Source organism: Primulina eburnea, chromosome 16 (assembly GCF_022965805.1).
Source record: "Primulina eburnea isolate SZY01 chromosome 16, ASM2296580v1, whole genome shotgun sequence".
Taxonomy (NCBI): Eukaryota; Viridiplantae; Streptophyta; class Magnoliopsida; order Lamiales; family Gesneriaceae; genus Primulina; species Primulina eburnea.
This window is the reverse complement of record NC_133116.1, coordinates 27504641-27576729: the sequence shown is the minus strand read 5'-3', so window position 1 is coordinate 27576729 and position 72089 is coordinate 27504641. Positions and strand designations below refer to the sequence as shown.

Sequence of the window (72089 nt, the reverse complement as noted above, 5' to 3'; positions counted from 1 at the left end):
TCTTGCAATTAGTGCATAAGTTTCATCGTAATCTATTCCTTCTTCTTGACTATATCCTTGTGCTACAAGCCTTGCTTTTTTGCGCACAACTAAACCATCTTCGTTCAGTTTGTTTCTGTATACCCACATTGTACCTATAATGGTTTTAGAAACTGCTCTTGGAACTAAGTTCCAGACATTGTTTTGGGTAAACTGATTTAGCTCTTCTTGCATGACATTTATCCAGTTAGGATGAGCAAGAGCTTCATCAGTTTTATTAGGTTCCAGTTGGGAAACGAAAGCTGAATGAATAAATAAATTAAACATTTGATTCCGAGTTTTGACCAGATCAGATAGATTACCTATTACCAATTTTGGTGGATGTAATTTCTTCTATCTGTATTCAGCATTTGTTGCATCCATCTCAGCAACTGCTTCGGTGGGCAACTAAATATTTTCTTCAGTTTCATTTGCTGATGTATCAGTTGGTAACTGAGTATTATTATTTTTCTCTACCAACTGATTATTAGTAACAATTTCTTGTTCAATTGATTGATCCAGCACTTCTGGTTCTGGTGTTTGAAGGATATTTCGATTAATGTGATTCTCTTATTCATTATCATCCTCCAAACTAATATCTATAAAGCGATCAATTAGCTGAACTGGATCAGTTGGCTTATCAGTTAGCACAGATTCATCAAATACAACATGAATAGACTCTTCTACATTCAAAGTGCATTTGTTAAAAGCTCTGTAAGCTTTACTAACTGATGAATACCCAATAAATATTCCCTCTGCAGATTTAGCATCAAAATATTTTAAATGATTTTTGTAAGTCGATACAATCAGTTAACAATAAAAGTACGGAAATAAACTAAACGATAGATAGAATAAAACTGAAATAAAAGGCACAAGAATTTATGGATGTTCGGAGATTTCAAACACTCCTACATCACGCATTCTATCAAAAAGATATGATATTAACTAAAAGACTTTGATCGATACAAAGTGAAACGTCTGCTACTCGTTTTGCTTAAAACGTGCTAGAAATTTTTTTTCCCTCTTACATATATATAAATACTTTGAAAATACCTTGTACCATTTTAAAAATAAACAATCAACTAACATTTAAAAATAAAAGAAAAATAGTCAAATCGCAAAATCGTCAAACATTTACAAACCTAAAAAGCAATGAACTTGAAAAGTATCGTCCTCTCAAAAACCACTCAAAAAGCATAAATAAATAGTTTTAAAAATCTTTAACGTAAATCATAAACTTAAATAATAGGTGCGTAAAAGTGAAAGCGCTGGTCCTCGGGTTATGTGCACATTCAGTCCAGCCAGGTCAACCATAAACACCTCCATCAAACTCACATGCATCTATCACACCTAGTGAGTCTAAAGACTCAACACACCATAATATTTATAACAAATAATACGTATAAAACCACAAGCAACAGTGAAAATACTTTTACGTAAAAATAACATTTCATGACATGAGTAACATAAACCTCAAAATTTTTTCTTTTCAACATTTCATAACATATATCCTTTCATCATGAGCATATATATTTTCCTTATTATTGAATTCAGATCGTTGATTGTGACTTTCCTTATCCTCAAAAAAAGTTGATGGATCCATCTACCTGTAACCACAGTACTGGGCGGCGGCGAAATCAAGGACACTCTCACCTATCAACTGAGCCTTGGCCTATTCTCATCGAATGAAAATACGATCGTCGGGCTCCCTATAGGGACTTCTCCCATAAATGGGCTCCCTCTAGGCCTTTACCCTCACGATATCCACATTCATATCCTTATATCCTCAATAGTCACAATTACTTCACCTCCACCAATATTTCGCATTTTCATCACTTTATAAAAATCATGCATTTAATATCGTTTTCTTTTAAACACAAACATGCAACATATCTTTAACTTTATCGTTTCAACATAAATTCCATAAATAATCATAATCATTCCATAAACATATAAAAGCCATAATTTAACGTATAAAAACTAATAAATATTTGAAATAATCATATTAGCATATAAAACAGCATTCAGAGCACTGCCACGACGTTTACTAATTTTTGGATGTAAAATTACTGTTTTACTCCTAGACGTAAAATTTCCCGTTTTTGACTTTTTTTTAATTTCATTGACTCTAACATGTCATAATTATTTAAGCTTAAACTAAATTCCCCGTAATTTTATTTAACTTAAATACTAGACTTTTTAATTATTCTCTAATTAATAGTTTTTAATGTGTTTTAACCCCGAATAATTTCAACCTTAAAAATAAAATTCCTAAATTTAAAACTTATACTTTTAATAATTATTTGGCCCTCTTGAACCATGAGTCAACCCCCGGGAGCCATGTTTCGATTTATTTTCTAAAAACAAAACCCTAGGTTCGAACATGTTTGTTAACCCTTGAGCCAAGTTGTGATTCCATTGAGCCAAGCTCGAACCTTCACGGTCCAACCCCTTCCTAGACCTTCTATGGACCCTAAGACCCAACCTACTTGACCCCTAGCTCAAACCCGAAGCCACACTCCCAAGTGCAAGCTGCGGCCGAGATTCGTCCAGTGCATGAACTCCACGTTTGTGTGCCTAGGACCTGACCAACGATCCCAGCCCCTGAACCAGACTCTTAAGCACCTTTCTATGACCCTAACCCCTTGACCTAGCCCAGCCCGAGCCCCCTGGCTGAGGCCCTCAGCCCCTTGCGCGCTGCTGCAAGTGCGCGACTCCCATGTGCGTCTTGGGTAGGAGTCCCAGTTGGCTAGGACTCCTCCCAGCCCCTGATGTGCGAGTCCTAGCATTGCTAGGACTCTTCCCTCGACTCAACCACGTCCCTGGCTAGCCCTGGTCCCAAGCCAAGACCGAGCCAAGCCCCCATGATCAAAACCGAGACCCCATGACCGTCATGACTCCTGATGGCTTCCAGCCTATTTATTTCTTGATTGCAATGTTTTGTGTGTGTTTTTAGGACCCTTAACTCATGTAGAAACAAGGATTGATCATATCCTAATCATGGCAGCCTTCTTAAACACATAAAATCATGAATTTGCATCATAGAATTATAAGTTTACCCCATGTGCATGCCATATTACGAAAATATTCATAAGAACTTCATGCTTTTCTTACAAACGTGCTTTAGAACGATAATACGATGTGATAGATGGGAAAATCAGATGTATTGTGTGCCTTTGCGTTTTAAACGCACGAATATTCGACGGCAATCCGAAGAACTTTGACGTAGGAGACTAGGTTAAATTTTTCTTCAAAGAAACCCAAGCTTTGCGCTAGGAAATTACGTGTTTGAGTGTGTCTCCTGATGGGGGAGGGTCACGTATGGGTTGTGGGGGAGAGGGCGTGAGTTATGAGGGTTTGGGGGTGGAAATTTGTATTTTAAATAGTCAAGCTTAATGGGCCTAATTAACTCTAATAATGGGGGAGAGGGGCGTGAGTTATGAGGGTTTGGGGGTGGAAATTTGTATTTTAAATAGTCAATTAGGATACTAATAAAGCTTAGGCCCAGTAGGGGAATTAATTAGGCCCATTAAGCCCAATTTTGCATATTTAAAATATTAAAAATTATTTTGAGTAGAATAGTTTGTGAATTTATTAGCCGAGTTGTCAAATAGTTTGTATTTTTTGTTGAAAAACAAACATCGATATTTACGTCTCGGCGTACAAAATAACCTAAAACCCCTTACTTTCAAAAATATGGAATAACATCAATCATATTTTAAATAATTAAAAACAATTACATAATAAAAACATTTTCTATTTTTCAACCCTCGGTCTCTGTTCCTCGATCGCAACTCAAATAACCCTTAAACAAAGAGTTGTACAGACCCACTTCAGTTTTGGACTTAACAATGCCAAACTAAAACCCTACGAACCAGTTTACAGTTGCAATTGGACTGAAATAATTTAGCACAACTGATCTCTTCAAGATCAAGTATTACAATAATGACAGTTTGTGCTTGTAAGCTCAATGTATAGCCTTGAATGCTATGAATGTATACAATAAGTGTGAGCTTTGAAATTTGCTAAAATTTCAGCAGAGAAACAGCTCATTTGATAGAATAGTATATCGATCGGGTTGATTCAGAGATCTCACCTTCTCAGTTGCTCTTCTCTGCTATTTATAGGATTTGCCTCCAACGATAATATTGAATACGATTTGAAACTTTCTATCCGTTTTTTGCCATGTCAACAATTTTCTTACAGTTGTACACTGCAACTTTTGCAATCCCACTACTTGTTGCAGTCAGCTTTTGTATATTTGTCAGCTGAACGTCATTTTCCTTAACTGATGACGTGTACAGCTGAAAGATCAGATGATTGGATGTAGCTAATAAGCTGACAACTGTTTGTAGTAACTGATCAGTCAGTTGTCTGCGTAGTTCAGATTGTTAGTCCAGTTGCCTTCGAAAATCTGCGTACTAATCTTCAGTTATGGGCAACTGATAGTTTTTTTAAATCAGTTTCTATCAATATTCTTAATCAGTTATTTCAATCTAATAAACGGTCAGTTTGTCAAACTTTCAAAATTCAGTTTCCAACAGAACTGATCTCTGAAAAATACCTGAAGGTGTTCTCACACACTGAGGGAGATAAGCTTCAATACTAAGCTGATATAACTTGAATTGTTCCCTCGGCTGGGCTGATTACTTCTTTATAAGCTAATATGAATTGAGCATGTCCTTTCTTCTTCACACACTTATGTTCTGGATTATGTTGGTCTTCACTGATCTTCTATTTATAGGCGGGAAACTGATCGTACAGTGAGACTCAATAATTGTATCGGTTGCACCTTAAATGTACTCCTTGAAATTTGTGTCTTGATTTTCTCGACATCTATGCTGGAACATTTTGTCTTTAAGTGTTGTTGCAATGTCCATTATTGTACCTTGATTGTACAGTTGCTTTTGTATCTTTGTGTGTATCTGGAATCCACTTAGATAAGCTTTTCTTGATCTTCAACTGATTGATTCCTAACTTATGATCCTAACTGGTCATCTGAACTGACCTTCAGTTGGGATGGTGAAATCAGTTGATTCGTCAGTTGAACTGATTTCACTCTTTCAGTTGAACTGATCAGCTGGGCTCTTCATCAGTTGAGCACTTCTGTAACGTCACGAAAATTTGAAGATCCGCGTGAACCATATGCATGCAAGTTATTAATTTTCTTTGGTATTTTATTAAATTGTTTTAAAGCATTAAATGCATGTTTATTTGATTAATTTGTGTTTTAATTCACGATTTATTTAAATTTTCATGCATTAGGATTTTAAGTTGCATTTCGCGCTCGAACGAGGAACGAAGACGGGGGAATTATCAGGAAATTATTTTAATTACATGTTTAATTTTTATTAATCAATATGGAGTTTTCTTATGTGTATTTTATAAAAATGGGCTTTATTGTTTATTTTATCCGCATGATTTTATTTTTATCCGATAAGGAAATTTTTAACGAATTGGTGGATTTTTTGAATGTTCGGTCAATAATTTTAAAAATGTACTTAAAGGAAATATTTTTTGAGATTGTGTTTGGGCTTGATGGGCCTATTTTTAAATTTAATGGGCTCAAAACTCTCTTTAAACTTTTTAAATAATTATGGGCACATTAGAGTTTATTATACTATTTAATTAACCCCTAAACATCTACTAAACCTAAACCTAATCTCCATCAGCCGACAATTCCTTCTTCCACCACTCATTTCACGTGGGTTTCAGCAGCAAGGCTTAGAAGCTTTCGGCCATAGCTTGTTATTTCAAAGAAAATTCCCCTGACGCTTCCCCGACGGTTGTTTCTCCGACGTTCTCGCATATATTGCATCAATGCACGCTTGTATCTCGTTTTTTCTTCATTCACACCATAAATATGCTGATATATATGTATTTGCATGTCCCTCCTTTGATCTTGCTTGTGTATTCATTTTTGTGAAAAGTTTGACATGAAATTCGTTTATTGTTGCATGTTACTCACGTTTTGTTGTATGGTTGCAAAGGGGGCTGCCGATTCTTGATCATTTAGGGGCGAACATGCTATGCTTAAGGTGACATAATGATTGTAGTCTAGAGTGTGCTTCATTCTTTGTGCATAGGCCGAAGGGTTCCACTTGTTTGCTTGAGTTGTGTGTCATAAAAAAACTGTCACCTTCTGTTATTTCAAATTCTGCGACTTATAGGTTGGTTTTCTGAAAATATGTTCAACATGTGATTTGTATCACTCTGTGTTATCTTCGATTCGATAGCAAATTCGTAATTTTCAGATAAGAAACGAGGGAGATATGATTTTTATCGTAAAGTCGTGCACGCTGTGAAATTTTTGTGTCACAAAACCTGTTACCCTCTATTATTTCAGAGTTTGCGACTTAAAGGTTGGATTTCTGAAAATCTGTTCAACATATGATTTGTAGCGCTCTGTGTTACCTTAGATTCGATAGAAAATTTGTACTTTTCTGATAAGAAGGGAGATATGATTTTTATCGTAAAGTCGTGCAATCTGTGAAATTGTTTTGTCACAAAACCCATCACCCTTTGTTATTTCAAATTATGTGACTTATAGGTTGGTTTTCTGAAAATGTGTTCAACATATGATTTGTAGCACTCTGTGTTATCTTTAATTCGATGGAAAATTTGTAATTTTTTGATCAGAAACGAGGGAGATATGATTTTTATGGTAATGTCGTGCAAGCTGTGAAATTTATGTGTCACCAAAACCCGTCACCCTCGGTTTTTTTGACTTCTGCGACTTATAGGTTCGTTTTCTGGAAATGTGTTCAACATATGATTTGTAGAACTTTGAGTTTTCTTCGATTCGATATCAAATTCTTAATTTTCTAATAAGAAATGCGAGAGATATGATTTTTATCATAAAATTGCTCAAGCTGTGAAATTTGTGTGCATGCGTTGAATATTTCCAGTAACCTTTGGGCTTGTTTCGTAGGTCATAAGTGGTCTGGAATGGTTGTTTATAGGCTGGTCATCTAGGTTTAAGTTGGGAAATTTTGGTTAAGTTTCGAGTTGATTTGAGCTAAAACCGGGACTCATGTCCAAGTTTTAAAACGAATCAGTTAAGTTTTGAAACGAGCTCGAGTTTACGTCCAAGAAGATCTTTTTAATATATTTTGGGATGTTTTAAGGTGTTTGGAAAGCTTCGGGTCGAAATGTTGAGGTCCAGGGATAAAACGGTCCTTTTGGGTTTCCATGGGCAAAATGGTCATTTTGTACACGAGTCGAGATTTTAGTCCTGGCAGTGCCCAGAGCACATTTTATCATGTTTTAAATGTTTACGCATCATGTTTATGATTTTTATGAAATTATGATAAATACGGTGCATGCTTAGTTTTAAGAAAAAAAGTTACGTATATGCATGTTTTATTAAGTGGTGAATATGATAATGTTTTTTGAAGGATGAGAATTGGTTGTAACTGACAATGTATATGTATATGATGACATGAGATATGATGAGCTGAGGCCAAGGCTCAATGGACGGGTAATGTTGTCGCTGATGTCCCCGCCGCCTGGTACCGTGGTTATACGTAGATGGATCCATCGAATAGAGCTGATACGATAGAGCTGGTATGAAAGTCATAACTAATGAACTGAATTCAATTGAAATAAAATGTTTACGTATATGATGACATGAGATGACATGTTTTGACACATTATGATTTTATACGACAAGTTTATGTTCACGAAATATATGTTGAGTACGGTATTTTTCACTGCTGTGTTCCATGTATATGTACTTTTTATTTCTGGTACAGGTGTGTTGAGTCTTTGGACTCAATAGGCGTGTGTGATGCAGGTGAGCTTTATGGTGAGGGGACTGGAGGTGCCGAACTCTGAGTAGGGAGACCTGGTGCAGTGACACGACCCGAGGACCGCATGTTTTCCGCATTATGATTTATGAGATTTGAGAGGAGATGGACATTTTCCTACGTTGATGATTTTAAGTTTTTATTCGTTCTTGTTTACGAATGATTTTGGATGAGTTTTTTTTATTTTAAACTGTACTATTTTTACTGTCAAAATTTAAGATCATTTTTCCTTATGTTAAATTTTTCTGTAGAGAGCATGCATGGAAAACGTTTAAGCATTATTTCGAAAATATGAGCTTTTAAAAAAAAAAAGAAATGATATTTTTGCACTTTTAAATGAGTAGACGTTTCAACTTCATCAGCTGGTCAGGCTTTTGAAGGTCTTCTGCTGAACTGCCTGTCAGCTGGACAATCAGTTGAACATGTCTTTGATATCTCAGTTGCGTTGATTCAGTTTGAGCAATCAGTTGGCACTTTCAGTTAGTGTCTTGATAGCTTCATTTTTGGCTCGGTAACTGATCAGTTCGAAGTCTGATCAGTTTCATCATCCTATGCACTTCGATAAATCATTAGCATCAAAATAATAAATTTTGTTAACATCAAAATCAAAATTGCGAACATGAAATGTTCCAACAAAACCCTTATAGTATCGGTTATCATCAAAACAACCCTCAAAATTCTCGATCATGCAATTCCACCCTTGATAATTCATAAATTAATTCAACTCAACCCTTAAATCCAACTAATTAGAGTATGCAACCTATTTTATTCTAATTTCTTGGTTCCAAAAGTAATTCCACGAACCAACTTAACATTTCATGCAACCAAGGCAATTTAAAAATGTTAAGCAAATAGGTTACTAGCAATCATTGTCAAGTCTTTCATCGGTCTCCGTTCCTCATTCAAACGTGAAATACTGCTAAAATCCCAAATATATGCGATCTAGTAATTCATGAAATAAAAACATACGATCATGTCATAATCATGTATTTAGTGGATTTATAATAGTAATTTAGACATTTAATAATAGGGCTTTTTCACCGTTTACCGTAGCTTCTTTAAGATTTTTATAAAATAAAGTAAAAAAAAAACTATTACAAACTAAGGTGTCACGCCTCTTCAAGAGGCGTGACTAACCAAGTTTTTGTTTTTTTTAAAAGGCAAGTCACGCCAACAAAAAAATTAAGTCAAATGCGTGGGTCGCTGGCTCATCACGTGTTAAAAGCTGCGACACATTAACTTTGATCAGCACATGTTAAAAGCTACGACTCATTAATTTCGAATTTATTATAATATTTTAAATTTTCTTCTATAAATTGAATACTTGATTCTTTCCTTTCCTTCACTCTTCTCGTATTTTTCATTCACTCCTCGTCTTTTTCAATCGGTTCCTTTCCTTCACTCTTCTCGTCTTTTTCAATCGGTAAGTTTTTGTATATGTTTGAATTTATTTTTTCACTTTTTGTATATTTTTCAAAAGACTCCGCACATTTTTGTTTGTTTTTGCAGGTTCATTTTATTTGGACAACTTATATTAAGGTATGTATACTGTAAGGCCCAAGAATCTAATTACCGTAATCTGAAATGATTTGGGTATAATCACGTAATCTGAAATTAATCTGAAATGATTTATTGATTAATTGAAGTGATTATAGCCAGGCGAGTCCAAGACCAGATTGGGCCAAGAATATGAATGATACGAGTTTTGGGCAGAACAATTGGCGCCCGAGCGGTAGAAAGTGACCGCCCGAGCGCCAAAGCTCAACAATGTAGTGATGTTCGGGCAGAAGATGTGGCGCCCGGGCGGTAGATTTTGACCGCCCGAGCGCCAAGGTATAAAACGGAAGTGCTTGGGCAGAAAATGCCGCGCTCGAGCGGTATTTTCTTACCGCCCGAGCGCCGTCTAGAATTCAAGAAAAATGAGACACGTCTCATATGCACGCAATTGGATATATATATATGTATATCCTTTACGTTTTCTTCAGAATTAAACGAGAAAGGGGCCGAGGAAGATTCACGAAAATCCTTACGCCTTTTTATTTCAATCCGTCCGTCTGATTTTGAATCTGAGTACAGTACCGAGTTCCTAGCAACGTATGCTACAACTGGACGTAAGTTTTGCTACGTTTTGACATGTTTTGAAATTAGACTATTGTCAGAATTGAATAGGATTCATATATGATGTTCTTGTCATGTTAGACATCATAGAATCGAAGTCAGATTGAGAAACATACTGATTATGGAATTGTTATGATTTTTTGATTCGATTTGACTGAGTATTCATATCATAATTGTGTTGTTATTGAAATTATGACTGGTATCGACATTGATTATGAGTTCTGGTATTATATCTGTGATGTTTGAATTGACGGGGTTATCGAGACTGTATTGTTATAACGTCGAAACATCAGTTGATTGATATTGAACAGATTCGGTAGTGATTTTGATTATATCGTGATATCGTCGATATGGATTAGATTGTATCTCAAGTGACATCGATCAGATTATGTGTTTTGATTTGAGTATTGATCAGAACAGGTTCTGAATTGAATTGTTTATTGATATTATATCTGTTCGGTATTGTTATTACCAGATTGAGAATGGACCGAGATAGAGTCGGGACTTCTTCTTCTTCTTCTGAGCGAGAAGATAAAGGTATAAATTAATGTTGAGTTGGGATTGCACAACTCGGGTGAGGTTTGACTCGAGTTTCCCTAAATCACATACTTTACTTTATTGCATTGATATTTGCATTGAATTGATTGATATACTTGTTCTCTTGATTTATAGATAGCAGGTATTAGACGAGTAGTCTTATGACAGAAGTGCCTGATAGTGGTGGGATCACCATGGGCACATTGCACGATGTCATGAGATGTTGTACTGGCGGAAGTGCCATAGTCTGTCAATGGATAATTGGCTATCGATGTGGATAGAATTATAGCTCCTTCTATTACTGGTGATCGGTACTGTATCGATGTGGATAAAATTATAACTTCTTCTATTACTGTTGATCGATGTCATATCGATGTGGATAGAATCGGAGTTTCTTCTATTACTGGTGATCGATACTATACCGATGTGGATAGAAACAGGGCTTCTTCTATTACTGGTGATCGATGCTATATCGACGTGGATAGAAGTGGAGTCTTTTCTATTACTGTTAACAGGGCTTCTTCTATTACTGGTGATCGATGCTATATCGACGTGGATAGAACTGGAGTCTTTTCTATTACTGTTGGTCGATATGGAATGCCAATGTCTGGAAACCGGGATCCCTAGGCTAGGACTGCGTCTAGTCTAAAATGTGGAGTCACGAGTCTGAGTGACAATTATATTGATTTATATTTATTGATGTTGATTATGTTCCTGAATATGGTTCATGTTCTTTGCTGTTCCTGATATTGGTACAGGTTTAGAATAGGAGTTATTCTTGATATTGATTATGTTCCTGATTAGGGTACATGTTTAGAATATGATTTATTCTTGTTATTATTTCATGTCATGACTTTGATAGGGGATATGATTTTCTGTTATATGCTTTGATATTGTTTATATGATTGCATGTATACATGATTTATACTGGGATATTTATATCTCACCGGAGTTATCCGGCTGTTGTCTTGTTTGTATGTGTGCATGACAACAAGTGGGACAGGATAAGGGTCAGGAAGAGAACGAGGCTGGACTAGATAGCATGGAGATCCGGGCTTCAGAAGCAACTTAGGATTCAGTACTGATATGTATTTGAACCTAGTTGAATTATTGTAGATAACATCAGATTTGTATGTTTATTTTTAATATGTAATTTGAATTTAATTACATTACGTTTCCGCTTTGTATTTTAAAAAAAAATGAGACCCTGTTTATTATAAGTGATTAATTAGTCCCAATGACGATTAAGAACTGGATTAGCTTCCGGGTCCCCACAACAGGTGGTATCAAAGCCGTAGGTCCTTGAATTGTAGGTTCCTTGGCACTGAGATAGAAAAGAGTGAGCGGGGTAGATTGAGTTTCTTACCTGCGTTTGATTGCTAGCATGTGATTGATTATAATGTAGAATTACATTGCGTATGCTAGCATGATATTATGTTTTACTGCCTGGATTTATATGTCATATGATTGAATACAATGTTGAGATTACATTGTATATGCTAAGATTCAGTATGTTTTTACTGTATATTAAGCTACATGTTACCTGAATATTTGAGTTGATTTGGTAATATGTATTATTTGGAACTGGATCAGAATCAATTCTTGATCAGAGGTAAGCTGATCAAGATTGGGATTGAGACGGATTTGTCTCCTGTTACTACTAACATCTGTGATTATCAGATATTCCTCCTAGAAGGATTCCAGAAAGATGTAGTACTTCGTCTGATCAGATAGATGTATCAGAGACTCAGATGGAAATAAAGTTGAGAGAGTTCCAGTTATTGCAGCCGCCGATTCTGAGTGGTATTGAGACATCTGAAGATTGTGAAAACTGGTTTGATGACATAGAAATCCTGTTTGATTTAGTTGATTGTACAGATGAACAGAGGGTTAAACTGGTATTCCATCAGTTACGAGAGGCCGCCAGGAGTTGGTGGATTACAACCAAAGGAATACTAGAACTGCGTGGTACTGTGATTACATGGGAAATCTTTAAAGTTGAATTTTATCGAAGATTCTTCTCAGGATCGTACCGAGAGGACAAGAAAGTAGAATTTGAGAATTTAAGCCAAGGTCAACTGAATATTGAAGGATATGTTGATAAATTCTCTACTCTACTGCGTTTTGCTCCTCATGTAGCGGGGAATGATGAAGCTGTAACGGCTCAGTTCGTCAGAGGATTGAACTCGGAGATTGTTGCATTGATGAATCTGCAGCGACCTTACCATTTTGCTGACATCTTGAGTAGAGCAAAGAGATCTGAGGCAAGTCTGATTAGACAGCTAGGGAGGTTGTGTGTGAAGCAACCCCAGACACAGCAATCCCCTCTCCGATTTGATCGCGGTAGTACGAGTGGAAAACAGGATTTGCTGAAAGCTCGAAAGAAGCCATTCAAGAAGTTAGGGAGTGGTTCATCTAGTTCTAGCGGTTCTAGTCCGAGTTATACTGGAGTTTATTGCAAGAATTGTGGTGGAAGACATTCCACAGAGCAATGCCGGGGAGTAACTGGTAGGTGCAATATCTGTAAACAGCAAGGACATTTCGCTAAAGCTTGTCCACAGAGGGGTCCCCGAAGATTTCAGGGAGCAGAATCCTCTGGTGGGAGGGATGGAGAAACAGACCCAGGACACACTTGATGATACAGTGACAGGTACTGATCTTTTATGATTATGATGCATATGTATTGATATATACGAATGCATTCTTGATGTTATCTTTGACTGAGTTGCATTGATATATGTTGTACCTGTTGGCTCTATATTACTGTAGTATTGATTTTGTACCTTTTGGTGAAAATAATTGATAGCAGTGAATTCTGTGATATATTGTATACTGCAGTAAGTTGAAAATGATATTGAATTAGACTAGCTTGTACTTGTATTGTCTGATGATGACTGCGTGATTGATATTGATATATCGAACAAGTACAGAGCTATTATAGAGTCTTGCCAGGAAATGGTAAGATTTGGACCTGAAATGGCCAAAGAATGAATGATATACGGTAAGGATTCTTGATTTTGAATTCCTTGATGACCGTATTACGGATGATTCGATGATTATCGAAAGGAATGGAGTAATTCCTTATGTATCAAGTTAATTACTGAAGTTAAGCCTATCAGGGATTGATTTACTAGTAGCAGGAAGTTGCTATAATCTTTCAGATGAGATTTCAGGTTGTCCTGTATCAGGGAGAGTGATTTCAGCCTTAATGTGATTCCAGGTATTGGATTCATTTTAGAATTTCTTATAGACTGATACTAATTGAATTGAGAGAATTGAGATATCAGTGGAAAAAAATATTGCCTGAAGAGTTAGAGTTACATCTGATTATGTGTTTCTCTGGAAAATCCTTCAGTTCTGTTTATGGGTTGATAAATCCTGTGCTCGGAAGTGTTCTGATGATTTTATGCTCAGTTTATCTATGACATTTTGATATATTCGCAGCATATGATTGATTGAATTGAACAGTTGAAATGATATTGAATGTTATGGGAATTGAGATTGTTATATACAGAATTGATCGGATATGAATCAGGATTGTAACAGATTGTATTCAGAGTCTGTGATATCTGAAAATAGTATACTGATTGATTGTGCACAGTAAGACCGTGATCAGTGGCTGAGAACGACATTGAATATGGCAGAATTTTCGAAATGTCAGAAATGGCGTTCTAGACAGTTATTAGATCAGTACTGCGTATTGATATTTTGAATCTGATCCGATATTATTATCATTCTGAGTCCGTTTTTTATACCGATTGCTACGAACCGTTGAGTTTATATACAGTTCCGTCGAGTTAGAACTGATTTTGAAGATTAAAGCAGTTCAGAATTTTGATCAGACTGTTCAGAACTTGATTTTGATAGTCAGAACCGAATACCAGGTAGGTATTTTTCTTTAATTTATATTATTAGCTGATTTGTTTGTGTCAAATAGTCGAATTTGAAATGACAGGTATTGTCAGATGCACGCAGTCGTAGATTCAGTATTATTCTGGTAACAGAAAATGTGTGATAATTCGAATAGATAGTTTTGATATAAACAGATGAAATCAGTTATGTCAGAATTTGTATTGAAATGTCTAAATCGCTGACAGATGAAGACAGAAAGATAGAAATTGTAGATTAATGATCTTGAGTATAGATTTCTAAATAGAAATGGGAGTACATTTCTATGGATTGTGTGATGATACTACTGCAATCTTGCCAAGATAGTGGTTATGATTGAACGATTGTTCAAATCTGCACTGGTTATATCGTACAGGATGACTTACAAATATGATCAGACGACTGAGAGATATGTCAGAAACATGAGTCAGATTGTATTGAATGCCAAAGTTGATTTTATCAGACTGTGATTTTCGTGTGATTTTATACTTTTGAGATGAGTGTATGACATGATTTTTCATCTATGATTTATAGATTGACGGATAGACGGAGTGAACTATCCTGATACTGGAGGATATCCAGGAAATGTAGTGCTGGATTATAGCACTAATTGACATGATTCATTGCCACTTATGAATTATGGTACAATAATAGCTATCAGATGAATATCGAAATAGCTTTAATCGAGGTATTGTACCATGAAAACCGCGGATTTCCTGCGTACAGGAATGATATTGCAGTGATGCTTGAGACTGGAATTAATAGGAACAGAAATCTGATAAGAAAAATGAAACTGATTCAGAAGAAACGAGGATAGCTCAGAATACATAGACTAATAAGCCAAGGTCGGACGATGACTGTTGGTATTTGAAACCGAAGATTGAGTATATCTCTGACTGGAATATGGATTGTTATGAGTTGTTGATTGGTATATACAGATGTTGTATAGCCATGGTTCTGAAGTTGATTCTATCACGAGTGATTTCATTGATATGAGATCATTGTAGTTTCGGTAAGTCTCCTTATATCTGATTTGAGATATGATATGATTATCTAAATTACACGAGTGAATTGCTTGTGATTTCGAGGACGAAATCATATCTTAGAGGGGGAGAAATGTAAGGCCCAAGAATCTAATTACCGTAATCTGAAATGATTTGGGTATAATCACGTAATCTGAAATTAAACTGAAATGATTTATTGATTAATTGAAGTGATTATAGCCCGGCGAGTCCAAGACCAGATTGGGCCAAGAATATGAATGATACGAGTTTTGGGCAGAACAATTGGCGCCCGAGCGGTAGAAAGTAACCGCCCGAGCGCCAAAGCTCAACAATGTAGTGATGTTCGGGCAAAAGATGTGGCGCCCGGGCGGTATATTTTGACCGCCCGAGCGCCAAGGTATAAAACGGAAGTGCTTGGGCAGAAAATGCCGCGCTCGAGCGGTATTTTCTTACCGCCCGAGCGCCGTCTGGAATTCAAGAAAAATGAGACACGTCTCATATGCACGCAATTGGATATATATATGTATATCCTTTACGTTTTCTTCAGAATTAAACGAGAAAGGGGCCGAGGAAGATTCACGAAAATCCTTACGCCTTTTTATTTCAATCCGTCCGTCTGATTTTGAATCTGAGTACAGTACCGAGTTCCTAGCAACGTATGCTACAACTGGACGTAAGTTTTGCTACGTTTTGACATGTTTTGAAATTAGACTATTGTCAGAATTGAATAGGATTCATATATGATGTTCTTGTCATGTTAGACATCATAGAATCGAAGTCAGATTGAGAAACATACTGATTATGGAATTGTTATGATTTTTTGATTCGATTTGACTGAGTATTCATATCATAATTGTGTTGTTATTGAAATTATGACTGGTATCGACATTGATTATGAGTTCTGGTATTATATCTGTGATGTTTGAATTGACGGGGTTATCGAGACTGTATTGTTATAACGTCGAAACATCAGTTGATTGATATTGAACAGATTCGGTAGTGATTTTGATTATATCGTGATATCGTCGATATGGATTAGATTGTATCTCAAGTGACATCGATCAGATTATGTGTTTTGATTTGAGTATTGATCAGAACAGGTTCTGAATTGAATTGTTTATTGATATTATATCTGTTCGGTATTGTTATTACCAAATTGAGAATGGACCGAGATAGAGTCGGGACTTCTTCTTCTTCTTCTTCTGAGCGAGAAGATAAAGGTATAAATTAATGTTGAGTTGGGATTGCACAACTCGGGTGAGGTTTGACTCGAGTTTCCCTAAATCACATACTTTACTTTATTGCATTGATATTTGCATTGAATTGATTGATATACTTGTTCTCTTGATTTATAGATAGCAGGTATTAGACGAGTAGTCTTATGACAGAAGTGCCTGATAGTGGTGGGATCACCACGGGCACATTGCACGATGTCATGAGATGTTGTACTGGCCGAAGTGCCATAGTCTGTCAATGGATAATTGGCTATCGATGTGGATAGAATTATAGCTCCTTCTATTACTGGTGATCGGTACTGTATCGATGTGGATAAAATTATAACTTCTTCTATTACTGTTGATCGATGTCATATCGATGTGGATAGAATCGGAGTTTCTTCTATTACTGGTGATCGATACTATACCGATGTGGATAGAAACAGGGCTTCTTCTATTACTGGTGATCGATGCTATATCGACGTGGATAGAACTGGAGTCTTTTCTATTACTGTTAACAGGGCTTCTTCTATTACTGGTGATCGATGCTATATCGACGTGGATAGAACTGGAGTCTTTTCTATTACTGTTGGTCGATATGGAATGCCAATGTCTGGAAACCGGGATCCCTAGGCTAGGACTGCGTCTAGTCTAAAATGTGGAGTCACGAGTCTGAGTGACAATTATATTGATTTATATTTATTGATGTTGATTATGTTCCTGAATATGGTTCATGTTCTTTGCTGTTCCTGATATTGGTACAGGTTTAGAATAGGAGTTATTCTTGATATTGATTATGTTCCTGATTAGGGTACATGTTTAGAATATGATTTATTCTTGTTATTATTTCATGTCATGACTTTGATAGGGGATATGATTTTCTGTTATATGCTTTGATATTGTTTATATGATTGCATGTATACATGATTTATACTGGGATATTTATATCTCACCGGAGTTATCCGGCTGTTGTCTTGTTTGTATGTGTGCATGACAACAAGTGGGACAGGATAAGGGTCAGGAAGAGAACGAGGATGGACTAGATAGCGTGGAGATCCGGGCTTCAGAAGCAACTTAGGATTCAGTACTGATATGTATTTGAACCTAGTTGAATTATTGTAGATAACATCAGATTTGTATGTTTATGTTTAATATGTAATTTGAATTTAATTACATTACGTTTCCGTTTTGTATTTAAAAAAAAAAAAAATTAGACCCTGTTTATTATAAGTGATTAATTAGTCCCAATGACGATTAAGAACTGGATTAGCTTCCGGGTCCCCATATATACTTACATAAATTATTATTTTAATTATTAAATTTATAAATGAAATTATTATTTATGTTATAATTTTGTAGTGTTATTTTTTTTTTTTTTCAATTTTAATAATTACGTTATTTTTTAGTCATTAATAATTTTTGTAAATAAGTGACCTCCCTTATTATTTTTTTGATAATTTACACACTTCCATTAATAATTTGTATTATTGTTAAACAAATAATAATTTGCAAAATTAGCGTTTTTTTTATTTAAAAAAAAAGGAAGTTAGGCGTGACTTCCGTGAAAAAATATAAAAATTAGTTTTATAAAAAAAATAATTAGTTTTTTATTAAAAAGTAGGCGTGACTTCCCTTGAAAAATAGTTTAAAAAAAAGCTTGTTATTTTTTAATAAAGGAAAGTCACGCCTACTTAGGCGTGACTTTCCTTGAAAAAATATAATAATAGTTTTTTAAAAAAATAATTAGTTTTTTTAAAAAATAAAGGAAAGTCACACCTAATTGATAGGCGTGACTTCCCTTGAAAAATAGTTTTAAAGAAAAAGATTATTTTTTTAATAAAGGGAAGTAGAAACGTTAAAATAATCACACTTTCATTATTTATTTTCTGTGATTACAAAAAGTTTAAAAAAAAATTAATTTAATTATTTTTAAAAAAAATATTTGTATGTCGATCGCTACAATGTGGTCAAAAGCTGCAAATTTATTTATTGATAATTGGATTGTAGACTTGATGACTTTTTTTGGAAAAATAATTTTTGATGTTAATGAAGAACCATATTACGCTAAAAAAAATGAGTTGCATTTTTATTAATTATTGACATATGCTTGTTAGGATTTTTTTTTTACAAAAAAAACGTTAAAAAAATTTTAATTGTAATTCGTGTGTTAGAGTGATATGATTTTTTTAATTATTTTTTAAAAAATAGATTATTTTTAATTATTGATATATGTTTGATAATAATATTTTTTTAACTTGAATAACTATTTTTAAAAAAATATGTTATCCGTTAATTATTCTTATTATTGATTGTAGGATGTCGTTACATGCTGTACCTGTTGATCCTACTGTTCTTTATTAACAACAAACACATATATCTAATTTTATTACGCCTAACAACTTGGATAACACCCTAAGAGTGCATCGATCAGATAATTTAATTTGGGCATTGTGGAACAGTGGTATACTACATCATCGTGTCCGATCATGTCTAAACGAAATGGACTTTTACGGCATCCTCTTATGTGGTGATTATGTTTATGATAATCATTTGATAACCGCTCTTGTGGAACGATGGCGTCGAGAAACTCATACTTTCCACCTGCGAGTTGGCGAGGCCACAATCACGCTACAAAATGTTGCGTTAATTTGGGGGCTGAATGTTGATGGTGATCCTATCATCGGGACTGATGTGTCTTGCAAGTTTACTGTATGGCAGATTTATTGTTATGATTGGTTAGGTTTTATGCCACTTCAGACAGACTTCAGATCCAACAGTTTAAAGTTGACTACTCTGTACTTACACTGTACACAAACAGTAATTGATGAAAACAGTACAGACATAGAAGTGGCACAATACTCCCGATGTGTTGCGATGTTGGTTATCGGTGGTTGTATGTTACCTGATTCTGAAGGTTGTGTGGTCAAACTGTTGTACTTGCATTTTCTGCAAGATATACATAAGGTTCGTAGTTATAGTTGGGCAAGTGCTGTACTTGCATATTTATATCACGAATTGTGTTCCGCCTCTGGGTCAGGAAACAAGAAATCGCTGGCCCTTTATGCATATTGCAGGTATATTTATTACAATTTTTATTTCAATGTATACTCCTTTTTATTCAAATTTATTAAACTCAATTGTTTTGTAGATTTGGGCATGGTCAAGAATGATTCCTCTTTGTCCTGACCGCTTAGGATACAACCTCATCGCTCGACCTGAAAATTAGAACAACGGTGATAATATTTTTCCAATTCCACCATACGGAGCAAGGTAATAAATGCAACATATGATATAGAATTGATAACGTCATCTTTATTTTATAGTATTACGAATTTAATGTGCATAAAGATGGAAAAATGTATTCACGTGGACACATACACCTACACATTCTGTGCGAATCATTCGTGATGTACTTGACAAGATGGGAGATTGTCAAGTGTTTACATTTCATTAAATATAAATTTCGTATATGTCATATATTATTTCATGGGTATATGGTTCGTTTTTTCATTATTTATAGTTCAAATGGCTTGTTTACTACCTCGAAGCTGTGGATGTTTTGTCATTGCCCTTAGAATGTAGACATCCCACTATCTGGCGAAGTGCGTGCCCATTGATATGTTTTCACATTGTGGAGGTGCATCGCCCAAATCGAGTTCTTCGGCAATTTGGAATGTCACAAAACATTCCAATATCAGCACTTGATGGAGATCATTTACATGAATGCTCGAGACGAGGACGAAAAAATTACGATTGGGTCAAACATCATAGACTGATGGTGGATGCGTGGGAAAATCGTCGTAATCTGATTGTTGAGAGTGATTTGGTTGAAAATTATAGCATGAGATATGATTATGAGACATGGTATGATTCTATAACTCGACGTTTCATTTCTCCTATAGAGCCTCAACAAATCGATTACGGTTATCAGCCCGGAGATGCATATTTCAGACGTATTGTGGTAAGTGCTTGTTAAACAACTTATTTTCAACACTTTGCATTATTCTATTACAATTTATTATGCATGTGTTTGATAAGTTTTTTTTTTTAATTTTATAATAGAGAGATGAGACATCAAATTTGAAGAATTTGTTTGGAGGACTCTCTGTTGATGATCAACTGCGTGAAGCATTAGCTGAAGTTGTTAAAAAAACTATCCAGACCTGTGATTTACTGTATGAAATGTCCTTTAGAACACCCGAGCAACAACATCATCATGATAGGACTTCAAACAGAAGGCAAAGACTGAGAGATGATGATGTAGCCGATGAACCATCATTCTCGACCCTTGACTGGCGACAAAGCATGAGTACACAATCTCCGACAGCTCATTCCTTGCCTCACAACTCACATGGTATGTGGGGACCCGGGCTCTAATTCTTTTTCTTGGGATTAAATGGATCGTTGTTATAAAACGTGGGTCAAATTTTCGCTTTTTACATTAAATCAAGTGTAACTAAACAAACATAAGTTCTTAGTTTAACTCACAATATAAAACATAAAGTACATGTTTTGATTTATACACAACTAGTGTTCACTATCATCTAAACTCAAATGATAATACAAGTCTAACAAAAGAACCACTAGTCCTCTGCTACGCCCGAGATCACCACGCTATCACGATCATCGCTGTCTCGACCCAGATCCTGCCCCACCTGTTGTTATGCACACATACAGACATAACAACAGCCGGAAAACCGGTGAGAACAAATCCCAGTATAAACATGTATACATGCATTAAAACAATCTAAAACATGAAACATGCTAATATGAATGTCATTCATATATAATCATGCAATGCGAGTCTAATCATGTCTAGACTCGACTCGACTAGAACTCTAGGGATCCCGTTGTGAATAAGACGGCACTGTCTGTCACCTACCCTCCCAATCGAGGTGCTGTCCGTCTTATTCCTAGACTTCGGCCTGATCTGTATCCGCGTCTACAATAGGGGCGGTGATCTTCCCCTAAGCTGTGATATCGCCGAACGTCTAGTAGTCTGCCTGATCTCCAGACTGTCCTATCTTAATGCATGAATACACAATCTGTAAACAAGATAATCATTCTAATGCAATGCCACATGATCTGTAAACAAAGCATAGCAAGATTTGTATACAAGTTCTATAAACAAATCTATAAACAATCATAATCATATCTAGATATAAACAATAAAACAAGTATGTGATTTTGGTTGGGAAACTCAAATGTGATCTCATTTGAGTCGTGATTCCCCAAACAAAACATGTACTATACCTTTCTTTGCACAGTCGCTGTCACGGTCGTAAAGATGAATCTGAAATGGAAATGTGGATATACAATCTATCAAGTTCTAACTCAACCAAGACATTTATACAATCTATACTTGATCTTGGTACAATTTGACGGCATAACGACGTATATTCTTAATACCGGTCAATCCAATCTCAACAAATATCAACATATACCATCCTCAACTCACAATCGAATCATATGCACAAAACCATACTCAAATTCGATACATCTTATTCCTAAACATGCTGAAATTCATAAGAAATGCATACGACATCCTTTCTTTGTTCTAGTTTCGATTATAAACTCATAATCCTCACTAGAATATCTAAATACAGTCATAATAGCATTTCCTTTACACGAAATTCTTGAAACATGTTAGAACTGAATAAAAAGTGTACCCTTTCAAAGCCTTCGACGCAAGGAATAAGAATCTCAACTCGGATTAGAATTTGGATGGCTAAATCTTGAGATATCTACCTTCAAAGCCTTGAAAACTTGAAGAGTTTTGGGAGGAAGTCTCGGTTCTGCCTGCTGAAAATGAGAAGAAGGTGACTCATGTTCGACTTATATTTATACCCCTGCCATGTGTCAAGTTGAGAACAAGAGTGGATGTCTCGCATGCAGCACCGCGGGTGCGGTACTGTAAGGAGCGCGGGTGCGCCAAGCTTTCGGCAGAAATATAATTTTCCAAAACAGTCGACCGCGGGTGCGGTCAAGTAAACACCGCGGGTGCGGTCTCAGCACCGCGGGTGCGGTCTCATTCTACCGCAGGTGCGGTGTGGCTACGGGAATTTTACTAACTTCCTGCCCATTGCACCGCGGGTGCGGTGCTTGCCAGACCGCGGGTGCGGTCTTGCACAGCTAAAATTTCATATTTTATCGCATCGTTTCGCCCCGTCTGTTCTTGCGTTTCGTATTCAACTATCTACAAGAATCTCGGGCATTACATTTCTCCCCCTCTAAGAAATGATTTCGTCCTCGAAATCGCATGTCATTCTATCAATGCAAGTATAAAAGTAATCACATCAAAACTAAACAAATACTTACATTATTGAAATAACTCGGGATGTTTTTGTCTCATATCTGCCTCTGTTTCCCAAATCGCTTCTTCGATGCCATGACGACTCCATTGGACTTTCACTAATGGAATAATCTTCGTTCTGAGCTGCTTATCTTTCCGATCAAGAATCTGTATCGGTTGTTCCACATAGCTCAAAGTCTGATCAAGTTCAGCTTCATCGGGTTGAATGACATGAGAAACATCTGGCATATATCTTCGCAACATTGATACATGAAACACGTCATGTATACCGGATAGAGAAGGAGGAAGAGCAAGTCTATAAGCTCGATCGCCAATCTTTTCAAGAATTTCGTAAGGACCGACTTATCTAGGAGACAGCTTCCCTCGTTTGCCAAATCTAACAACGCCTCGGAAAGGAGAAATCTTCAAGAATACTCTGTCTCCTTGCTCGAATACCAACGGTCTACGTCTGACATTGGCGTATTTTGCTTGTCTATCCTGTGCTGTCTTCATTCTTTTCTGAATAACTTTCACCTTCTCAGTCATGTCACGAATCATGTCTGGCCCTAGTTCTGGTACTTCTGAGATATCATCCCAATATAGCGAAGATCTGCACTTCTTGCCATACAAAGCTTCAAACGGTGCCATCTCGATACTCGTCTGATAGCTATTATTGTAAGAAAATTCGCAAAGAGGTAGGGAATCTTGCCAACTAATGCCAAAATCTAGCACAACGGCTCTCAACATATCCTCTAATGTCTGGATAGTCCGCTCTGACTGTCCGTCTGTCTGAGGATGGTAAGCAGTACTCAGGTGTAATGTCGTACCTAAGGCCTGATGTAAGCTGTGCCAAAAGTGAGAAGTGAATCGTGGATCATGATCTGATACGATAGACTTCGGCACTCCATGCAATCTGACTACCTCTCGAATATATATCTCCGCCATCTGATCTTGTTTATACGTCATTCTGTATGGAATGAAACAAGCAGATTTGGTCAATCTGTCAATAATGACCCATATTGCATCGCAGCCTCTGGAGGATCGAGGTAACTTCGTCACGAAATCCATGGAAATGTGGTCCCATTTCCATTCTGGAATAGCTAAACTCTGAAGTAACCCTCCGGGCTTCTTCCTCTCGGCCTTCACCTGTTGGCAGTTCAAACATTTAGACACATACTTTGCGATATCTGACTTCATCTGCTTCCACCAGAATTGTGTCTTCAAGTCATTATACATCTTCCTGCCACCAGGATGAATACTGAACCGACTACAATGTGCCTCTGACAGAATCTGCTGTTTCAACTCTGCAACATCTGGTACAACAAGACGGTTATTCACATACAGCACATGATCGAGTACCTGATGTTCTGACAAATGCCCTGATCTGACCATCTGAATTGATCTTTGCACGTTCTGATCGGTTCGTTGAGCTTCTTTGATCCTCCTGATCAAATCCGGCTCAACTTGAATAGCAGCAAGCCGTAGTGGCCTCTTATCTGTATCAAATGCTAATCCAGAGAGACAGCAACTTTCAACTAACTTTGTAACACCTATCGTCGATAAGGACAAAGTACATACCTTTCGACTCAAGGCATCTGCTGCTGCATTTGACTTTCCTGGATAATATTTGATTTCACAATCAAAATCTTTTAGTAGATCAAGCCACCTACGCTGCCTCATGTTCAGTTCTGATTGAGAAAAGAGGTACTTCAGGCTCTTGTGATCGGAGTAAATCTCAAATTTCTCGCCGTAGAGATAATGACGCCAGATCTTTAATGCAAATACGATAGCCGCCAATTCCAGATCATGAATGGGGTATCGAACCTCATGTGGTTTCAATTGTCTTGAGGCGTATGCGACCACGACCTCTCTGCATAAGAACACATCCCAACCCTCGGTGAGAGGCATCACAATAGACAACGAAATCACCCGTACCTGAAGGTATCATCAACACTGGAGCACTAGTCAGCTTTTTCTTCAGTTCTAGGAAGCTAGACTCGCACTCATCTGACCAAACGAATGGCATATTCTTCTGTGTCAATTGTGTGATCGGCTTTGCAATACTGGAGAAATCTTGAATAAATCTTCGGTAGTATCCTGCCAGACCCATGAAACTGCGTATTTCTGGTACCGAAGTCGGTCTTGTCCAATTTATCACAGCTTCCACTTTACTCTGATCAACAGAAATACCATCTCCAGAAATGATATGCCCCAAGAATACAACTCGATTCAGCCAAAACTCACATTTTGACAATTTCGCATACAGTTGTTCGTTTCTCAACGTCTGCAAGACAATTCTGAGATGCTCTGCATGCTCATTTCTGTTCTTGGAATATACCAAAATATCATCAATGAAGACAATCACAAATTCATCCAAATATCTCTGAAACACTTGGTTCATCAAGCCCATAAATACCGCAGGAGCATTTGTTAACCCAAAAGGCATGACAATAAATTCGTAATGTCCATACCTGGTTCGAAATGCTGTCTTCGGTATATCTACATCTCGAACTCTGAGCTGATGATACCCAGAACGCAAATCAATCTTAGAATAGACAGAGGATCCCTGCAACTGATCAAATAGATCGTCAATTCTAGGCAAAGGATATTTATTCTTAATTGTTGCCTTATTCAGTTGCCGGTAATCTATACACAATCGCATCGAACCGTCTTTCTTTCGCACGAACAGCACTGGAGCGCCCCAAGGAGATACACTAGGTCTGATATATCCCTTGGTCAGAAGATCTTCTAACTGTGCTTTCAATTCTTTTAGTTCGATGGGTGCCATCCTATACGGAGCTCTCGAAATAGGGACGGTACCTGGTACAAGATCAATACTAAAATCTACCTCTCGCACTGGAGGTAATCCTGGGATTTCATCTGGAAAAATATCTGGAAATTCCCGTACTACTGGCAAATCTGCCAATGCCGGGCTCGACTTCTGCATATCTACAGCATAAATAAAGAAACCATCTGCTTCTTTTTGTAACAATCTGTTCATAGTAAGAGCCGAAATCAAGGGAATCCGAGATCTGGAACCCTTCCCGTAGAATTTCCACTCGTCTGTCATCTCGGGTCTGAATCTGACAATCTTATGGAAACAATCTACAGTGGCTCTGTACTTCGTTAGCATGTCAATACCGACTATACAATCAAAATCAGCTAGACCCAATACTATACAATCTAGGTCAATCTCATGCCCCTCAAACTGTAGAATGCAATGTTTAACCGTAGTTACAGATATCAATCAACTTCCCAACGGAGAATTAATAGATACAACCTCTAACAAAGACTCAACAGGCAATGAATGCAACAATGCAAATCGCTCCGAAATGAATGTATGCGATGCACCTGTATCTATCAAGATATAAGCAGGATAACCATAAAGAGAGCAGTTACCTGCTATAACATCATCTGGTGCATCTTGTGCTTGCTCTTCTGTCAATGCAAACACTTGAGCCTGTTGCCTCGGAGGTTGACTCACTGTCTGACTACCTCGAGCTCTGGGTTGAGTCGGTGCTGGTGGAGGCTGGAAAGAGTGAACCGATGATGCCTGCCGCTCAAACTGAGGTACTGGCCCGGATGCTCGTCCACTCTGGGCTGGCTGTACACTCCTCTGTGGGCAGACTTTGGCAAAATGCCCCGGTTGCCTACAAATGTTGCATCGGCCTGTAACTCCCTGGCACTGTTCAGTCGCATGTTTTCCTCCACAGGAACTACAATAAACACCTGAATACCTGGTACTCTGATCAAAACCAGTCTGTCTTGATCCACTGGAGCTTGAAGAGCTGCTCCCAGGTCTTTTAAACTGTTTCCCCTTCGCCTTCAGCTGTTCCTTTCTGCCACTACTACTACCGCCGCTTTCAAATCTAGGAGGAGGAGATTGCACTGAAGGTTGTGGTGGTCTTGGCGCAGGAGCAACATATGGAGCACTCCGCTGTCTTATCAACCCTGCTTCCGCTCCTTTGGCCCGATTTAACGCATCTGCGAAATTATTCGGTCTCCCCGTGTTTACCAACGTAAAGATATCTGGATTTAAGCCATTGATAAATTGATCCGCCATGGCCTCGTCATTCCCTGAAACAGAGGGGTGCGAAACGAAGCAAGGAAGAGAATTTGGCAACATACTCTTCAATCTTCAAAGTCCCTTGCCTCAAATTGGCAAATTCGGCACCTTTATCTTTACGATAGGAGATAGGAAAGAAACGCAGATAGAACTCCGTCTTGAACACTTTCCATGTAATTTCGGTACCACGTTGCTCTAGTGCTCTCTTCATGTTCAACCACCAGTTCTTAGCTACATCCTGGAGTTGATGGCCAATAAGCTTTATTCTTTTCTCGTCACCATACTCCAAAGACTCAAATAACATCTCAATGTCCTCAAGCCAACTTTCACAATCCACTGCCAGTTCTGTACCTTTCAAGGTTGGCGGTCGAAAGGATTGAAATCTTTTGAGCAGCGTCTCCATTGGCGTAGCAGTAACGTCCATTGGATCTCCGGATGTGCTACCCTGTTCTGGTGCTGTGGGTCGTAGAGGCACTGCTGCTCTTCGAGGAGGCATGTATCTAATAATCCAACTGATTAGTATACCAAATATACAACCGTCTCAGCCCTCCTCTAGTCAGTTACCTCTGATCTAGAATCGGTTCTGATTCAGTTAAGCACATGTCATAATCAAATCAGATAACACACACGCAATAAGGAAATCACTAATCATGCTAGCACATCATAAAGCAAGGAAGAAGACTCAATCTACCCCGCTCATTCTATCTTATCTCACTCTAAAGGAACTCTCGCTCTGATACCACCTGTTGTGGGGACCCGGGCTCTAATTCTTTTTCTTGGGATTAAATGGATCGTTGTTATAAAACGTGGGTCAAATTTTCGCTTTTTACATTAAATCAAGTATAACTAAACAAACATAAGTTCTTAGTTTAACTCACAATATAAAACATAAAGTACATGTTTTGATTTATACACAACTAGTGTTCACTATCATCTAAACTCAAATGATAATACAAGTCTAACAAAAGAACCACTAGTCCTCTGCTGCGCCCGAGATCACCACGCTATCACGATCATCGCTGTCTCGACCCAGATCCTGCCCCACCTGTTGTTATGCACACATACAGACATAACAACAGCCGGAAAACCGGTGAGAACAAATCCCAGTATAAACATGTATACATGCATTAAAACAATCTAAAACATGAAACATGCTAATACGAATGTCATTCATATATAATCATGCAATGCGAGTCTAATCATGTCTAGACTCGACTCGACTAGAACTCTAGGGATCCCGTTGTGAATAAGACGGCACTGTCTGTCACCTACCCTCCCAATCGAGGTGCTGTCCGTCTTATTCCTAGACTTCGGCCTGATCTGTATCCGCGTCTACAATAGGGGCGGTGATCTTCCCCTAAACTGTGATATCGCCGAACGCCTAGTAGTCTGCCTGATCTCCAGACTGTCCTATCTTAATGCATGAATACACAATTTGTAAACAAGCATAATCATTCTAATGCAATGCCACATTATCTGTAAACAAAGCATAGCAAGATTTGTATACAAGTTCTATAAACAAATCTATAAACAATCATAATCATATCTAGATATAAATAATAAAACAAGTATGTGATTTTGGTTGGGAAACTCAAATGTGATCTCATTTGAGTCGTGATTCCCCAAACAAAACATGTACTATACCTTTCTTTGCACAGTCGCTGTCACGGTCGTAAAGATGAATCTGAAATGGAAATGTGGATATACAATCTATCAAGTTCTAACTCAACCAAGACATTTATACAATCTATACTTGATCTTGGTACAATTTGACTGGCATAACGACGTATATTCTTAATACCGGTCAATCCAATCTCAACAAATATCAACATATACCATCCTCAACTCACAATCGAATCATATGCACAAAACCATACTCAAATTCGATACATCTTATTCCTAAACATGCTGAAATTCATAAGAAATGCATACGACATCCTTTCTTTGTTCTAGTTTCGATTATAAACTCATAATCCTCACTAGAATATCTAAATACAGTCATAATAGCATTTCCTTTACACGAAATTCTTGAAACATGTTAGAACTGAATAAAAAGTGTACCCTTTCAAAGCCTTCGACGCAAGGAATAAGAATCTCAACTCGGATTAGAATTTGGATGGCTAAATCTTGAGATATCTACCTTCAAAGCCTTGAAAACTTGAAGAGTTTTGGGAGGAAGTCTCGGTTCTGCCTGCTGAAAATGAGAAGAAGGTGACTCATGTTCGACTTATATTTATACCCCTGCCATGTGTCAAGTTGAGAACAAGAGTGGATGTCTCGCATGCAGCACCGCGGGTGCGGTACTGTAAGGAGCGCGGGTGCGCCAAGCTTTCGGCAGAAATATAATTTTCCAAAACAGTCGACCGCGGGTGCAGGTCAAGTAAACACCGCGGGTGCGGTCTCAGCACCGCGGGTGCGGTCTCATTCTACCGCAGGTGCGGTGTGGCTACGGGAATTTTACTAACTTCCTGCCCATTGCACCGCGGGTGCGGTGCTTGCCAGACCGCGGGTGCGGTCTTGCACAGCTAAAATTTCATATTTTATCGCATCGTTTCGCCCCGTCTGTTCTTGCGTTTCGTATTCAACTATCTACAAGAATCTCGGGCATTACGTGGTACATGTTTTTATTATCTAACTACTTTGTTTAAATTCACATTCATGGTTCTTATTCAACAATATATTTATTTTACTTTCAGGAGATGATCCTTCGCATGGTACGACTACACAGTCGCCCGTAACCCTTGGTTGGGCTTCCACTTCACATGGTACATTATTAAATATCAACGCAATTTATTTATATTATCGAAGTATATGTTTATTTCTATTTCCACGTACTTATTGGACATCATATTTTTTTTACTTTTAGGAGAGGGTACTTCGCATGGAGATTATGTATTTCGAGCTCCACTTCATTCCTATAGTGTGCCTTCCTCGTATGCTAATTGGCCAAATATGGATTCTTTCAATGTTTCTTTTGGGTTAGGCACTTCGCGAACGGATAATGAATTTCAAACTCCACAGCAGGCTTACGAACGTTCATTTACGGAACTCTTATTTGACGGTCATCTCCAGCAGGACGAAGAAACCCACCCAAATTATAACATATCACCAATTTCATACTTGGGATATTCTCATCCTCAATCACCAAGTCAGGTTCCCCTGAACATTGATAAACGAGTCTGCCAACGTTCGAGTGAATGTTAATGAAGAAGAAGATGTAGAAGAAGAAGTTGAAGCCCCACAGTTGGTGCGTAAAAGTAAACGAATCCCAAAGCCACGTGATTGTGGGACTGGACATAGCTTGGGTAGAAAGAAAAAAATAAAATATTTAAATGTAAAAGTTATGTATGTTGAATACAAGTAAATCTATTTGTTTTGAGTTTTAAATAATTTATTTGTTTTTTTTTCTAACGGCATTAGATTGTGTTGCTATAATAAATAAGATACGTAGGTTTTAAATTTAATATGAAAAATATATATTTGTTGATACACAATCTATAATTAGGAAACATTGATGATGCTGTAAAATAAAATACAGAACGAGATGACGTTACACAACAGATAACATATAGACACCTAAATTAAAACAACATATGACATACGATCCAAATTTAAACAAACAAACTGTTCGATTAACATATAAGAATTAGCAAGATACAAGGAAAAACATACAATTACAATTGTAACACCTTGAATTTCATAGTGTTCCTTCAAACCTGCAACCAATCAACACGTAAACACTTAGATAACAGATTATTTTTTCATTATGAATGAAATATAAATTAAATGATAAAAAAATTACCTTTACATGTTCTGATTACGACGTTGTTGTGTTGAGCTTTCTCGCTGGATGCGTTGCCTTTCTCGTGTGGAAGGCTAGTCCATCTCATTTCTGATTCTTGTAGTTCGATCTCTCCCTTTTCTCCTTCTTTGACGCCTATTCGGGTTGTGACACAATTCGAATGTTGGTTCATCCCAATATTCTTCATCAGCAATTGGACGAAATCTTCCCTCGTACGTGTCTACTGTATTCACTCATCTGAAACCAACGTTGCACAAATTGTGCAGGATCTAATCCATACCATTTGGCGGTACATATTGCATGTGAACACGGAATTCCAAAGATAGTCCATTTTCCGCATGAGCATTCATTAAGACTGAGGGTCACAACCTGTACACGTTACCCCGACCTTGTCGCCCTCCCGTAACAACAGATGCCGATTGGTCTCTAATCTCGGTACGCACAACAGTGTGTTCATTAGATCTCGAAGACCATTTATCGTACAGTCGAAAATCGTAATCAGGCCAAGGCTGATTGCTCTGAATCATACGTTGCCTTCGTGTGATACGATCGATGAAATACTGCACGCAACGATTGAATGTCAACTGAACTAACGCTGATATAGGAAGTCGACGAGCACCCTTCAGAACAGAATTAAGACACTCTGACATGTTGGTCGTCATAACACCACGTCGCCATCCCCCATCGTGAGCAAGAGTCCATTTGTGTTTATCAAGTTGAGAGAGATAAACAAACGCTCTCGATTCAAGATTTTTAATTTCATCCATGATGGCATCAAATTTATGTATTTGATGTTGTGTGCCTGATTTCCAACATAGATCTTTTAGGTGCACATTTTTGAAATGTGTATTGAAATTAGAACATACGTGTCTAAGACAAAAACGATGTACGCCACGTGGATGTCTAAAATCGGGTATCTCCTCAACAACATTAATGATTCCACGATGTCTATCGGAGATAAGGCACACACATGTTGATCCTCGAACCACATGCTTGCATAAAAGTTCCAAAAACCACTTCCAGGAGTCGTATGTTTCCTCATCGACTATGGCAAATGCTAAGGGTAAGATTTGGTTGTTTCCATCTAAACCCACAGCTATAAGCATCTTGTGCTTATACTTCGTGTATAAATGAGTACCATCAACACCAATTATTTTTCGACAATGTGCGAACCCATCTATACATGGTCGGAAGGCCCAAAACACGTAGTTTAACACCTTTAATTGAGAATTGTATCTCGGTAAATGGTTCCACTCTACAATAGTGCCTGGATTGTACTTAACAAGGGCACCCATGTACCTTGGCAAAAGACGTACTGAACTCTCCCATGTACCATATACATTTTCCACCGCCCATTTTAAACTGTACCATGCCTTACCATATGAAATTTAATAATTATATCGATATTTCACAAGCTGGATAACATATTTAATCTCATACGAAGGATCACACCGAACTATACCAACAAGTGTTTTTGCAATCATATTTTTGTCCAAGTTATGGTGGTCTAACCCTACCTGGCTAGACATACATGTATGTGGACCACCATATTTCGTGATCTTGAAATAACTCAATTTTGATTTTAACGATGCACGAAGACCCCACCTACAGTTGATATTTGAGTGTTTATTTTTACAACTAACTTTCCACAAAGTCTTTGTACTCTACACAACTTGATACTCACGTCGAGCAATTCTAACTGAAAAGTCCTTAACTGCTGCTATCAAATGTTTTTTATCTTTAAAAACCATGTTCGTGCAAAGTTCTCCTCTATCTACGTTGTAATAACTCAAATTCGATGCAGATGGAATTCCAACAGAATCAGGGCGTTGCTCATCATATATTGTACTAAAGAATTGAGGTATGTCATATAAAGATTGACCGACAGGCGGGACAGAAAATGGTAATGCATCAGGTCGGTGTTCAAGATTTGAAATGCCTTCAAACGGATATGCATGCATATGATGGTGTTGGTATGAGATGGACCAATATCAGCAAATGTGGCATTTTCGTCTTCATGCTCATCTTCATCTGTTTCACTTGTAGTTGTATCAGGTTCAGTAAATATTTCAGTGACGTGAAGGTGAACATCTAATGACAACTCACGTGATCTTTGTTCATCATGTACGACAGGTGTCAGTCCATGACCCGATCCAGCACTCGGTGAACAATCCAAACCTACATGATTTGTGTCAACTGAGTACCATCCTCTTGCACCAGAATCCCATCCTCGTGCTGAAATCGGCCAACTAACATTTTCTTCTACGCTGTCAGTAATACACCGATCCCATCCCCCAGTCCAATCATGCAAATTAAATCGATTTTCATCTATTGGTTCGAAAAAAGCAGCAGCGGAAGTACCAGCTTCATCATTAAATCCCATCGAATCGAACCCTTCAGTTATACATGGAATGTATGATCCAGGAACCTCAACATCTACATTATGCTCAATGAAATCCTTTTCGATATACAATTCAATACACAGCATTTCGTTAATAGAATCCAGCATAAACTGTAAATTGTTGTCATCATTGATGTCAAGATGCACTTCTACGCAATGTGACTTATCCATGTAGGAATATTTTGTTGACAATTTTAAATTAAAATTTGAACTTTCAATATTTGTCAGACGGTATACTATTTCTTTCAACTCATGCAAATTAATAGATCTTGGTATTCGTGTTGCCCTCAATGCAGTGGTACTATATTTTACGGTGTGATATCCTATAATAACATTACCACCTACGAATAAAAGCACCGGCACACTGTCCATTCCTATAAAAAAAATTAATAGGTCACACAAAATAAAAAGGTAATAAATTTTTTTATAAAATTTCAATTGAATAACAAAATGTGAAATATAACAAAATAATACACTATAAAAATTAATTTACATATGCTTTCATTTTTATTAAGAATAATTATAATAATAATGACGACAATTCTTATTTTGTTTTACTGAACAACTACTATCAATAATATTATTATTTTTTATTTAGTAATTAACTAATAATAAAATAATTATGATAATAAATTTCATACTAAATAGGAAAAAAAATTAATATTAAAATCATTTATATGTATATTTTTTAAATAAAGTTTTTAGAAATAATAAATTTTATTTTGGTTATGTAAAATAATAATAGGTCCTACTAAATACAAATTAAGTTATTTGGTTATGTAAAATAATAATAGGTCCTACTAAATACAAATTAAGTTAATAATAAAATCATACTAATTATTTTTATTTAATAAATTAATAAAATTTTTTATAATAATAGATTTTATGTTATTTGTGTAAAATAAATCAAGAGTAATACTTTTTTTCTATAACATACCTAAATAAAACAAAAAACCATAAGAATTACAATTTTAAGTGTTATTTTTATTATAAAATAAAAAATCGTATTTCTTATTTATATCTTACAAGTTAATTATAATAAAATAATATTTTAATAGATTTTATGTTATTTGTGTAAAATAAATCAAGAGTAATACTTTTTTTTTATAACATACCTAAATAAAACAAAAAACCATAAGAATTACAATTTTAAGTGTTATTTTTATTATAAAATAAAAAATCGTATTTCTTATTTATATCTTACAAGTTAATTATAATAAAATAATATTTTAATAATAATAAGTTTTCAAAAATACGCACGTGGAATAAAATAATAATTAAATAAATTAAAAATACAACTAATTTTATGTTTAATAAATTAAGAACAAAAATACAATATTTATACTAATAAATTTTATATTACTTGTGTAAAATAAAATTGTAATACTTAATTTTTTATATGCTACCTTTATAAAACAACAACATCAATAATAATTATAAATAAAAGTATTATTATTATTTTCAAAAAAATTGATTATTATTCTAAAATACAAAAAATATATTTTTTAGTTGTATCTTATAAGTCAATAATAATATAAATAATAATTTTTATAAATTTTTGATGCTACACATGTCAGATAAAATAATAACATATGAAATTAATTGTAATATTTATTTACATTTAAGTAACAATATTAACCGTATTTATAATAAAAACATTTATATTATTGGTGTAAAATAAAAAAAAATCGTTATACTAATTTTTTTATATACTACCTAGATAAAACAACAACAATGACGATTTTTATTATCATTTGCATAATATAAGATAATAAAAATAACTAATAATACATAGAAACATAATTAAACATTTTAATCATAAACTCAAAACGTAAGATGATGACAAATTCATAATTTATATTCGAATACTCAAGTAAATTAATTTATATCAACGCGTACCTCAAATAGAAGTTCAAAATCAAAATTTTATCTGCAAATATATAATCACAAATAAATAAATTAACGATTTTAATCAAACATTAAACCACAAACTTAATTTAAAACATACAGACCTCATGTGCTGCAATTACTTGATCAAACATCAAACCAAAATCTACAGGAATGAACAATAACGATGCATTTAAATGCAGAAAAACGAAGAATGAAAGAAGCACAGGAATAATACATTTGCACCGAGGGCAAACATATATAAGCAAATTTTCATCAGATAAAAAACACACCATGTTAATACTTATCAGTGATACATCACATCACTTTATCACGTAAATTTTAATTCAAATTTTTTTTTTTATCGTCTTCTCTGTAAAAGGGAAAAAAAATGTATGCATTATTGAGTATAGAGATTGTCAGTATCTCACATGCCACAGTTCTTTACCGCAAACGTCCAACAATTATTTTAAAAAAAACTCAACAAGCCTATTTACTAGGCGTGACATATTTAAAAAAAAAAATTAAAATTAAGCAAGTCACGCCATTAGAGATGGCATGACTTGCTATTTTTTAAAAAATTAATTTAGCAAGTCACGCCATTGGAAATGAAAAAAAAAAAAAAAGCAAGTCACGCCATCTCCAATGGGGAGATGGCGTGACACATTAGTTTGTTTAAAAAAAATTTTTTACCTTATTTTATTAATCTTTTACCATATATGATGTAAACAATTAAAAAGCCCTTTAATAATACCTTATATTTGTATGCAGTCAGGTTACGTACTTCGAATTTATAGATCTTACGTAGTCGATAGTTTATTAAAGATATATTTTAGTCTTTAACGGATCTGATGTAGTATGGGATGACGGACATCTACAAAGAGATCACGAGTTCAATTTTTCTCCACTTCTGTATTTCTAATTTGAATCTTGTTGAGTGTGCAATGCCTTTTAAAGCATCAAAAGAAAACGATTCGGCGTTACAAGGTAAAAATAATAATAATAATAATAATAATAATAATAATAATAATAATAAAGATATATTCTATATAAAAATAGTAAAAAAATGATATACAGAAGACGAATGGAAAGTTTGTGACTTTTGTGGCAGTTGTCCTGTCTCTCATAGTCCCGCGAATCTATATCAATGAATCCCCACACACAGAGCCCAATGACTCCGCATTCTCCAAGGCCACTGCAGCTATCAAAATGGAGGCGCCGCTGCTCCAGCTGGTCGGGGACGGCGGAGACTATCAGCCGGCGAAAGGTCTGAGGGCGTGGTGGAGAGTTTTCTGCATCGAATCAGCGAAGCTGTGGAGGATTGGTGGGCTGATCGGGCTGCAAATCTTGTGCCAGTACAGTGTCAGCTCCGTCAGTATTGCGTTTGTCGGTCATCTGGGTGATGTTGAGCTCTCAGCTCTCTCTATGGCGCTCTCGGTTGTCTGCACCTTCTCTTTCGGATTCATGGTTTGTTGAGTGAATACCTTTTCTTTCTCGGATGCACTAATAAATGAAGAATACTAAAGCAATCTTCTGCTTCAATAAGATAAAAAGAAGCAATTTTGAGTGGAAAAAGGGTATGTGAGTATATTATTGCAAGAACGTGGCTTTAAGTAACATATGGGATTCTTTATCTCAGTTTTCATTTACGGATTTGTGCCTGCTTTTTACTATCTTCATTGGGTTTAACTTGAGATTCTGGGTATCGTGTTGGAGTGGATATAACCAATCAAACCAGATCAATAGTATTTGATTCTTCGTAGAGAAAATTGGGTGTTAGAAAAAGTAAATGTTATGTTTTGATGGACGTATTTTGTAGATTTTGGTGTTGGATCATTAACATAAATCCACATAAACCACAACAGAACGATTCAAATCCAAATTATTAGATTCTTTCAAATCCATCGTGCGAATCAAATCCTTCTATCCTGCCGATAAAAAGGCTGAACCAAATAAAATTACCCATTTACTTCTATAGTTACGAAAGGAGTTTCATATACCATTAAGAATATGAAGTGCGATGCGAACCAGAAAAACTGCATTATAGAGAGCTCTAACAATCCAAATTTACAGTAACAGTTATAATTTGATCGCAGTGTTACTCTCATTCTTGATTTTGAAGGCAAAGTACAAAAAGTTCTAAAGTGGACCTTGTAATATTCTTGTAGCTTGGTATGGGGAGTGCCCTCGAGACTCTATGTGGGCAGGCATATGGTGCTGGACAAATTCACATGCTAGGAATTTACATGCAACGCTCGATAATTATCCTATTCGCCACTTGCATCCTCGTTTCGCCACTCTATATATTTGCCACCTCAATTCTGAAGTTAGTTGGACAACAAGAAGAAATAGCAAATCTTGCCGGAGTTTATACACTCATGGTTCTCCCGCAGTTGTGTTCCCTTGCTGTCATTTTCCCAACCCAAAAATTTCTTCAAGCTCAGAGCAAAGTTACCATGCTTGCTTGGACCGGAGTCATTGCTCTAATCTCACATAGTTTTTTATGTTGGCTCTTTATTTATGTATTTGGCTGGGGAGCAACTGGTGCGTCTGTGGCATTTGATCTTTCCGGATGGGGAACTGCAATTGCGCAATTAGTATATGTCGTTGGCTGGTGTAAAGATGGCTGGAGAGGATTCTCGTGGTCTGCATTTCAAGAGATTTGGGCTTTTGTAAGATTGTCACTTGAATGTGCTATTATGCTTTGTTTGGAGATTTGGTATATGATGTGCATTATTATCCTCACTGGCCATCTTGATAATGCTGTGACCGCAGTTGGTTCCCTTTCTATATGGTGAGTTTTTATCCATTTTCTCAGATCTTTGAGTAAATTCAAGTGAAAGCTGTTGTTGGGCCATCATTTTTGTGCTCTAAGTTTCGGAAAATGGGTTTCTAGTATACTTTTAGCACTCAAGATGTCACTTTGAAGATGCCATGTTTTCTTGTCGAACCAATCTACCTTTGTATATTTATCTTAGTTGTGTGAATAAAAATAGTCATGCTTTCTTTGAGCGATTGGTACAAGTTTATATTTTTATCTCATTGGATCATACTGTTGTCCGGCCATCATTTTTGTGCTAAGTTTCGGAAAATGGGTTTCTAGTATACTTTTAGCACTCAAGATGTCACTTTGAAGATGCCATGTTTTCTTGTCGAACCAATCTACCTTTGTATATTTATCTTAGTTGTGTGAATAAAAATAGTCATGCTTTCTTCGAGCGATTGGTACAAGTTTATATTTTTATCTCATTGGATCATATTGCCAATGGACAATCTTTCTTTGCTTTAGTGGTATGTTAAGTGGTTAAAAAGTAATGCTTAGTTTCTTTGTCTATGTTCCAGCATGACTATTGATGGGTGGGAAGCTATGTTCTTCATAGGAGTCAATGCTGCTGTAAGGTAAATTCAAAGATTTTTATCAAATAAATTACTGGTTCCTTCGCGCGTTTTAATCACAACGTAATCTTTCTTGATGCAGTGTACGAGTCTCCAATGAGCTTGGCATGGGTCGTCCCAGAGCAGCCAAATATTCAGTCTATGTGACAATCTTACAGTCCCTAGTAATCGGGATCCTTTGCATGGTGGTTGTCCTCGCTACTAGAAAACATTTCTCGGTTATCTTTACTGACAGCAAAGAAATGCAACAAGCTGTGGCTCATCTTTCACCGCTTCTTGGGATTACAATGCTTCTTAACAGTATCCAGCCTGTGATATCAGGTACATACCGATTGTTTCTAGTGCAACTCGCTTTTCTAGTTGCTGCTTATATTCCTCGTTTGGTGTCTTTCTTGGAAACAATGTGCGCAGGTGTTGCTATAGGAGGTGGGTGGCAAGGGCTGGTAGCTTATATAAACTTGGCTTGCTATTACATTTTCGGTCTGCCTCTTGGATATTTTCTTGGCTATGTAACTAATTTGGGAGTGGTGGTGAGTATTTTTTAACTTGCATCTCTGTGTTATATTCGATTTTTTCCATTCAGATTAAATATTTCTTATTTTATTGACATTTCTCAAATACTTGTATAGGTGGTGAATAGGTTACAAAAATTAGTAGATAATTAATAAATAAAAGTAGTGATTTTCAGTTGACATATGTAGAGCTTCGCATGTTCCATGTTTTCTTTTCAATTTCTTAACATTGTTGTGCAAAAAAAGAAGATTGTTCCATCCAGACGAGGAATCGGAGAGGCAACAAAACGTAGCAACATAATAGAATTGAAAGTTGGTGATAATCAAGAAATATGCTTCTTGCAGGGGCTGTGGGGAGGCATGATAGCTGGCATAGGTTTGCAGACACTGCTGCTCTTACTGGTCCTTTACAAAACCAACTGGAGCAAGGAGGTTAGTATCGTTATTGGTACATAATTTACTCATGCGTTTACAGCCAGTACAAAGACTTGGTGCCCTTCAACAGAAAACATGTGCATGATGCACATGCACCACTCCATCCCCTGAATCTTGATATCTTGTTGATGACTTAAAGAGAGTTTTATATGTTCTAGGTTGAGCAAACGACCAAGCGAATGCTGAAATGGGGAGGTCAAGACATATATAATGAGAAACCTTCGAGGAACCATCTTCATATTGAAAACGGGAGACCTTAAATGGAACCTATTTCTCATACACCTCTACAATGAGTTAAAATGGTAATTGCACTTTTGCAAAGGAAGGAGTGCTTCTAGCTAGCTCCCTTGGGACATCTCTTCTTTCGTCAGTAAAATCGAAATACAATATTATTACTTTTAGATGATAGTATATGATATTAATGTTGGGACATCGAATTCTCGTATCCAAGATGCAACGGAAATTTAAAATTTTGCGTTTCGACGATCGAAATGTTGCGTGGGCTTCGTATGTTTAAATTATTCATAGAGTGTTTAAGAGTTACCTTCACGTATTAAACGCTGGACTCCAAATTATTCCAGTTTTTACGTGGAGATAACTTATCTTGTAAATACTTACGAACGGCTTATTCCTTTGATCATCTAATTAGGCACACGATGGAAGATTGTCCTCCTCGTTGAATTGCACTAGAAATCGGAAGCTATTAGTGCATGGAGACTAAGTTCTCCGAATTTTCAAAATCCGGAGATGATGCAGCGACGGCGGCGGAAGAACAAGTGGCCGAAATTTTCCCTTGTAAGAACAAGGTGGCCGAAAGTTGATGAAGGGAAAGGAGGAAGCTTTGTTGTGAGCAAAAACTTATGATATTATTTTATGAGCCCTAGTCGTGTATATATAAAGGTTGACTCCTAATTCAATTAGGAGTTCCGTTCCTACTAAGATTCCTAATTATTTTTCTACTAGGACTCTACTTTCATTATATTTAAAATCTTATATTATTATTTATTATATTACGTGTTTGTCAACTTTTGATAACACATAATAATAATAATAATAATAATAATAATTGAAAGGATCGGTTAAACGATTAAAGAGTGTTTAGAAGCGGGGTTGAATAAAAACTCCTCAAATTTAAATATTCTTCGACAATATGAGTTCAGTTTTGTTACAAACTGATACTAAGTATCCCGTCGGTCAATGACAATCAGTTAAACTGAATGAAACAGTTGCGGAAAATAAACTGACTGAAAGATAAAGTATCTAACTGAAAGTAACGACTGAAGTAAAGATAACACAATTTGTTTCTGGATGTTCGGAGACTTGAATAACTCCTACGTCACCCCTTCTATCACGAAGATATGATATCCACTAAAAGACATTGATCAAATACAAGATACTGTGCTGACCCACTTCAGTTTGGACTTATCACTTTGCCACAACTGAAACTCTTAGTATATAACACTTTTACAGATGGTAACTGATCTTAGCACAACTTAGAAAAAATATCAAAGATTACAAAGTGCTATTTAAGCTCGAGAATGTAGCCTTGAATGCTACTGATATAACTAGTAAACGTGAGCTTTTAGCTTCTGAATGTGAGTAGATATTTTAGCAGCGTAACAGCAAGTAGAATGCAATAGCTGAAATCAGTCGTATTCTTTTCGGTTGCTACCTTCGATTATTTATAGGTTTCTCTCTCAACGGTAACATTAAAGGATATTTTAATATTCTAACCGTTGATTTCAACGTCGATATACTCTGACAGTCGTACACTGCTCATTCTGAAATGCGGCGTCCCACTACTAGTTGCAGGTAGTTGTACTATTTGTCGGTTGTCGTTTTCAACTGATGACGTGTATAGCTAAGAGATCAGCTGGTAAAGAGTCAGTTGACGAGAATGACTAAAGAGATGTTCAGCTGAAAGAACGCTTGATAGAGAAAACATCTGTTCAGTTATATTTCAGTTGCGTCGATCAATTAGCTGGATTCAGTTGCTTAGTTCAGTTGGTTTATCTTTTGTCGAACACCGGAATTAAGTTTCCAACAATTTCCCCCTTTATGGTGTTTTGACAAAACTAGAGTAAAAGAAAACCGAATAACTGAACTCGTAGTAGATAAAATAAGAAGTAGATCAACTGAACTCATATTCTTCACAAATACAAGAAAGACTGCTGCTTTTTAAGATTTCTTCTGCTGTTTTAAAATCTCTTTGAGCTCTTCCCCCTTTTTGTCAAACAGCTCCATCTTGACAGATAATTTCCGAACGTCAGTAGATAGAAGCCGGACAGAAATGGAAATATTTTCGATAGCAGAGGTCATTGCGACTTGTAGCAAATCTATCTTTCTGGAGACGAGTGTCTCGACACTGTCAACTCGTTTGTTAATAGAGTTTTGAGTTGCAGTGAGACTCAAGGCTATCCCCTTGTTCTTCTGGATTTCTTCAACTGCAGATGAGAGAGAGGTAATAGCAGTTTGGATAGCCTTCAGCTTTTCGGAGTTGAACTGTTGAGAGTCTTCCAACTTTAAAGTGTGAGACAGTTGCGTATTCTGAATCTTTGAGATGGCTAAGAGCATCTGATTCATACTATTCTGCATATTCTGAATTTCTTCAAGGACAAGATCAAAATCTAATGAGGATGGAGGAGGAGACTGATTAGAGGTTTTCGGTCCTATTGTGGTTTGATCAAATATAACCAACTCTTGGTCAGTTGCTACTGTTTCAGCAACATTCTGAACTGAAGTGATTGTTGCAGTAATTTCTTCTGGAACTTGAGGCAGAGATGGTGGATTCTGATCAGCAGATGAGCTGCCTTGAGGAATAATAGAGTTTGATGAAGCCAAAACTGGTGCCTCTAGAGGATGATCTTGGGAATCAATTGGCACAACAGTTGGAATAGCTTGTTCAGCAGATAAATCTGGCTGAACTGGTGCTTCTGAAGAGATAGGAGCCTCTGGATTGATTTGATCAACAGGGTGATCAACTTTATCAGAAATATGTTCACTCAATTGGGATTCTTGCACCACTACTTGAATAATTTCATCAACATTTGCGAAAGATAATTCTGCTTCAGTGTACATTTGATGTTCACCAGTAGGTGATTGAGACATATCCTGAACTGGCTCTTCAGTTGGAATAATAGCCTGTTCTGAGGATGACTCTTTCTGCTTCCTTCAACTATTTCCTCTTCATCATCGTCTGGATCTCCTTTATGAAGGACTAACTCTTGATCCATTTCCCAAAACTTTATCTGAGATAGCAAGCCAATCAGATCGGTGTCTAGCTGAGTAATCACCGCATGATCAGCATATGCATTAGGATTTGTTGGAACGTAGTTAGCCTTCAGTTTGTCAATAATTTGTGCTAACTTCTTGACTCTCATCTGATCAAACAAATATGTTTTTCTCTCCAGAGCTTGAACAATTGTGGCAGCTTTGACCATCTTGAGGACAAAAGCTTCCAGTTTGATGAACTTTTTAGCTGGGATTTCTTTCTCAGTTGCTTGGCAAAAATATGAGTACGATAGGCTGTCCAAGCATCATAGGATTGAAGTTTTGATGCTGCAAAATCATTAACCTTATCCCAAACAAGGTCAATGTGGGTTTGAATGGGATTGGATGGCCTGGGCTCTTCAATCAATTTTCTCTTGCCTTTATCAGAACTGAGGATGTGTGGAATTTCCAGACCAGTTCGAGTAGTATCCACCCGTTCTATAATATTGATGCCTTTGGGTCGGGCAGGTGCCAGAACAGTAGGACAAATAATATTAATCAGAGGAGCTTTGATCCTAACTGTTTCTCTCTTTGCACCAACTGATTTTTCTAGTGGGATGATCTTCAGAGGAACTGCTTCAATTGGCTGTTGAGCATCTGAAGATATTAGCTTGTCAGTAGGAATAGATTCCTCTGTAGTTGTTGGTTTAATCCTCTGGGTTCTCGGTTTCTTGGCGATCTTTGGGGAAGGAGTTTTCTCTGAATCGGATTCACCCACAGCTAATTTCCTTTTTGCTGACTTCAGTTGAGCCAATGTCTTGGCCTTTTTCACTGATTTAGGAGCCGCCTGTTGAGTTCCAATCTCCTGTTTTATCTTTACAAACTGAGCAGGAGAAATATCCAATTTGGTCTTGAGTGGCATAGTATTCTTCGCATTGAAGACTTTGAATTTGGATGATTTTTCTGAATCATCTGCCACTAACCCCTTCACTTTCAGCAGATAGCTCAGTTGCACTGCAAAGCCTTTGGACTGTTTGGATGATAGAAACATATTCTTTAAAATATTGAATATAAAATGCTTCTAGTTGAGTTTACGTTCAGCCATAATGATAGAAATGGCTTGAAATTTTTCCAACGTGAGTGCAGCAAAAGATCCAGCTTTCGCCAAATCCCTTTGGCGACTATATGAGCAAGTAACTGAACCTCGTGCTTCAGCTCCTTCTTTGGATCGGAAACTTTGATTTTCCGTCCATCAGCAGAAAGTGGGGTTTGCATTTCTTCAACGTCAGATGCTTTAACATCAGAGAGGTGTGCCAGTCCATCAGGCGGTAAAGAAAAGATTTCTCCAAATGAATCTTCAGAGATGGTCAGCAACTGACCATTGATAGTAGAAGCGATGTTTCCATCAGAATTGATCATACCGCTATAGTAGAATTCCTGAAGTTCTTTGGGGTAGATCTCTTGTGATGATTGTCCCAAGAATGTCCTCAACACAGTAGTTTCGATTTTTTGAAAGACGTTCTTGACATCAGCGTCACCGAAAGATAGAATGGATCCGAAGTTGATAGCCATTGCATTCAGCATATAAGCGGGAGTTTGATTCGCCATTTGGAACTGAATGATTTCCTAAAAAAAATTGAAGGATGAAATTTGTTTTTGCTCTCAAGAGTTTGTAGATAAACGTAATAAAAAAAACTGAAATGGAGCGGGGAATGGTACATATGTACGTGACTATTCAAATTCTGGACATGTGTTAGTCCAAAGAAATTTTGAATGACAACGTGTGTACGTGTGCTGTAAACGTGTGTACTTTAAACGGTTCAAAAGGTGTCCACATTTCCACCAATCATTTGCTGAAGGATAGCATTTAATGCTTGAAAAATAGTCACGTCACTTGATTTGGAATATAATATGTTTAATTAGTTAACTTATATGAGAAGATTAGTGAAAAACTCAACTGAACGATCAGTTGTGAGACTGTCCTCAGTTGAGAGTTGATTAACAATTGTCTTCTCAGTTAACCTCTTAAAACCAATATTCCCCCTTAATAGATGCATAAAAGAAAATTTCGAGAATATAAACAAGATTAATTAAAAGAAATCCTGATGCTTAGTAGTGTAAACGTCTGCCATAATGAAATAGTCCTTTCATCTTCTTTGTCCTGGTCTATAAATAAGAGCAGCTCTGTTAGTCGCAAATATATTAGCAAATTATATTCAGTAAAAGAAAATGGTCGGTGCAAGCAGTTCAAAATCTCCGGACATGGCTGAAGATTTCATGAAAGCAGCTCTAGAGAAGAGAAAAGTTGAGATGAAAGATGATGTTTTCCATCAAATTCTTCGCTATTGGGAGAATCTCCAAGAACTTCAGTTTCTTTGGGAGAATGAGATGGCAACCACTCCCATTTTGCTGGAAAAACTGGAGAAATATCGGGAACGCTTGCACGTTGGCTATACTGTGAATATTTTCGAACCAGACAATATTTACGAGCTGGTGCTCTACAAGGAGAGGATGATCCTGGAGCTCATAGCTCAGTCTGACAGCTTTCATAAGACTTGTACTGGAGATTTAAATCAATGGATGGCCAAGTGGAGGGCTTTTGTTAAGGAAGAATTGTATGATGTAATTGCAACAATTTCTTCAAATGAATAAAATGATGTTATCAGTTTATCTATGTCTTGTTATTTTCCTGCATTACTTGATTTCATCAGTTGATAAGTAAATCGTAAACACAATTACTAAATACAATGAACTGATAGAAGATTAACTGACATCAGTTGAGAGTCATATGAATAAAGAACTAACTGAATGATCAGTAAATGACAGTAAAACTGACAGATGAATCAACAACCAAGACAGCAACAAAAACTGATTAGGTTAAATCAATTAATCCAAGTATATTGCGAAAGTGAGAAAACTTAGTCTCAGCCAGTGGTTTGGTGAAGATATCAGCTGCTTGCTGCTCAGTTGAGACGTATTCCAGTCTGATGTTCTTTTTCAAGGCATGATCTCTGATGAAGTGATGCCTGACATCTATGTGCTTGGTCCTGGAGTGAAGAACTGGATTGTAGGTGATAGCAATCGTACTTGTATTATCACAAAATATGGGCGATTCTTTAGCATCAATTCTATAATCTCTCAGTTGTTGCTGAATCCAGAGCAGTTGAGCATAGCAGCTTCCAGCAGCAAGATATTCTGCTTCAGTTGTGGAAGTTGTTATGGATGTTTGCTTCTTGCTGAACCAGGAGATCAGTCTGTCCCCTATAAACTGACATGATCCACTAGTACTTTTATGATCAAGCTTACATCCTGCATAATCTGCATCTGAATATCCAACTAAATTGAAAGATGAATCTTTAGAATACCATAACCCAACATTTTGTGTGCCCTTAAGATATTTCGAAATACGCTTGGCAGCTGTAAAATGTGATTGCATAGGATTGCTTGAAATCTAGCACACATACATACAACAAATACAATATCAGGACGACTAGCAGTTAGATACAATAATGAACCTATTAAACCTCTGTAAAGTGTCGTCTCAACTGATATTCCCCCTTGATCAGTGTCCAGTTTTACTGATGAGCTCATGGGAGTACTTGCAGCTGAACACGATTCCATGCCAAACTTCTTCAGTAATTCCTTCGTGTATTTAGTTTGACTAATGAAAGTACCCGACTCGAGTTGCTTTACTTGTAATCCAAGAAAGAATGTCAGTTCACCCATCATGCTCATTTCAAATTTCTCCTGCATTAACTTAGCAAATTTCTCGCATAATTTGGGGTTAGTTTATCCAAAAATAATGTCATCAACATAAATTTGAACGAGTAAAATATGATCATTCTTAGAATTTGAACAATGTATTATCAACTGATCCAACAGAAAAATCGTGATCAGTTAGAAATTTTGAAAGGGTTTCATACCAAGCTCTTGGAGCTTTGCTTAAACCATATAAGGCTTTGTTCAAATGGTAGACATGATCAGGAAGGTGATGATTGATAAAACCTTGAGGTTGTTCAACGTAGACTTCTTCCTACAACTGGCCATTCAGAAATGCACTCTTTACATCCATTTGATAGACTTTGAAATTTTTGAATGAAGCATAGGCAAGGAATATTTTGATTGCCTCCAGTCTTGCAACTGGTGCATATGTCTAATCGTAATCAATTCCTTCTTCTTGCCTATATCCTTGTGCTACTAACCTTGCTTTATGTTGCGCACAACTGAACCATCTTCGTTCAGTTTGTTCATGTACACCCATTTTGTACCTATAACAGTTTTTGAAATTGTTCTTGGAACTAAGTTCCAGACATTGTTATGGATAAACTGATTTAGCTCCTCTTGCATTATATTATCCAGTTTGGATCAGCAAGAGCTTCATCAGTCTTCTTGGGTTCTAGTTGTGATACGAAAGCTGAATGAATGAATAGATTGAGTATCTGATTTCTTGTTCTTACTGGATCAGATGGATTACATATTACCAACTCTGGAGGATTTGATTTCTTCCATCTGAGTTCAGTGTTTATTACTTCTAAATCAGCAACTGCTTCTGTGGGCAACTGAATGTTTTCAGTTTCCGTTGGAGCCGTTTCAATTGGTAACTGAATATCATTTGGTTGCTCTATCAACTGATCGTTAGGAACAACTTCTGGTTCAGCTGGTTGATCTAACACTTCTGGTTCAGGTGTTTGGAGGTTGCTTTGATTAATATGGATGTCTTCTTCATCATCATCATCATCCAAGCTTATATCTGTAAATCTATCAGCTAGCTCAACTTGATCAGTTGGCTTATCAGTTAGTACAGTTTCATCAAAAATAACATGGATAGATTCTTCAACATTTAAAGTATTTTTGTTGACGACTCTATAATCTTTACTCACTGAAGAATAACCAAGAAATATTCCTTCTGCAGATTTAGCATCAAAAGCTTTTAAATGAGTTTTACCATTGACAAGTATAAAACATCTGCAGCCGAATATTTTAAAATATGAAACCACACTTTTTCTTCCATGCCAGATCTCATAAGGTGTTTTCATATGATTCTTATTAATCATTGATCTGTTTTGAGTGTAACACGCAGTGTTCACTGCCTCTGCCCAAAACCTTTGAGAGATACTAGAATCAGCAAGCATTGTTCTAGCAGCCTCTTTGACGGTCCGATTTCTTCTTTCAGCTACACCATTTTGCTGAGGAGTTCTAGCTGCTGAGAGCTCATGCTTGATTCCGGTATTCTCTAAATAATTTGAAAGAATTTGATTGATAAATTCAATTCCTCGATCGGATCTGATTCTGTCAATTCCAACTGATTTTTCATTTAATAATCTTTTGAAAAGCTTAATCAGTTGAGCAGCAGTTTGGTCTTGGGACTTGAGAAATATAACCCAAGTGAATCTTGAAAAGTCATCTACAACCACCAAGGTGTATTTCATTACCCCTAAGCTTATGACTGGTATTGGACCAAATAGATCCATATGTAATAGCTCTAAGCATCGGGAAGAAGATTTACGACCCTTGTTCTTAAAAGAAGATTTGATTTGTTTACCAAACTGACATGCTGAGAAAATTTTATTTTTGGTAAAATCCATTTTGGGCAATCCAGTAACAAGATCGTGGTTACTCAAATATGCAATAGACTTGAAGTTCAGGTGGTTTAATCTCTTATGCCACAACCAGTTTTTAGAGGATTTTGAAGCAATAAAACATACTGGTGCATAAGGTTGATCATTCCAGCTGACTTTGTAAGTGTTTCCACACCTTTTACCAGTTAGGATGATATCTTCAGTTGAGCTTTTGACTGAACAAGAATGTTTGTCAAACTGAACTGAGAATCCATTATCGCATAATTGACTGATGCAGATCAGATTATACTTGAGATTCTCAACTAGTAAAACATCATTAATGATGAAGTTATCATGGATAATCTTACCCTTACCCACAGTTTTACCTTTAGAATTATCTCCAAAACTGATGTTTGGTCCAGTGTACTTAACCAGTTGAGATAATAAGTCTGAATCTCCTGTCATGTGGCGTGAACATCCACTATCCAAGTACCATATAGATTCAATGCTTGTACCTGTTACATGCAATCACACACAAGATAAGATTCTAGTACCTTTTTCTATTTGGGTCCAAAGTTGATTAGTCCTTTAGGAATCCAGACTTGGATCAGTCTAACTGACCGTCCAGTTTCTGTATTCCAGATGGTCTTTCCCGATCTGTGTGTGCTTGGTGTATGGTGTGCAGAAGATACAACATGTGATTTGCCCTTTTTCAACTGATTGTTCATCCAGTATCTTTTCTGAACTGGCTTCCTGTTATAGTAATTTGAGTAGCCATTTGAGTAATTTTTGCTGAAAATTTTTGGTGGCTGACTTCGTGAGTCAGTCACAACTTTTGGGCTATAACCAATACCACATCTTTTTCCCTTGTTCATACTTTCAGTTGGCTGTTCAACCAGTTTACTTGGCTCAGCTTGTTCTTGTACCATAACTGATTTGACAAAGTGAATGTATTTCCCTTTATCCATATTCAGTTTTGGTCGAGTATCTTTGGGAGACATTTCATCTTGGTTACTGAACCCTAAACCTAGTTTTATCAGTAACTGATTTCTGTGAGTTCTGTATATCAGTCAATGCAGCAGATGATTTGTTCCAAGCCTGAATAAGCTCAGTTTGCTTTGAATTTTCAAACATTAACTTTTGAATCATTAATTGATCCTTGCTTCTTTCAGTATTGAGTTCAGCAATCTCCTTTTTCAGACTCAACATGTCAACTGATTCATCAGTTTTAGTCTTATTGTCAATAGGATCAGTTTGCTTTGCTCTGGCCTTTTCAAATGATAAGGCAAGCTTATGATACTCACTGACCATATCATGCAATGTTGAAATAAGTTCTTCTCTTGTAAAATCAGTTGAGCTAAAATCAAATACTTGTTGACTGTTGGACTCCAGTTCTGTGTCACCAGCCATCAGACATTTCACTTCCTCTTCATTGTCACTAGAACTGCATGAAGTTTCTGGTTCTGACCCCTCGCTGTCAGTGTCTGCCCATTTTGATTTTCTCTCTTCAGCCAAGAACACTTCATGCTTCTTCCTGGAGAACTTCTTATCATCTTTGGATCTCTTTTTGTGCTCATATGGTTTCTTTCTTCTTTCAGTTGAGCCTTGACTGTCTTTCTTTGGTTTGGTACAGTCAGCAATGAATTGACCTTGTGAAGACCCGAAAATCCTCGCTTGAAAAATTGCGGAAAATTAAAAATTTTCTTTTTAAAAGAACTTAAATGGCCTCATTCATAAAATCAACTGATAAATCCAGTTCAAAGTTTAAAATATCGCAGCGGAAGAAAATAAAGTTTGCCAAAAATCACAATTTAAAAATATCCAACGACTGATAAAATGTTTGCGGAATAAAATAACAACTGCTGCACTGAGGTCCTCGGGTGCCACTACTGCCGACCCAAGCTGGCTCACTGGTCCCCGCCCTCGGCCCTGGCCTCATCAGTACCTACAACGATCAAGTCTAGTGAGCCTAAAGACTCATCATGCATATATCGCAGGTAACGAGTAAAATCTGAAGTAAAATATGCATGGGATAAAATATCATGTCATGAGGCATGCTGAAAATAATCTGTACTAAGCAATTATGATACGTGCATAACTGAACTGAAAATCACAGTAAAAATATTTGCTCCTTGGAGCCCTGTACTGAAATAACTGGTAAAATTTTCTGTTGAGATTATGTTTTACGCCTGTGGCCACTGCACTAAGCTGAACTGATCGATAACTGGCTACCGGGGAGTCTGAAAGTGAACTGAGCTGGCCGATCACTGGCGACCGGGTGGTACCAAACTGAACTGAGCGGTCACTGGCGACCGTATATAATAATACTCCCACATAGTGAATGAACCACAAGCCATATCGCATAAATCTCAAAATAATCATTTTCTGTTTAATGCACGTAAAATAATTAACTGGCATAATGAAAATTCCTGTATATTTTACCAACTGGATTGGATTGGATCGTCCCCAGGCTCGCTGCAACCTAACTGTGCCATGAAAAATATGCAATTGCTTAAACTTGACCAACTATGCAATTTAGTTCAAAAGATGCGACTATGACGCCTAATGACTTCGTATTTAATCATGACTCCGAACCAACCTGAACCGACATATCGTCATGATTAAAATACGCTGAAAATCATAAAATAATGCTCCTAAAATGATAGGGTCGAAATCTAGGTGGAATGGAGGCCAAAACATGAAACGCTCTTTCGAGAGTCAATTTGGCACATCGCACCTTAAATTCCCGTACGACCTCAAAAATGATCCGAATCACGAACGGTCGAAAACATGACCTTCCTAACTCAATGGAGCACTGTCCAGTCCAAGGCCATAGTCTAAAAGCCGACCGAGAACTCGAACGAGCCTCCGAACCGACACAGCAACTTGCTGTAAAAATACAGCAGGTGTACATGTGTTCTTCTTGTGTCGTTTTCGAGTCTGCCGGCCATTGGGGGCGTGAACCACCGACCAGAGACTCTTACCAACATCCCAAGGAGTGATTTGAACCATGGCTAAGGGCCCTAGGCCAGCCACAATTCGCACCATTCCAGCATACATCCGAAACTCCAACCGAGAACTCGCGTGCATGCATGTGTAGTGTCTTGCTTAGATCGATGTCTTGCGTCGTTCCAGTGGCCATTTGATTGACCATGGCCCGATCTAGACATCTAGGAGCATGGTATGAACCGTGGCTAAGGGCCATAGGCCAACCAAGATTCATACCAAGCAACAAAAACCGAAACTCATATGCTGTATAATGAGAAAGCCGAAGGGGAAGAAGGGACTGTCTTAACGTTTTGTGTAAAAACCGATGATCCATGGACCAAGCCACCAAAAGGGCGACTTAGTCACGTCTTAGACTTGCTAGGGGAGTGATCTAACCATGGCTATAAGCCCTAGGGCAGCCAAGATCAAATCAAATCCCCTTGACATAAAACTGAAATTTCGAAAAGCAAAAATGGTAGAATTGAAGTTGCTGTCAAATTCTGAATTTCCAGCGACAAGGGGCTTGAACGAACGGACCAATATGATCCTAATGCATCCTATTACGTGTCTAGGAGTCACCTTGGGAGCCTGGAGTCGAACCATAACCTGAAACCACCAAAACTCAGAAAAAACGTGAGGTTACCAAGGAAGGGCCGAAAATCTGCATGTATTTTTCTAAAAGTTCTTTGATGGATATTTCGGTTTTCATGATAAAAATCATGCACATGTGATATTAAAAATTCAGTATATGACTTGATTGAGGTTTTGAAAGAAATCTAGACATGCCTTAATTCGTTTGATGGAAAAACGAAAGGATGCGACGACTCGGCGCGGAGGAGGTGGAGCGCTTTCTATTCTACCTTGTTTGCTCGATTTTTTTTTCTTTCCTGTATCTAGCTATGAGGGTCACGAAATTCTACTATGAAATGTCTCTAAATTTCGAGACTAAGGGATGGGGAGATGGTTAGGGGAGTGAGGGAAGTGAGTGCAAAATATAAGGGAGAATCAAGACTAAGTCTACTCAAATTTGAAATTTGAATTCTTGGATGAATCTAGACTTGGGGTGGCCGAATTCTACCTTGTTTTCTAGACTAGGATATGTCCATTAATTAATTAAATTGTGCTCCCAAAAATCCTAGAATTATCCTACAAATTACATGCAAAGAAATGGTCAAAGTTGATGAGTTAGCAATGTGTGGTCTAGGAAGGGGGGTGGCCGAAAATGCATGATAAATGGTAGGGGGAAATTGATTATCTAGTAATTTAATAACCCTTAAAAGCCTTACTAATCCTTTAATTAATTTATTGAATAAAACCCTTAATTAAGTAACTTAAAGGAACTTATTTCTTAATCACCTCGAGTAATTAAATTAAGTCCTCAAACCTTCTTATTAACTTAAATGAACTTACTTGCTAGCTAAATTAACTCCCGGAAATATTTCTCGAATCTTAAATTTATCTCTAAACTCGAACTCCAGTCCGGCCTCACTGAATTAACTGAAAAGAATAAAATCAAAACTGCTGGCTAAAATAATTAACTTCAAAGGAAAGCATTTAAATAATCATGCAATGAAGTCAATTAAATTTAAATACTAGAATTATGCATGGCTTATACGTAGTCTAAATTTCCGGGTTCTACAGTCCTTCCCCCCTTAAAAGAAATTCCGTCCTCGAAATTCGCTTATCATTGATAAACAAAAAGTTTAGGTTCTTAATTCTAGAATCCTAATAATCCACGCTTCCGATGCGCTACTCTGATAAGATAAATATTAAGCCGTCCTTGCGTCCCCTCAATCCTAAATAAATTTGTCTACCAAAGTCCTCGTTTGTGAATCGCAACTTAAAACAACTTATGGCGACTTAGTTCTATTCAACTATAGCCCCGAATTTGGACTTATCCCGCAGTTTCTCATACTAGAGATGGATGTCCAAACTTATCGCACCTTACTTTTCTTATACTATACTCGTAATATTCATCGACTTATTATATTATCATTTATGCAATTCGACTTAAGAAACCTTTGTACCAAAACTTACTGATCGACTACTATTCTCAGTAGAACGCTTAAAGGTTATACCTTATTTCAACCTCATAGTAGTATTAGCCTAAAATCCTTGAATCAAATCTTTATTTTACGGCACTAAACTTACGTAACTTATTATTTACAAGTGCATCCCGGGTGTAAAATCGTTGTACATCTTAAACCTCGAATAACATTAATCCATAAAACTCAATTATACAACATCGACCTTCTACCTTAATAATAACACTTCTAGCATCAATTACCTGCTCACTATCCTCTTCCCAATTACAATCTAGTTGAGGCCTAGGACTCTGAACTTCCTCATTGGAAAAAGTGTCATTCTTATGTATCCTTAATGCTTACTTAATTCTAGCATATAAACTTAATAAGTTAGCCCATGATAGCATTAGCCTAACTTTAATAAATCAATTTTACTTATAACCCATAGAATTCTAGAATCCTCATATCAAGCTTTTAGATTTCTTACTTGATAAAAAAATCTTAATATTCATCAATTGATAACTTATATTGAACACAACTAATTCTCTTTTGTTTTTATTTCACCCAAAATTTTCGTATGAACAAATATCTCATAAATTTGAAATTCAAAATTACCTAATCCAAATAGCTTTGAATAATCTCAACACATATCTGTTTAGTCCCAAGTTTGTTAATGACTTCCAAAATTTCTCAAGACAAGGTGTCTATCTCACCTCTTAGTGCGTCTACCAATTAAACTAACCATCATCGTACCCAACTTTCCTTAAAAAAAATTTAAATTCCCACAAGGTATAATCTTAACTGTTAAGATCATGACTAAAACTTGTGACACATCAAACTTATGTTCCCAAAAATTTACTAACTCAATGTTTATCCTTATAACTTAACTAACCGATCAAATTTACCTTAAATCGTCATCACTTTAAATTCTTGATTTGCCACAACATTGTTTCACTATACGTTTAAACTTTCACGCCTAAGATTGATTCATCTTACAATGTCCTTGGTTACCATTCATTATAACATTATAACCCAAATATCTAAATATTCTATATTTCCTTCGAGCCTAAATACCCGAAAATTCTTATCATTTAAACCGTTCAATTCTCACTTACTACTAAATAAGTTCTCAAATTTCTTCAAATTGTATAATTAATTCTTACTTTCCTCGAATGTCGTCCAAATTTTCCCTAAATCTCGAAAATTCCACAATTACTCATTAGTCCTTAGTATTCCCAATGTCATTTTATAGATTTCCCGTATCATAAGGTTCAACAGTCTTAAGTTTATTAAACTCAAAATTAATTCCCATAACACGTCTTACATTTATATAAATACTTAAAATTCCAATTTCTCAAAAGTTCGCATTTAATCCTTAAAATTCTCAATTTCCGCAATTCGATCCTTAAATCCAACTATGTAGAGCATGCATCCTAAATAAATTCTCATAATTAATCTTACATTTCCATAGATAATTAAAATCCTCAAATTGTACATTTATAATCCTAAAGATTGTCGTAGTCTTCGAATCGCTATTGCTTATATGAAATCCTCAAAAATTTACTCGACTAGCAACCAAGAACCATTAATAATTTCTTAGAAATTCTACAAGTCTCAACAGCATTCATAATTTCAAGATTAACTTATAACCCATAAGGAGGACATCTACAACACTGAACTAAAAATTAATATAGTCAAATCATTTTCAACCTCTACTAAAGCCCAATATTCGAATTCTTAGACATGTCCAATTCCAAACGTACCCAACATGCATAATTCCATAATTTATTTTAAATGAATACTGAAATACTGAAAAGATCTGATTGTAAACTATTTCATGGAAGCATGCTGTCAAAATAATTCGTGCTTTAAATAAAATGCTGAAATGTAAAACTTACAGACCGAAGACGTGGCTTCGTGAGCTTCTCGTGGTCAGTAGTAGTGTAACCCTTTACAAGAACATAGGCTCTGATACCAACTGTGAAGACCCGAAAATCCTCGCTTGAAAAATTGCGGAAAATTAAAAATTTTCTTTTTAAAAGAACTTAAATGGCCTCATTCATAAAATCAACTGATAAATCCAGTTCAAAGTTTAAAATATCGCAGCGGAAGAAAATAAAGTTTGCCAAAAATCACAATTTAAAAATATCCAACGACTGATAAAATGTTTGCGGAATAAAATAACAAATGCTGCACTGAGGTCCTCGGGTGCCACTACTGCCGACCCAAGCTGGCTCACTGGTCCCCGCCCTCGGCCATGGCCTCATCAGTACCTACAACGATCAAGTCTAGTGAGCCTAAAGACTCATTATGCATATATCGCAGGTAACGAGTAAAATCTGAAGTAAAATATGCATGGGATAAAATATCATGTCATGAGGCATGCTGAAAATAATTTGTACTGAGCAATTATGATACGTGCATAACTGAACTGAAAATCACAGTAAAAATATTTGTTTCTTGGAGCCCTGTACTGAAATAACTGGTAAAATTTTCTGTTGAGATTATGTTTTACGCCTGTGGCCACTGCACTAAGCTGAACTGATCGGTAACTGGCTACCGGGGAGTCTGAAACTGAACTAAGCTGGCCGGTCACTGGCGACTGGGTGGTACCAAACTGAACTGAGCGGTCACTGGCGACCGTATATAATAATACTCCCACATAGTGAATGAACCACAAGCCATATCGCATAAATCTCAAAATAATCATTTTCTGTTTAATGCACGTAAAATAATTAACTGGCATAATGAAAATTCCTGTATATTTTACCAGCTGGATTGGATTGGATCGTCCCCAGGCTCGCTGCAACCTAACTGTGCCATGAAAAATATGCAATTGCTTAAACTTGACCAACTATGCAATTTAGTTCAAAAGATGCGACTATGACGCCTAATGACTTCGTATTTAATCATGACTCCGAACCAACCTGAACCGACATATCGTCATGATTAAAATACGCTGAAAATCATAAAATAATGCTCCTAAAATGATAGGGTCGAAATCTAGGTGGAATGGAGGCCTAAACATGAAACGCTCTTTCGAGAGTCAATTTGGCACATCGCACCTTAAATTCCCGTACGACCTCAAAAATGATCCGAATCACGAACGGTCGAAAACATGACCTTTCTAACTCAATGGAGCACTGTCCAGTCCAAGGCCATAGGCCTAAAGCCGACCGAGAACTCGAACGAGCCTCCGAACCGACACAGCAACTTGATGTAAAAATACAGCAGCTGTACATGTGTTCTTCTTGTGTCGTTTTCGAGTCTGCTGGCCATTGGGGGCGTGAACCACCGACCAGAGACTCTTACCAACATCCCAAGGAGTGATTTGAACCATGGCTAAGGGCCCTAGGCCAGCCACAATTCGCACCATTCCAGCAGACATCCGAAACTCCAACCGAGAACTCGCGTGCATGCGTGTGTAGTGTCTTGCTTAGATCGATGTCTTGCGTCGTTCCAGTGGCCATTTGATTGACCATGGCCCGATCTAGACATCTAGGAGCATGGTATGAACCGTGGCTAAGGGCCATAGGCCAACCAAGATTCATACCAAGCAACAAAAACCGAAACTCATATGATGTATAATGAGAAAGCCGAAGGGGAAGAGGGGACTGTCTTAACGTTTTGTGTAAAAACCGATGATCCATGGACCAAGCCACCAAAAGGGCGACTTAGTCACGTCTTAGACTTGCTAGGGGAGTGATCTAACCATGGCTATAAGCCCTAGGGCAGCCAAGATCAAATCAAATCCCCTTGACATAAAACTGAAATTTCGAAAAGCAAAAATGGTAGAATTGAAGTTGCTGTCAAATTCTGAATTTCCAGCGACAAGGGGCTTGAACGAACGGACCAATATGATCCTAATGCATCCTATTACGTGTCTAGGAGTCACCTTGGGAGCCTGAAGTCGAACCATAACCTGAAACCACCAAAACTCAGAAAAAACGTGAGGTTGCCAAGGAAGGGCCGAAAATCTGCATGTATTTTTCTAAAAGTTCTTTGATGGATATTTCGGTTTTCATGATAAAAATCATGCACATGTGATATTAAAAATTCAGTATATGACTTGATTGAGGTTTTGAAAGAAATCTAGACATGCCTTGATTCGTTTGATGGAAAAACGAAAGGATGCGACGACTCGGCGCGGAGGAGGTGGAGCGCTTTCTATTCTACCTTGTTTGCTCGATTTTTTTTTTCTTTCCTGTATCAAGCTATGAGGGTCACGAAATTCTACTATGAAATGTCTCTAAATTTCGAGACTAAGGGAGGGGGAGATGGTTAGGGGAGTGAGGGAAGTGAGTGCAAAATATAAGGGAGAATCAAGACTAAGTCTACTCAAATTTGAAATTTGAATTCTTGGATGAATCTAGACTTGGGGTGGCCGAATTCTACCTTGTTTTCTAGACTAGGATATGTCCATTAATTAATTAAATTGTGCTCCCAAAAATCCTAGAATTATCCTACAAATTACATGCAAAGAAATGGTCAAAGTTGATGAGTTAGCAATGTGTGGTCTAGGCAGGGGGGTGGCCGAAAATGCATGATAAATGGTAGGGGGAAATTGATTATCTAGTAATTTAATAACCCTTAAAAGCCTTACTAATCCTTTAATTAATTTATTGAATAAAACCCTTAATTAAGTAACTTAAAGGAACTTATTTCTTAATCACCTCGAGTAATTAAATTAAGTCCTCAAACCTTCTTATTAACTTAAATGAACTTACTTGCTAGCTAAATTAACTCCCGGAAATATTTCTCGAATCTTAAATTTATCTCTAAACTCGAACTCCAGTCCGGCCTCACTGAATTAACTGAAAAGAATAAAATCAAAACTGCTGGCTAAAATAATTAACTTCAAAGGAAAGCATTTAAATAATCATGCAATGAAGTCAATTAAATTTAAATACTAGAATTATGCATGGCTTATACGTAGTCTAAATTTCCGGGTTCTACAGACCTGGTTTGCCACAGTTATAGCAAGTTTTTGATTCTTCCTTGGAATTGGTTCTTTGATATTTGTTTTGAAAGTTTCCTTGATTTTTCCTCATAAATCTTCCAAACTTTTTGATGAACAATGACATGGCATCATTGCTTAGTTGATCAGCAGCATTTTTTACTAAACCATTTGGTTCTATTCTAACAGCAGCTAAGGCAGTCGTGGCTGCTGGAGTAGAAGATTCTCCTTCTCGAGTTTGCAGCTCAAACTCGTAGGCTTTCAAATCAGCAAATAGATCATGAAGCTCAACTTTGTTCAGATCCTTAGATTCTCTCATTGCCATGGTCTTCACGTCCCACTCCTTGGGATGACCTCTGATTACCTTCAATGCAACTTCTTTGTTTGTGTACACTTTTCCAAGTGCATTTAATTCATTGATGATGCAGCTGGTTCTTTCATCATAATCATGCATCGTTTCACCAACTCTCATTTTGATATTGTCAAACTTCTGAACAGCAACAGAAAGTTTGTTTTCTTTGGTTTGTTCGTTCCCTTCGCAAAGCTGGATCAGCTTCTCCCAAATCTCTTTGGTTGTCTTGCACATTTTGATTTTGCTGAAAGTTGATTTATCCAACGTCTTGTATAGTATTTCCTTTGCCACATTATCCAAGTTGGCTTTTCTTTTATCCTCTGTGGTCCATTCTTCTCTGGGCTTTTCTATACGATGAGGTGCCCCATTAGTAATGGCAACAGCTGTGTTGGCTTCCAAAATCTTCATGGGTCCGTCAGTTATAACGTACCACATATCATCATCTTGTGCAGCTAGGTGAGCCTGCATCCTGATCTTCCAATCATCGAAGTCTTCTCTAGAGAACATAGGAATCTTGTTGAATGAAGACATAATGAACAATTTGAGTATAGATATTCTGAGACGAGATACAACTGTTCTGATACCACTTGAAAGGATCGGTTAAACGAATAAAGAGTGTTTAGAAGGGGGGGTTGAATAAACACTCCTCAAATTTAAATATTCTTCGACAATATGAGTTCAGTTTAGTTACAAAATGATACTAGGTACCCCGTCGGTCCATGACAATCAGTTAAACTGAATGAAACAGTTGCGGAAAATAAACTCACTGAAAGATAGAGTACCTAACTGAAAGGTAACGACTGAAGTAAAGATAGCACAATTTGTTTTTGGATGTTCGAAGACTTGAATAACTCCTACGTCACCCCTTCTATCACGAAGATAGGACATCCACTAAAAGACTTTGATCAAATACAAGATACTGTACTGACCCACTTCAGTTTGGACTTATCACTTTGCCACAACTGAAACTCTTAGTATATAACACTTTTACAGATGGTAACTGATCTTAGCACAACTTAGAAAAAATATCAAAGATTACAAAGTGCTATTTAAGCTGGAGAATGTAGCCTTGAATGCTACTGATATAACTAGTAAACGTTAGCTTTTAGCTTCTGAATGTGAGTAGATATTTTAGCAGCGTAACAGCAAGTAGAATGCAATAGCTGAAATCAGTCGTATTCTTTTCGGCTGCTACCTTCGATTATTTATAGGTTTCTCTCTCAACGGTAACATTAAAGGATATTTTAATATTCTAACCGTTGATTTCCACGTCGATATACTCTGACAGTCGTACACTGCTCAATCTGAAATGCGGCATTCCACTACTAGTTGCAGGTAGTTGTATTATTTGTCGATTGTCGTTTTCAACTGATGACGTGTATAGCTGAGAGATCAGCTGGTAAAGAGTCAGTTGATGAGAATGACTAAAGAGATGTTCAGCTGAAAGATCATCTTGATAGAGAAAACATATGTTCAGTTATATTTCAGTTGCGTCGATCAGTTAGCTGGATTCAGTTGCTTAATTCAGTTGGTTTATCTTTTGTCAAACACCGGAATTAAGTTTCCAACAACAACAACAACAACAACAACAACAACAACAACAATAATAATAATAATATATATCACTTATTAATATTCACCACTACTAGTACCAACATTTAATTAGTAAATTTCAAATTCACTAAATAAATTATCCCGAACTCATTATAATCTTGATCAATGAACTGATATCGCCGATGTATCAAGGATACAAGTCTTGTTCATATAATGAAAATTGAAAATTTCGAAAATCAAAATTTTCACTTATCATATTGGACAACAACCAGTTTTAGTAAACTCCTTCACAAAATAGGCAGTTCCACCCTCCTTTATTTAGCAACTAAGCTAACTTCCATTTCTTTCATCTTATGGAATCAGCTCATAAACTCCTTTATAAGCTTCTTGTTTGATCTCCATCAAACTGTAATCGTCAAATTTCAACTCCTTGAAATATTACTATCTCAATGGGAACGCAAAATCCGATACTTGTGTGACGCTCAATGGCTCAGGGATACAACCAGCCGTGAGTTCACATCTCCATGTGATTCAAAATAACATTTATTTTTATTCGGGTTCTTTTCATCAACTCTTTGATCAAGAATGTCAGAACTCATTTCCGATTGCACCAATCGGATCATTATAAGCGCGCTAGTAGCATCGTCCCATGATCCCCTATTATCACTGATAGTGTCTACAAGAACCTTTAGTCATGGTTCACGTACATTTCTTGCTCTGGTCAGAGACTCCTTGCACTATTAACTCATCAGATCACATAGGAAATATTCACCTGTAGGAAAATGGCGGATCTCCGACTACATTGCATTTGCTCTTACGTATTTCGAAACTACACCCAACCTCGCCACCTGATGACCTCAATGAAGTCGATAAACGGGTCAAAATACAAGATAGTATGCATAGCCCCTACATTTTCTCATGTCAAAGGATTAATGATGTACAACCATAACTGTGGAGTCTTCCACTCGATAAATGAGAACCACTTGGATAGTCCGAGGGAGGGTTGTTCAGTGCATCATCATATAACCACTTATATGCGTGAATGAGTATTTTCATGTCCTTACCAATGAAACATGGCGTTTACACCACAAATGCTAGTCTCGAGCTCGATCGACCTTTATTCTTGTTTTAGGCGGCTGATTCGACTAGGAACCTATTTAGAATATATGGTACACTTCCTAATGAGTTTCATGGTCTTATGTTGCGAAGCAGATCTCATGGTACTTATTGCATTTTCAAGGACTTTATCTATGCAGCTTGCATGAGTATACAGATAAAGTATAATGTCATAATCAAATGAAATCGTAAAATATTATTAAAATAAATATTCTTTTACATTAAAGTTAATGAAATTTCGAGCCACAAGTTATCTTGTCGGACACATACTCTAACAATTAATGTATGGTAGGTAAAAGTTCTCTCCCATCTTACACTTAAGCATTAGTAGAATGCCAAAATGCAAAAGAAAGCCTCACCTTTTTTTAGAGTAAATGTTTAGCGAGCTAACTTGTGATTTATGCTTTATTTATTCTAATATAAAAACGATCTTTATTATAATAATATTTCATGATTTTATTCAATTATGACATTTACTTTTATCTGTATACATATGCTAGTTGCATATATAAAGTTCTTGAATATATAATAGGTACTATGAGGTTTGCTTTCAACATAAGTTCATGAAACTCATTAGGAAGTGTATCTTATATTTTAAACAAGTTCTTAATCGAATAACCTGCCTAAAATAAGGATAAATTTCGCTTGAGCTTTGGAACAGTAGCGTTTGAAATTCCTGAAAAATAAATGTTCCTCGAATATATATACATATAATTTCGTGGTTGCCTAAAAAAGTTCCAAGCAGCGCTTCATTCTTCGGGCATCACACAACCACGTCGCTCGAACTGTTCGGGCAGTGCAACAGGGCTCGAGCAGGGTGCCCGTTATGGTCTCGAGCAGCCTTGCCCGACAAGGACGTTTGTTTTTCGAATTTTTTTTTTAAAAAAAATTTGCGCCAAAGTTGATATTTTATTAAAATTAATCAAAGATAATACCAAAGATGATTAGAATCGTTGAAAGTGGAATCTCACTATTCAAGAGTTGGTGGAATAACACATCATCATGGCATATCATGACAAAAAGTGGGTGGCATATCACTATTTACTTTTTGAATTTTGTAACCATGTTACTTTTATGAACTATATTGTTTTGATTTATGATTAAATCATCTACTGTATTAGTAGATTCTAATTCTTCTCTAATTTGAGAAGTAGAAGCTCTAGAAGTTTGTGGTATATCTACCATATAATCTAGAGGAGAAATAAAAGAGTGACTAGATCTTGATCTAGCATAAACAGAAGAGGGTAATAATCTTATTTGTTCATTATTAAACTGTATTTGAACAGATCCTTCATTAGTTTGTATGACTTGTTCTAAATCTCTATTTATTATAGGATTTTTAGGAACAGCTTGTTCAATTATCCAGTTTTCTGGAAATTCTATTTCTTCCCATTTTATAGATCTACGAGTTGTAATATTAGATCTATTAAAATTAGTTTCTATAAGAATAGTTTCATTTAATTTTTTATCTATTCTTTTACACATAGGATTTAGTGTAAATAATGGTTTATAATAAATACGATAACAGATACATATTACTTCTGTTCCAGGAGTATAATTATAACCATGAGTTTTAACATTTAATGTTAAAGCGTCTAATATATTTGGATCAAACAAAGATAAAGATAAATTTGGATAAACATCAAAATATACTGGACCATGTGCCAGACTAGATTGAATTATTCCCATAAGGGATTGTTTCCAATTCAAATTTCTTCCATCTCTTAAAGCTGCTATGAAGCTTTCTGATAAACCTTCTAATGTTAAAGGTCTAAAAGCAATTTGAATTAATTCTATATGAATAAATTTATAATTTTTCATATAAGGCATAATATCTTTATTATTTAATAATCTTATTACCATTTCATTATTATGAAGAGGTACAGATGATTCTGTAGTTTTAACTACATGTTTAAAACCAATTCTTTCAAAAGTTCCTAACTTATAAATCATTTTAGATTCTATCTTAGGAATAGTCCATTTATTCAATAAATCTAAATTTTCAGGTATATCATATTCTTCATTTAAACTGTTATGAACAGTTTCTTTCATACTGAAAATATTCATTTGAATAAAAGTGCTAAATTATTAACCAGACTATTTCCAGGGCTCTGATACCAGCTGAGGCTTGGAATCAAAGAGGAATCTGATACGTGGCATTGTTTTACCAAACTTTTCCTTAGTGGCTTTCGCACACATGGAAGTTATTGGTTTCCAGCCTATATACCATTTTCAACTCAAATTGAGCTAAGAAAAGGAGAAATTTAAACTCCAGAATAATAATGAATATAAGATTCTTGTTTGGAATTTTACGAAACATAAAAGGATTTACGAAAGATATTCCAGAGAAATTTAACAACAGAGGATTTATCGAGGGCCCAAAGAATCATAAATTCATAAAAAATCACCCATAAACGCCTTAAACGCCATTTCTCGGCTAAGCAGGCTGAAGGGCTACAACATGAATTTATTCTTCCCGGATAAACTCGAACCTTGTGTTAACTATTTCCTGGTTCATCTTCTTACCTTATGTTCTAACCAAAGATTCTTATATTACATTAGATTCCAGAAATTTAAATAAATCTTTTATTATATCAATCTGATTCCAAGTTACAAATAAATATAGATCATGTCATAGTAAGGAAAATAATTTAGCACGAATACTTTAGCCTGTCATACAGGCTAATCACTGAAATATTTAAAAAATAAAAACAAAAAATAAAAACAATAAACTTAAAATGTTGTAAGCAGAACTTCAAACTTTTATTGATTTACTTCAGAAGGGTTTTGTACAAGAGAGAGTAGAGAGGGGAGCAAACTCGACCGTGTTTCTCTAAGAACACAGAAATAGCCTATATATAGATAGAAGAGCCGGACATCAAACCCCGGATTCCATCTTAAAATAAAAATAGTAAATGCTTTATTAAAGCAAAAGTAACATGGTTACAAAATTCAAAAAGTAAATAGTGATATGCCACCCACTTTTTGTCATGATATGCCATGATGATGTGTTATTCCACCAACTCTTGAATAGTGAGATTCCACTTTCAACGATTCTAATCATCTTTGGTATTATCTTTGAGAGATTTCTTCAAACTTTCAAATATATCCTCAATTTGAGATAATTGAGGAATATCCTCATCTGGATCCTGTGCATCATGCATCTTCATTAGATGTATGAATTGATTATCACTGGAATCTGAAGCCATTGATTGGTCTGATTTTGAATCGGAGCATCCCATATTCTTATAAAGATCTTTTTTCATTTCATCAATGTAGATTTCTACCATCTTTTCTTTAGAATAGATCTCTGAATATTTTTGAGTCAGAATTTTAAATGGACTCATTGCATCTTTTTCTTTTTGTTGTTGATTCAACAAATCTTTCTGATATGAAGAAATTTTTTCTTCCATTTGAAGTAAGGTGTCATGACCATGAAGTTTTCCAGATACTGGATCTTCTCGTAACATTTTATCCCAAAATTTTGTAGAGCTAGTTCTCCATAGACAAGGGATACCTTCATCTGTATAACCAAATTCTGGCTGCCATTTCCAGATCCATGGAATACCGAATTCCGTGAAGAATAGACATAAAGTCTTTCCTATCAATCCAATGTTCAGAAAAACTTTTTGTAATAATTGGTGCAACATTCAACCAAGTATCGAATGGTTTTATAAAAACCTCTGGCAAAATCTTTGCTGATGGACCAAATATTTTCCACCAAATAAAAAACCAATTTGGAATAGGATAATGGAAAACATTTTCACAAATCTTAAGAAACCATGTATGTTTCCTTTTTTCATTTTCATACAATAAAGTTTTATTAAAACTTTCAATATAATCCCAGAAATTGAATTTAAAACTGGTTTTATGATTTTCTGAGTAAAACTCTTTTTCAACCAATGGAGATATACCCCATTCTTCAATAGATATAATCTTTTTGATAATAAACTTAGAGAAGTTATAACTTCCTTTTTGTTGAGTATTACTGAAAAAGTGAGTAATATCAACACTTTTTGTAGATATGAGAAGATTCTCATAATATCCTCTTTGCTTATAAGCACCATATACATATGATGTATTGGTAAAATATCTTTCCATAATAATCCAAGGAGTTTTTTTCCCATTGGATATCTTTTTCTTCTATAAGAAGAATTAATTCTTTATGTTTTGACTCTGTATAAAGAGCTGTATCATTATCATCTTCTTTGATGATATTAGCATATGATGCTGAAGACTGAGAATCAGAATTATTTTTCTGCTTTTGTTTCAAGAATTCTTGAAATTCATTGTATAACTCATTCTGCTCAGTATTACTGGCTGATGACGAATTAGATAAATTCTGGGCTATTAGCCTCTGTTTACCATGTTGAGCAATAATATTAGGGGGTTTTCCCCTGCCACCTCGCCCTCTATAAGAGGACTCTCCTCTGCCTCGAGAGTACATATCTGTAGATGAAAACATTTAAGATAAATATTCTCGAGTTAAGAAATCTGGTAGATGATTATCTTCACCTTTTTTATAAATGATCTCAAAATCAAAAGGAGCTAAATGAGCTTGCCATCTAGCAAACATTTGCTTAGACACATCATGTTTAAAATCTTTATTAAACATAAATTTTACAGATTTGCAATCAGTTTTTATAATAAACTTTTGATTATATAAATCATCTTGAAATTTTAAAATACATCTAACAATAGCTAAGATTTCTTTTGCTACTGTGGAGTAATTTTTCTGAGCATTATTCCACTTCCCAGAATAAAATCTTATAAGATATTCTTGTTTTGTTTGAGGATCTTTTTGTTTTAAAATTCCTCCAAAACCTATATCTGAGGCATCAGTTTCTACAATTTTATCCCATAAAGGATTTGCCAGCATAAGACAAGGAAGATTTTTAACTTTATCTTTAATAATTTGAACAGCTTTAGTATGCTTATCTGTCCAAGGTAAAGGATTTTTCTTCAGTCTATCATATAAGATAGCAGAATCTTTAGTAAGATTTTGAATATAAGGAGAAATATAATTTAAACTCCCTAAAAATCTTTGTAACTGAGTTTTATCAGTTATTATATCTGGAAATTTTGAACCAAATTCAATACTTCTTTGGATAGGAATTATTTTCCCTTTTTCAATCATATGACCAAGAAAACGAATATTAGTTTGGAATAAAATCATTTTAGATTTTGAAATAACTAATCCATTTTGAATAACAATATTTTTAAACATTTCTAAATGTTTAAAATGTGTTTCAATATCATTAGAAAATACTAAGATATCATCTATATAAACAATTATAAAATTGCTATAGTTATAAAAAATATCATTCATAATTTGTTGAAATTCTGAAGCGACATTTTTAAGGCCAAATGGCATTACTGTCCATTCATAATGTCCTATTGGAACATTAAAAGCAGTTTTATATCTATCAGATTCTTGTATTTGAATCTGCCAAAATCCTGATTTTAAATCAAATTTGGAAAATATAATTGCATGAACTAATCTGTCTAATAAATCTTTTTTATTAGGAATAGGATGCTTAATCCATTTCAAAACCTTATTAAGAGGTTTATAATTTATAACTAATCTAGGAACTCCTCTTTCCTGCTCTGAATGTTTATTAACATAAAAAGCAGTACAAGACCAAGGAGATTGAGAAGGTTTTATTAAACCTTTATCTAACAAAGAATGAATTTCATTCTTACATAATTCTAAATATTCAGAATTCATTTGACAAGGACGAGCCTTGGTTGGAATATTTTTTTCATTAAAATTCTCTTCATATGGAAGAGATATAATATGCTTCTTTCTATTCCAAAAAGCATTTGGAAGATCATTACATATTTCTAAAGAAAATTTATTACCTTGTCTATGGAGAACTAGCTCTACAAACTTTTGGGATAAAATGTTACGAGAAGATCCAGTATCTGGAAAACTTCATGGTCATGACACCTTACTTCAAATGGAAGAAAAAATTTCTTCATATCAGAAAGATTTGTTGAATCAACAACAAAAAGAAAAAGATGCAATGAGTCCATTTAAAATTCTGACTCAAAAATATTCAGAGATCTATTCTAAAGAAAAGATGGTAGAAATCTACATTGATGAAATGAAAAAAGATCTTTATAAGAATATGGGATGCTCCGATTCAAAATCATACCAATCAATGGCTTCAGATTCCAGTGATAATCAATTCATACATCTAATGAAGATGCATGATGCACATGATCCAGATGAGGATATTCCTCAATTATCTCAAATTGAGGATATATTTGAAAGTTTGAAGAAATCTCTCAAAGATAATACCAAAGATGATTAGAATCGTTGAAAGTGGAATCTCACTATTCAAGAGTTGGTGGAATAACACATCATCATGGCATATCATGACAAAAAGTGGGTGGCATATCACTATTTACTTTTTGAATTTTGTAACCATGTTACTTTTGCTTTAATAAAGCATTTACTATTTTTATTTTAAGATGGAATCCGGGGTTTGATGTCCGGCTCTTCTATCTATATATAGGCTATTTCTGTGTTCTTAGTGGAACACGGTCGAGTTTGCTCCCCTCTCTACTCTCTCTTGTACAAAACCCTTCTGAAGTAAATCAATAAAAGTTTGAAGTTCTGCTTACAACCTTGTAAGTTTATTGTTTTTATTTTTTGTTTTTATTTTTGTTTTTAATTTAAATATTTCAGTGATTAGCCTGTATGACAGGCTAAAGTATTCGTGCTAAATTATTTTCCTTACTATGACATGATCTATATTTATTTGTAACTTGGAATCAGATTGATATAATAAAAGATTTATTTAAATTTCTGGAATCTAATGTAATATAAGAATCTTTGGTTAGAACATAAGGTAAGAAGATGAACCAGGAAATAGTTAACACAAGGTTCGAGTTTATCCGGGAAGAATAAATTCATGTTGTAGCCCTTCAGCCTGCTTAGCCGAGAAATGGCGTTTAAGGCGTTTATGGGTGATTTTTTATGAATTTATGATTCTTTGGGCCCTCGATAAATCCTCTGTTGTTAAATTTCTCTGGAATATCTTTCGTAAATCCTTTTATGTTTCGTAAAATTCCAAACAAGAATCTTATATTCATTTTTATTCTGGAGTTTAAATTTCTCCTTTTCTTAGCTCAATTTGAGTTGAAAATGGTATATAGGCTGGAAACCAATAACTTCCATGTGTGCGAAAGCCACTAAGGAAAAGTTTGGTAAAACAATGCCACGTATCAGATTCCTCTTTGATTCCAAGCCTCAGATGGTATCAGAGCAATGGAAATAGTCTGGTTAATAATTTAGCACTTTTATTCAAATGAATATTTTCAGTATGAAAGAAACTGTTCATAACAGTTTAAATGAAGAATATGATATACCTGAAAATTTAGATTTATTGAATAAATGGACTATTCCTAAGATAGAATCTAAAATGATTTATAAGTTAGGAACTTTTGAAAGAATTGGTTTTAAACATGTAGTTAAAACTACAGAATCATCTGTACCTCTTCATAATAATGAAATGGTAATAAGATTATTAAATAATAAAGATATTATGCCTTATATGAAAAATTATAAATTTATTCATATAGGATTAATTCAAATTGCTTTTAGACCTTTAACATTAGAAGGTTTACCAGAAAGCTTCATAGCAGCTTTAAGAGATGGAAGAAATTTGAATTGGAAAAAATCCCTTATGGGAATAATTCAATCTAGTCTGGCACATGGTCCAGTATATTTTGATGTTTATCCAAATTTATCTTTATCTTTGTTTGATCCAAATATATTAGACGCTTTAACATTAAATGTTAAAACTCATGGTTATAATTATACTCCTGGAACAGAAGTAATATGTATCTGTTATCGTATTTATTATAAACCATTATTTACACTAAATCCTATGTGTAAAAGAATAGATAAAAAATTAAATGAAACTATTCTTATAGAAACTAATTTTAATAGATCTAATATTACAACTCGTAGATCTATAAAATGGGAAGAAATAGAATTTCCAGAAAACTGGATAATTGAACAAGCTGTTCCTAAAAATCCTATAATAAATAGAGATTTAGAACAAGTCATACAAACTAATGAAGGATCTGTTCAAATACAGTTTAATAATGAACAAAGAAGATTATTACCCTCTTCTGTTTATGCTAGATCAAGATCTAGTCACTCTTTTATTTCTCCTCTAGATTATATGGTAGATATACCACAAACTTCTAGAGCTTCTACTTCTCAAATTAGAGAAGAATTAGAATCTACTAATACAGTAGATGATTTAATCATAAATCAAAACAATATAGTTCATAAAAGTAACTTTCAAAAAGTTAGAGAAACTGATACAGTTTCAGAAATGAATTTTAGTATTTAATGGATAGTAAATCAAAGATTGATTTTACTAAAGGATCTTCTGCTAGAGCAAAGATCAATGCAGAATTTTATTTACCCAAATGGGAATCTTTCAGAAATTGGTACTTTAAAAGTTTTTCTGAAGAAGAGTTTGAATATATTGTTTCAACATTTTATAAATATTGTGAAAACCAGAATAAACTTATACATTTTGTTCCTTGGTTTTTTAAAACATTTATTATAGATTATATTTCTATTCTTGAAAGAAATTATAAACTTTCTTCAGGACAGATTCAAAAATCTGTTTATCCTCCTCAACAATCTTTTATTATAGAAAAGAATAATAAAATTTTAAATTTTACTGCTTTTTCAAAATTATTTGAGAATGATATGTTACAAATCACTGTTAAACATATTAATCAGATAATAGAAAAACAGAATTACACAAATTTATATCTCACGATTATAGGAGAAGAAATAAATTCTCTTAAAGATCGCATTGATAAAATTATTTTAGCTATTAATAAAATTAAACCAGATGTTCATATAGAAGAACCAGAAAATAATATTGTTTCTGTTGCTACATCATCCATTCAATCCCCTCCTGATATTAAAGATTTTAAATTTAAATCTTCTGTTTCTGATATAGAAAAATTATTAGAAGAAAAATTTAGAAATCTTAATTTAAATACTCTTAATGAAGAGTTTGAAGAATTATATAAGATTAATAATCATTCTGAAGATGAGATTAATAAAATCAAATGGGCTGATAGACCCACTACATCCAAATATTACTATAATAAACCTACTCCCATGGATGTTCTCATTGAAGAAAATGAATATATTTATTCTAATAGTTATAATGGGAAAAATATTTATGAATGGAATATTGATGGTTATAGTGATAGGCAAATTTATAATACTGCTCACAGAATGCTTATGTATAGTACTGTGTGTAAATCATCAGGTAATACTGATAAGAATATTGCTAAAATGATAACAGCAGGATTTACTGGCCAACTTAAAGGTTGGTGGGATAATTATTTACATTATTCTCAAAAAGATGAAATCTTTAACTCCATAAAAATGGAAAATAATATTCAATTAGAAAATGTAGTGTATACATTAATATTAAATATGATTGAACATTTCACAGGAAAATTCACTGATAATAGTGAACAAATTAGAACTTTATTAAGTAATCTAAAATGTAAAACACTTACTGATTTTAGATGGTATAAAGATACTTTCCTATCTCGTATTTATGAGATTCCAGACTGTAATAATAGTCTGTGGAAAGCTAAATTCATAGATGGCTTACCTTTCTTATTTGCTGAAAGGGTTAGAAAAGTATTAAGAAAAGATGATATAAATATCTCTTATGATAATTATACTTATGGTAATTTGATTAATACTTGTATTCAAGAGGGTTTAGCTCTCTGTAATGAATTAAAATTAAATAATCAAATTAAAAGACAAAATTTACTAGAGAAAAAACAGTTAGGAAAATTTTGTGATCAATTTGGTATGGACTTACCTAATAAAGGTAAGAAGAAAATTAAAGATAAGGATGACAAGATTTATAAGAAAAGACATTTGTCTGAAAGACAAAAAGAAAGAAAAATGAAAAGAAAAGAAATTCGTGAATCAGCTAAAGCTGATAGGAAAAAAGATAAATACAAAAACAAATTAATAATTTGTAGAAAATGTAAAAAGCCAGGACATTATGCTAATCAATGTTGGGCTAAAAACAAAATTAATAATTTAGATATAGATGATAATCTAAAAGAAACATTATTTAAAATAATAATGGATTCAAATAATAATTCTGATAGTGAAACTGAGAATTCTTCAGAATCCTATAATTCAGAAGAAATTCTGGATAATGAATCAGATATTTCTGATTTAGAAGAATGCAATAATTGTATACAAGGAAAATCTTGTATGAGTCCTATAGAGGATAATAATAAAAATGATGAGTTTTATAAACTTATGTCTCAATTTCAAGATTTAAATATTAATGTTTTAACTAACAATAATATTTTAGAATTCCTTAAAATGATTAAGGACCCAATATTAAAATCTACAATTATTGATCAAATGGAAAATACTTCTTCAACAAGCAATAATGATAATAACATTCTTGTTAAACAAGAACAAGCTTATTCTATGAAAGAAGTTAAAAATCTTTTACAGAAAAAATATAGTCAACAAAATCCAGTTACTATACAGGATTTAGTTAAAGACATTGATAATCTTAAACAACAAATAAAATTTTTACATGATAATAATAATAGTTTAAATTATCGTATTTCAGTCATTGAAAATCATAATAATTCAATTTCTGAAAGTTTAGAAAATATTCAAGATATTTCATTTCCTGATAATAATCAGAAACATTTATCTGTTTTGAGTATGATTATATCTCAAAAATGGTATACTAATATTACTTTATTAATTGATAATTCTTATAAAAAGAATTTCATTGCTATGATAGATAGTGGTGCAGATTTAAATGTTATACAGGAAGGATTAATTCCTACAAAATATTTTCATAAAACTACTCATTCTCTTTCTCATGCAGGAGGAGAACCTTTAGAAA

General features: G+C 35.5%; 2 protein-coding genes across 7 annotated transcripts; both read left to right on the top strand.

Annotated features, from left to right (window-relative positions):
• Positions 1–19711: 19711 nt before the first annotated feature.
• On the top strand, positions 19712–32686 carry LOC140816580 (uncharacterized). Of its 2 annotated transcripts, none has more exons than XM_073175932.1 (6): positions 19712–19857; positions 19936–20023; positions 20108–20548; positions 20650–20941; positions 29642–29710; positions 29812–30273. In XM_073175932.1, exons 2-6 carry the CDS (start codon positions 20009–20011, stop codon positions 30147–30149), a joined length of 1155 nt encoding a protein of 384 aa, XP_073032033.1. In that variant the 5' UTR covers positions 19712–19857; positions 19936–20008; the 3' UTR covers positions 30150–30273. The 2 variants fall into 2 exon arrangements, with proteins under 2 accessions (XP_073032033.1, XP_073032034.1); XM_073175933.1 differs by lacking the exon at positions 29812–30273 and adding an exon at positions 32552–32686 and having other exon boundaries at positions 19713–19857.
• A 3456-nt stretch (positions 32687–36142) lies between these two features.
• Positions 36143–40235, top strand: LOC140816431 (protein DETOXIFICATION 35-like). 5 transcript variants are annotated; one of them, XM_073175688.1, is made up of 7 exons: positions 36143–36502; positions 37204–37829; positions 38378–38434; positions 38514–38961; positions 39289–39375; positions 39537–39680; positions 40028–40235. In XM_073175688.1, exons 1-6 carry the CDS (start codon positions 36245–36247, stop codon positions 39636–39638), a joined length of 1578 nt encoding a protein of 525 aa, XP_073031789.1. In that variant the 5' UTR covers positions 36143–36244; the 3' UTR covers positions 39639–39680; positions 40028–40235. The 5 variants fall into 5 exon arrangements, with proteins under 5 accessions (XP_073031789.1, XP_073031790.1, XP_073031792.1 ...); XM_073175689.1 differs by lacking the exon at positions 40028–40235 and having other exon boundaries at positions 38514–38752; positions 38843–38961; positions 39537–39972; XM_073175691.1 differs by lacking the exon at positions 40028–40235 and having other exon boundaries at positions 38514–38752; positions 39537–39978.
• The last annotated feature ends 31854 nt before the right edge of the window (positions 40236–72089 follow it).

Bases quoted from the DNA above. Each gene is read 5' to 3' on its own strand.
- LOC140816580 (XM_073175932.1), top strand. The intron at 20,549-20,649 runs GTAAGTGCTTGT...ATTTTATAATAG, and splicing joins CATATTTCAGACGTATTGTG to AGAGATGAGACATCAAATTT. The intron at 20,942-29,641 runs GTATGTGGGGAC...TTTTACTTTCAG, and splicing joins CTTGCCTCACAACTCACATG to GAGATGATCCTTCGCATGGT.
- LOC140816431 (XM_073175688.1), top strand. From the start codon at position 36,245: ATGGAGGCGCCGCTGCTCCAGCTGGTCGGGGACGGCGGAGACTATCAG. The intron at 36,503-37,203 runs GTTTGTTGAGTG...ATATTCTTGTAG, and splicing joins CCTTCTCTTTCGGATTCATG to CTTGGTATGGGGAGTGCCCT. The intron at 38,435-38,513 runs GTAAATTCAAAG...TTCTTGATGCAG, and splicing joins GGAGTCAATGCTGCTGTAAG to TGTACGAGTCTCCAATGAGC.